Source organism: Acartia tonsa, chromosome 14, assembly GCF_053477335.1.
Source record: "Acartia tonsa isolate MP-2025a chromosome 14, ASM5347733v1, whole genome shotgun sequence".
NCBI lineage: Eukaryota > Metazoa > Arthropoda > Copepoda > Calanoida > Acartiidae > Acartia > Acartia tonsa.
This window is the reverse complement of record NC_137273.1, coordinates 2,547,249-2,619,337: the sequence shown is the minus strand read 5'-3', so window position 1 is coordinate 2,619,337 and position 72,089 is coordinate 2,547,249. Positions and strand designations below refer to the sequence as shown.

At 31.5% G+C, this 72,089-nt stretch overlaps 1 protein-coding gene across 2 annotated transcripts; it reads right to left on the bottom strand.

Annotated features, from left to right (window-relative positions):
* Nucleotides 1-32,805: 32,805 nt before the first annotated feature.
* Awh (LIM/homeobox protein arrowhead) lies at nucleotides 32,806-55,698 on the bottom strand. 2 transcript variants are annotated; one of them, XM_080146929.1, is made up of 10 exons: nucleotides 55,447-55,698; nucleotides 49,543-49,664; nucleotides 44,330-44,405; nucleotides 43,854-43,908; nucleotides 41,359-41,424; nucleotides 40,537-40,652; nucleotides 39,872-39,958; nucleotides 37,492-37,636; nucleotides 35,187-35,262; nucleotides 32,806-33,299 (listed from the first exon to the last, which is right to left on the bottom strand). In XM_080146929.1, exons 1-9 carry the CDS (start codon nucleotides 55,588-55,590, stop codon nucleotides 35,192-35,194), a joined length of 882 nt encoding a protein of 293 aa, XP_080003055.1. In that variant the 5' UTR covers nucleotides 55,591-55,698; the 3' UTR covers nucleotides 32,806-33,299; nucleotides 35,187-35,191. The 2 variants fall into 2 exon arrangements, with proteins under 2 accessions (XP_080003055.1, XP_080003056.1); XM_080146930.1 differs by lacking the exon at nucleotides 35,187-35,262 and having other exon boundaries at nucleotides 32,810-33,299.
* Between the last annotated feature and the right edge of the window lie 16,391 nt (nucleotides 55,699-72,089).

Genomic DNA, 72,089 nt, shown 5'->3' with positions numbered 1-72,089 from the left:
TTTAAAACTATAATGTAAATTGGAGGGTCAACTTCTCCCCTCCCCCTTCCCTTGGGTACCAATAAAAGCCTCCAGGGGCGTAGCCGTTGTTATAAATAATAAAGAAATTTCACTATTAAAAATCGTTCCGTTCTTTAAATTTTTAAACTGCTTAATATGTAAGACATATGTATCTATTTTGTGTAATAAAACAAGGATGACAACATCCATAAAAGCGAAGCACTGAAACGGTAAGACAAACGGACATTAACACTTGTATAGTGTTAGAACTTAATTATCATAATATAAATTTATAAGAGTCAAAGCAAAATTGTAAGTAAATTTGTTGTAAAACAGCTTGATACAGGATAATTTTTGTGGACATACTTACATTTTTAGGGCTTGATTATAGAGTTGCTTCGCTTATTACATTATACTTTGTTGTCCCAGGAATCAATATACAAAAAATCAGATCAATCCGATGATTTGATCACATAAAAATTTGTTGTTAAAAAAGTAAAAAAATCAACATGTTTAAAATGGACGTACGGACATTTTGGTAATGATTATAGAGTTGCTACGCTTTCTAAATCGTACCTAACTACTAAAGGAATCACCATGCAAAATTTGAAATCGATAGGACAATTCTAACATGCCTAAATTAACGGAAAAAGCTATCCGTTACGGACGTACGGACGGACCGACTCTAATTATAGAAAAGCTTCGCTTTTAAAAATCTGTGTACATATATGTGTATTTCTGTGTATGTGTGTGTGTGATTATGTGTGTATGTGTGTGTGTGTGTGTGTGTATACGTGTGACAAAACAGAAATTTTATGTGATATCATCCTTTTTTTGGTGAGAAGGAATGCCTCGGCCAGGGATAGGGGGGATAGGTCAATTCAAGTTAAATTTGTATTCCCCCAATTTCACATTAAATAGGTGGCGTTTACGGCGTTTTTTTTCATGGAGTTTTTGGATAAGTTAAAAAAATTAAATGCAGGCATAATTTCAATTTTATGGGAGGGGACATTGGGCTGTTTATTACACTAGTCCGCAAAGGCTTGTAATAACAATTTCTTATGCGAGGGCTTTGGGGACTTTAGTAAATTTTGATTGGTTGATTCATTAAATTATGTGCTCAACCACTTATCTTAACATACAAAAGTGGTAATTTTTTGTATCATCATTGAGAATGTACATTAATTTATCGGCCATTGTCTCATCCCTTTAGGTCCCTGCCTCTGCACCCTTCTGCATGCTTATGTATAAAATATAAATTTTCATCCATTTATCTATCCCTCTATCCCTGTCCTGTATGCCACAAGTTTATAATAAACCTGCTTGATTATATACGGGGTACAGCAAATGAAAAAAGAAAATTTGTCATATAAATCAGGGGTCTTAAGTTACAAGACAAATTTGAGCCTTCTGATTTTAAAATTATGGGTTAAGAAGATAAGACACTGCTAGAATGAACCAACCAGTCAAAGTTTAAGTACCCAAAGTTTATAAGTCAAACAATTGGAAAGCAGGGTTATAAAGCTTTGGGTACTAGTATCATTTAAAGTCCAATATCCTTCCTTCCTGTTAGATAAAAAGCTATAAAAAGTGCTTTAAAAAATTGATATTTCTAAAATTTTAATTAAAATTGTTTCAATTGTTTTTTTGGTTGCTTAATCTTTAAACTCAGGGAGGAATGAGACATTCGACTGTAAATTATCCAGGTTTAGAAACATGTTTGCTCATTCGTTGACTTCAATCTTTGAGTACTTTTTGTTAAATTTGATTGATTGGTTTAAAATAGCAGTAACCAATCTTTGTGCAACCATTAGTTGTAATTTACAGAAGGAGTTATTTTGTTAATTAATTCTGGGGATCCTACAAAGATAAATTGATGTACATCCCCAATAATAATAATACACAAAATTATACCTTCCACAATTAAAATTTGTGATTGAAACGTTTGAACACTCAACTTAATAAACCGACCAAAAAAAAATCATTAAAAGTCTCCAAAATTGTTATGCCAACGAATAATAAAACGTTATCGTAAAACTGTAGGGACTAGTGTAATAAACAGCTATTGTCCTCTCTCTCTCTCTCTCTCTCTCTCTCTCTCTCTCTCTCTCTCTCTCGGCTTAATATCCCTGGAATAGTCGACGCCACTTTATGGCTGCGCACCAAAGTTAAGAAAGAAATATTGTAAAACTTTGAGGACTTTATGATTGGGCACCCTGTAGGATGATGTAAAGGAGTTTTGTGATGATTAATGATGGTAACTTCAAGTGGGGTGGTCTCTCTCTCAGGGAGTAAGGGAGGGAACAATGGATCGAATATTTAATTTTTATGAGTCTCAGACTTTGAGCTCTGGTTTAAAGGGAATGTGCAAGAACTTAGCAGGTTCTGACTGACTTTGGGTACTATCATTGCCGCTAACTCGCTGAGTTAGTTTTGAATATAGCAGACGAGTATCAATAAACATACCCTTTACAATTTTCTGGATAAATCAGGATTTCATGGCCTTTCAGCGAAAACTCTTAAATTGAATTAATTGCCCATTGTCCCCTCCCTTACTCCCTGTCTCTCTCTATAGGGATTTATTATTACTTGGATCTTACACACATTTATCACGTACTCTAATAAAGTGAAACTTGTAGCTAATTAAAATAATTCCCCATCCACCCTCTTCACCCCATCCCTTCCCTTCCTGACGACTTAACTAATAAGTGATGTCCATATTAGCAAACTAAATTTTATCCCCTGTCATAATATCCACATATATTCTACATCCATTGGTCTCTCTAGATCCTCTCTACATGGATATACAATATAAGTGAATATTTGACAAGGCCAAAATTGTCGTCAATTTAAATCTAGGTTGCTTACATGGAGCTCGTTTATTTGTCAGTTCGTTCTTCTAGTACTTGGGGAGGGGATGGGGTAAAGGGTGTAGATAAGGGTATCATTATTTTAGCCCGCTCCAAGTTTCACTATATTAGAGAATATGAAAATCTGGTGTAAGATCCAAGTAATTGTTATCAATTGGTCTCCTTCTGTGCTCTCTATATTGAAAAGAATTTTTGTTGTCAATTTGGGTTGCTAATATAGCACTCCGATATTGGTCAAGTATACGTTCCTTTATGGTCAGGGAAGAGCCACATAAGGGAGGGGGAGGGGCGTTGTATAGTTATGTTAGCCAGCTGGGAGAAACATTTTATGAAGGTATGCGAGAATCTCTCACAATATCCACGTATTCTATATCCATTGGTCTCTACAATATCAAAACAGGGATTTATATACTCTATTAAAAGTTCTGATAATTCAATTTTAGAATTGAGGTCAGTCTAATCAAAATTCTTATATAAAAGTAACAGGGGTTCTATGTTTATGTCTGTTTAACTGAACAAATAAGGTTTTCCTTTACAGTAAAGCTTCTCATAGGTCTAGAGACAATTTTTTGATGGGTACCTCCATCCGCCTAAAAGAAATTGTCACTGTAAAAAATACCCTCCCACCCCAAAATTTAAAAACATATAATTTTTTACTTTTTCTTTCGGAACTAAATAAATGAGGGTCGACTAAGATTGTAAGATTTTTTTCCCTTTATATTAATATATTGATAACTACTGAACCACTTGTAAATTATAACTGAAAGCTAACAAAATTGGAATTGATTTTATGATTTTCATTTTATCATTCGTAGAAAATTCTTTATAATACGATGCTATACATGATGTTTCAGTATGACCATGAACCGGTTTTAATCCAGCGGATATTAATCGGTTTCGAAGTCATACTACTAAAAAATATTTAACCCTGTTTAATTTTATCCATATATCATTGGTAATCAAACATATAAGGCCATAGGGTATCTTTCTCATTTTATTAGCGAAACTACTCTAAAATTTACTTAGTCTATCCGTCCGTCATTCCGTAACGATACGTGGGAAGCTTTACAAAATGTCTAAAAAAATCATCATGTGACGTCATAAAAATGAGTGATTATCCATCTCTTTTTTAGGGGTTTTCTTTTCCACTTCTCCCCTCATCAATTATTTTTATGACGTCACATGGCTGATTTTTTGAGACACTTTGTAAAGCTTCCTATTGGGGAAATGTGATTTTCTCAGCTCTTATTCAAGATAGACGGCTGATTATTTGTTCAAAGAAACCAATAATCATCCTGTAGCATGTAATAAACTTTGTCTGTCGGACTGTCAGTCATGCAAAAAATATATTTGATTTAAGAAAAATAAATTAGATATGTGAGAAAGGTTTTGTGATTCTCGATTTTAACAAATGCCCCCCCCCCCCCTTCTCTCTCTCTCTCTCTCTTTCTCTCTCTCTATGTCTCTTTCTTTCTTTCTTACTTTCTTTCTTTCTCTCTCCCCTTTCTCTCTTTCTTTCTTTATCTCTCACTTTCTTTCTTCCTCTCTTCCTTTTTTCATCCCCTCTCACTATTAATTGTTTTCTTTTTATCTCTCCTTTTCTCTCTTTTCTATTTCTTTCTTTCTAACTCTAACTATCTTTCTTTCTTTATCTATTAATTTCTTTTTCCTTTCTTTCTCTTTCCCTTTTATTTCTTTCCCCCATCTTTCTCTCACTCTCTCTCTCTCTCTCTCTCTCTCTCTCTCTCTCTATCTCTCTCTCTCTCTTTCTTTCTTTCTCTCTCTCTCTCTGTCTCTCTTTCAATCTCTTTCTCTCTCTTTATCTATCTACCAATCAACTTTTTTGTAGCCTAATCTATTTAAATTTTTCTGATCACTCCCTGTATTGATAAAAGGGAGTGATCAGAAAAAGTTATATTTATTATGTTAACTTTTTTGTATCATTTTTAGCAGAGACATCGCCCTGTTGAACTTAAGACACTGTATTGACATTCAGGGATCTAAAGGGATAATAAAATGGCTTATGAAATGATGTACATCCCCAATGATGATACACAAAATTACTCTATTTGTAGATTACACAAAGAAGACAAAGTAATTACTTTGTCTTCTTTGAGATTATAATTAGTGGTTGAAATGTTAGGACACTCAATTTAATGAGCCAACCAATCAAAATCAAATAAAAGTCCCCAAAGCTGTTGAGCCAGCGAATAAGAGGCCTCTAGGGGCAAAGTCTTTAGTTGTATATACTGACGTACAATACCTAATTCAAGAAAAGCTATTTACAAAATAATATTGTAAACTATTTGATGTAAATATATGTAAATCTTTTCAACAAATGTACGGGTATTTCCCTTAAAATCTCAAGAGGAGCAAAAACCCCTCCCCCCTCTCCTATTTATTAATTTTGTAAACCCCATATAAGGATTCTAACATCCAGAAAAAGCGAAAACTTGCAAATTAGACAGTTAATCTAGCTACCGTAAAGTTATTTAAAATGTTGGAGGTTTATTATTGACATACTTCCATTTTTTAAGAGATGCTATGTTATTTCTATGTCATTTGATTCGTCATTCAATTACTACATCTAATATTTAATATTAAAATAAAAAATACAGCATTTATGATAATTTTTATAGTCCCACTACGCTGTTTAATACCTGATTGCTACAGGACTGTTATAACGGATGAAGTTAAGGGGGTGGAGGGACCATATGAGAGCAGTAGTCGATTAAAAGGATTCTATAAACATATATAACTTTATTTGTTTATGTATGTTTCTTATAAAACAGCACAAAATATTTCTAATGAAATAAGATACCGGATGTAATTTTAATTTATTTGTTTGAAACTTTATTTGTCTTGTTAACTTAAATTTGAAATTAAATTTGATTAAAAACTTAGATTCTGGGTAAAATATCAATTTGTTAATCTTAGGTTATAAATAAAGAATATATGACTATTACAGTTTTATTTTAGAATTATATGAACACATTTAAAACAGTGCGGGTAGAGCAAATAAAGGAAACAGTGATACGTCATCGACAGAAAAATTGTCTTCCCTCAAATTTAAATTTGCAAAACTATGTGTGATAGACTGCTCACCATGAAGCAAAAACTATCCAATCCATAAACATATAGCTTAAAAGGGGGAGAGGGAGGGGTTATTGTAACATATTTGGTGTATTAGGGGATGTAAGTAAAATATATATTTTTTGTGTATCTATCCCTGTATTCATGAAAAAACGCAGACAAGTAAATTTTTTCCAAAGTTCTGGTTAAAAGAAAAAGAACAGTAGGATATAAATTCAAAGAAAGATAACAACTTCCGTAAATAGCGAAGAACTAAAATGATAATGAAATGAACAAACGGACAAAGCGAGTTATAGATCAGCTGTTCAATTGTCATATAAAAGAAAAGAAGAGGCTGAAAATCACAAAATCTTTCAATGAAGTTGATGTATTTTTAGGCTAGACCGATAGACAGACGGACAATGTATGGACTAGATGCGCATATGTCATAGAAATCTTCACTGAAAATTTTAGCTATCGATTCAGTAGCAACCAAGATAATCACGTTACGGATATATTAAAGGACAGACAGACGGACTAGGTGAAGTATATCGTTAGATTGATAAATAAATCGACGTAATTTTAGTTCAATAGATAGATAACTATTTAGTAAGATAGAGTTACGTTATGTTAGACGGACAGATAGACATGTTCTTATATAAAAGTCTATATAAACAGGATGTCTGTCTATAAGTCTATATGTTTATAACAGAGGATCTTGCTAACCGCTGCAATGATAAGGTTCTCCTTTACATAGGTCCAGTGAAGGTTTATAATTATTTTAAGGAAGGTACCTTCACCCTCCCAAGAGAAATAGCTCCTTAGATAAAAATACACTTCCCCATTTTTCTTACATTTTCTTTTGAAAACTAATTTGTAAAGTCCTATTCCATCAATTGCCCCTATATAAAAGCATGCCTTTAGGGGCAAAGATAATTTACTTAGAAGTATAAAGATAAAAAACAAATACTATTAAATAGATTAAAATTCAGTAACAAGATTTAAACAAAACAATAAACAAATATTCTCAAAAATAAACGGTATACATTTAGAAACGTGCAGATTTGGACTTTAAATTAAACTGATACCCATAGTTTTTTAACCATGTTTTTTTGTTGACTCAAAACTTTGGGTACTTTTATCTTTATTAGTTGGTACCCAAATAAAGTATCCAATAATTTTCAACCAATAATTAAATTCTACACAAGGGCCCATTAAGGGATATTTTTGTTTACCATAATTGGATGTACATTGTACATTAATCTATCAACTATTGTCTTATCCATTAAGATCCCCCCTGGTACTTTATATGATTGTGAAATACAGGGGAAATGAATTATAGAAAAGCTGCTCGCCAACAAAAGCAACATTTCCTTAAAAGATTCAATGATTCTCGAAAATAACTAAATATAATCTTAGAACTCAAACCCTTTTTTCTCCCTTAAAAAGACTTTAAAGAGTTACAGAAAACTCTTATTTACTAAGTATATTTGCGATTACTTTTATTTAATGAAATCTTCCAATTTTCAACATGTACAAAACGGCCTGCTTAATTGCTTCAAGATCCATGTCAGATCTATATAGGAAATAAATGTCTATAAACGAGCTCAAGTTTTCCAAGGAATATATGATTAAAACTCATAGTGCTCCAATAATCCATAATAAACTCTCATTGCCCAGAACGATAAGACCCATTATTTTACTTTATTAAAAAAAAATTCATTTTTTTTCATTTCATGTTGCTATTTACCTTATATTGATGTATTTAATTTCTAATCATAAAAAAGAAAATTTAAATTTATAATATGATAAATTTAAGAAAACTATGTTTTAAAAGAATTCGATTGTGGCGACATTTTGTGTGTTCAAATATTAAACTAAAATTGTAATCATCATCATTAACCCTTTGGTGATGGTAATGTAAAGAAAAAAATATAATTTAAAAAATTCTTTTAAAAATCATTTAAATTATTAAATATTTACTTTCTTTTAGATAGTAATGCCGGGTGAGGAAAATAGATTTATTGAGAAATAGATATGCATATAGAAAACTAGCCAATAGGGAGATAATTATATCGAGCCAACTCTAGTATTCAATAGCGCAGCTACTTAATAGTTAATAACTATCTATCTAAAGGGATAAGACAATGATCAAAAAATAAATATACAACCCCAATGATGATACACAAAATTACCCCTTCTAATGATTACAATTAGTGGTTGAACTGTTTGGACACTAAAATAACCAACAAAAATTAAAAATAGTCCCAGAATTTGTTGAGCTAACCAAAAAAAACGTATTATAAAAGTTTCGGGACTAGTGTAATAAACAGCCCAATGTCCCCTTCCTCCCTGAAAATTTTAGCTTCAAAAACAATTTTGTTTACAAAAAAAAGGCTTGAAGAAGGGGGTATCAATTTTGGCAGGAGTTTCTCTCCCTATTTATTTACCCCTTTAAGATATACACCCCCTGGCAAAAAATTCGATGTTGTTGAGCCAACGAATAAGAAAACTTTGGGGACTGGTGTATTAAACAGCCCAATGTACGTAATCATCCTTGCATAGCTACGAACGTGATATCATGACACATTTGTGGATATATTGATGCTTTTGAAAGATCATCTTTTTAGTTCATCAAAACAGTTTTTTACTCCTTTATATTTTTGGAATGTGTTGCACTGTGGTAATAATTGTTAAGGAGAATTTTGAAGAAAACAAACACAATTTTGTCCGTTTGTCAGGGATCTAAAGGGATAAGTCAATGGCCGATAAATTTTTGTGATGACTGACACTCAAAATTACCCATTGTGTAGATTTAAATTATTGGTTGAAACATTTGAACACTCAACTTAAAAAAAACAATCAATTCAAATTCAGTAAAAGTCCCCAAAGTTGTTAAGCTAACTAATAGGGAAACGTTATTAAAAAACTTTGGGAACTAGTGTAATAAACAGCCCATTGTCCCCTCTCTCTCTCTGCAGTTTGTACGTACATGACCATAGCAATGGCTGTAGAATATATGTGGATATTATGACATGGAAAAAATTAACGTCAATATAGGTTGCCATTTCCCCTGTCATTTATTGGTTAGTTCGTTAATCCATTTAGTGGGGAAGAGATGGAGAGATCGTTATTTTAGACCACTACAAGTTTCACTTTTATTAGAGTTGATGTAAATCTGTTGAAAGATCCAAGTAATAATGAATCCATTAACATAGCTTGATAAGAATGACAACATCATCCATAAGAAGCAAAGCTCAAAAAATCATTTATAAATTAATATTTTTCTAGTATTATAATGAATACAAGATACAATAAAAAATGTGTGTTTACCCACCTCTAACCTTAAAACCCCTATTTTACACCCCTCAAAAAAAGCTTGGACGTCCTTGTTCATAGAGCATATACTCCTTTCGTATTTTTAGTTATTAAACCTATAGTGATAAATCCTAAAAAGGGTTTTCTAAAATCTCTCCGTTTTTGGTCAAAGCAATATGTTCTCAAAACAAGGGTGACAACATCCATAAGTAGCAAAGCTCCTGAATATAAAATAAAGAAAAACAGCCAATTAGATGGATGGAAAATTGAGTTGCAGCCGCGTAATAGTTTCCTCCTAACGGTTTCTAATAGACGCACAGACGGAATAACATTTCAAATTATTGAAAAGCATCGCTATTAAAAAGATGAATAAAAAAAGAGTTTTTAACTTGAAAATCTTAATGTTTCTTTTTTATCTAAACAAGGATAACAACATCTTTCTGTTGTACATCTAAATCAATTGACTGTACTCGGGTAGAAGTTGTACCTGTTTTGAAGTACATACCCAATTATGATACACAAAATTACCCATTCAGTAGATTGAAGTTAGTGGTTAAAACGTTTGGAAAATCTTAATAAACCAAACAATCAAAAAAAGTCCCCAAAGTTGTTAAACAAACCAATAATGTTATTATTATAAATCTTTTGGGACTGGTGTATAAAAAAACATCATTCCCAATGTCCACCCCCTCCCTATATGTATGTCCTTAGTAAAAAAATATGCAGACAAACAAAAAGTCAAAACATATTCATACTTGTTTACGCATACAAGCTTATGTCAGAGAGAAAAAAAGGCTACTTGACCATTCATCCATATAAGCTATCAATGTATATTAGATATTTATCGCATAGTATCATAAACAGCTTTCCGCGGATATCAAAATGAAAATTAAACCTGTTTTGTTAAGCCCACTGGGCCGAAGTCCCGGGCCACCAAAAATGGAATTAATTTTATTATTATTTTATTATTTCTATTTAAATATTTGTGGAAAAATATCTGTAATAAGATGCTATGCATACCTTTCCAGTACGGCTGAGAACCAGTTCTAATCCAGCGGATATTGATCGGTTTTAATGCCATACTCGGAAAAAAGTTTATAAATGACTTTTGTAATCAATGAAACATTCCAGCCATTCCAAGATATGCCTGATTTCAAGTGTTCCCACAATGAAACAAATAAAAAAATAGCCAAAATGAATACTGTGCAAGTAACGTAAGATAAGTATAACCTAACAATGCCACATGATTAAACTTTGACCTTTGACTTTGTCTAAGATCACTCTAATATTTTTTAATAGTGGTATACAATTAAAATTTTTTTAACATTTTTGGTATGATACAAGAATAAGAGTAAGCTACACAATGATTGACTCAATTACTTTTCTTCTAAATTTGCTATTTTTTGATAATTAATTATAAATTTGGTATGAGCACTTCTGTCTGATTAAGATTGTAATAAAGAGAGAGGTTTGAGAAAATCAGGGAGGGAGGGGATATTGGTCTGTAAAATTATACTGGTACCCAAAGTTTTATAACCACGTAATGTTAATCGTTGGTTAAAAAAAACTTTAGGAACTTTTATTGAATTGTTGTTTTAGTTTAGTGTTTAAACTTTCGAACCAATAAATTTGATCTACAGAAGGAGTAATTCTTTGCAGGGAGGAAGGGAGAGGACAATGGGCAATTAATTCAATTTTATAGTTGTGACACTTTAAGGTTGAAAAACCAGATAATTCCAGATAAAACGAGTATTTCTGATAGTGCAACTTTTATTTGAAATTTATTCATTTTTTAATTAATTTTAATTCAAAATGCACCATCCCCCAAATTCTTCTTTACTAAAAGCCTCTGATTATCAAGATAAAGAACTTGGTAGCAATTCATTTACTAAAGAATATTAGTTTTAGAATTTAGCGTAGAAAAATAGCATAAAACCATCTTAAGATTTTAATGATAAAAACAATCTAAAAGGATTTCAGGACCTTTATGCATCTTCCCTAAAATGTAGAACTTAATCCAGTTAGGGAGTTGAATCCATTTTTATAGAAGCAGAAACATAATCTATGATTATGGTTTGGACCCTCTAAAACTGTAATCTACCCTTCCACTTTCCCCTCTCTTGGTGAAGATATCTTCAACACCGATACGATTTTTGAAATGTAAGATTCCACTTTCGATAGAGGCGAAACTGGAATCATACATTCATGTTTACATATCAGCGTATTCATAAACATTGATTTCCTTATTTATATCGACATAATAGTAATGTATCATTCTACTTTCAATAGAGACAAAACTGGAATGATACATTCAAGATAACATATCATATATTTAAATCGACATAGTAGAAATTGTACATATTAGTTAGTTTTTTTTTTATATTTTTATTGGTTTGAAGTTTTTAAGAAAAAAAAGGACCTAAAATTAAAGGTTGCTAATACTTAACAATCAGGCCCATTTCCGGACCTTAATAGTTCAACGCTCCCCCCCCACATATCATCTCAGCTCCTATTAGAGTTAGATGGCAAAAAAATTGTGCATGTTCCCTGTTAAATAATAAATTTCCGACTTTAAGTAAGACAAAGTCATTTTTTGCTTACTTCACCCTTTCATTTAACAACTTTCTTTTTAAGGTTAATTAAAATGTTAAATGGATGTAATTTCCTTATTTTTGAAGCTAGAACAATTTTTTCAGAAAATGTTTATCTTAAAGAAAATTTTATATTAGAAATCTCAAAACATAAATTTTCTTATTCGTTTGCTTAACAACTTTGGGGACTTTTACTGAATTTTGATCTACTATATATCTATAATACAAAGTAGAACGATGTCTTTCTGTCTATCTGTCTGTCCCTTAAGATCTCAGTAACAACTGAACCGATCAGATTCTACTCTTCAGGGTATATACCTATTGGTCCTGTTGTGGTTTTAAGCTATTTTCTTGAAGGTGGGAAACCCCAACCCCCCAAAAAATGAAAATTCCCCCCCCCCAAAAAAAAATATTCTGGTGATGCTCATAAATTATGGGCGCAGCACCAGAATTTTATTTTTTTATTTTTTATTTTTTAAATTTTTTTTAAAAATTACCTCATGGGGCAAAGCTCCTAGAGGCTAGGGGCGAAGCTGCTAGTACTTAATAACCTAACCATTCAAAATCCAATAAAAGTCCCCAAAGTTGTTAAGCCATCCAATAAGAAAACGTTATTGTAAAACTTTGGGGACTAGTGTAATAAACAGTCCATTGTCCACCTCTCTCTATGCTAGTTCCCAAAGTTTTACAATAATGTTTTCATTTTTGTTTGCTTAACATCTTTGGGGACTTTTACTGAATTTTAATTGGTTAGTTAATTTAGTATAGTGTCGAAACGTTTTAACCACTGATGGCAAATTACAGTAGAGGTATTTTTGGGAATGTACATCCATTTATCGGCTATTGTCTTAAACCCATAAGATCCCTGGTGGCGATAAACTTGAATTAAAGTACCTAGAGGTTTTGGACCAGCTAGGAAGGTAATTTCAGTCCTATGTTCCCTACCTCCCTGGGTACAATAAAAGTTGTATACAGGGAGGGAAAAATGGACGAAAAATTAAATAAATTCTGTCTATAATAACATGAGAAAACAGAATGAGAAGGACAGTAGCACCCTGTAATCGATATCAGAAAGTCCTGAATGTCCATTTAAAACATTTGACGAAGCTTTTTATATACAATATAAATTGATAAGATACATACAAAATGTTATTGCTTCTAACTAAGCGACGTTTTATACAAAAAGGGTTGGTAGAAGTCTATATGTATGTCTAAAAAAAATCACTCTTATGGTTTGCAGGTTTCTATAACTATGTCTTAATAATAATGACTATAATAAGGGAGGGTTTAAATTTCAGTAGTACCCAAAGTTTTATAAACATTTGTTGGATTTATAAATTTGTTTACTTTTATTTAATCTTAATTGGTTGATGAAAACTGGCATTGTCAAAACTAAACAGCCAAGATTAGTTGTTTATTGCATCTGTTTTTACAGTTTTGTTAGCCCTGAAGGGGCGAAGGCCCAGTCTTACAAAACTGGTGTTCATATTACAACTTTTTACTTTACTATTTGTAGAAAAATGTCTATAATACAATACAATACATGGTTTCAAGTATGGATTAGACGGTTCTGATCCAGCGGATATTAATTGGTTTCGTAGCCATACTGGAAAATCATAAAAAATCATGGACAGAATGACGGACAGGCAGAAAAGTGAATTGTAGAGTACCATCGCATTTTATTCTTTTTTAGTTAGTATTCGTATCCAGAGAGGGAGGAGACAACTGACTGCTTATTACAATAGTACACAAAGTTTTACAACAACAATTTCTATTCATTGGCTTTGGGGATTTTTACTGAATTTTGATTGGTTGATTAAATTGTGTTTATAAATGTTGGAACCACTAATTTTTATCTACAGAAGGGGTTATTTAGAGCGTCATCATTATGGATGTGCATTAATTTATCGGCCATTGTCTTATCTCTTTATATCCCTGATATAATTCATAATGTTATTTGTTAGCTTTGCTTAAAGGGACTGTGAACGAGAAAATTTCTCATCAGATTATCAAACCTTAACATCATCTCATTAATATAATCTCAAATATAGGGCAAAACTGTCTCTCGTTCTTTAAAAAAACGGCTTTTTCCGAAAATTTTAACTATGTCCTAGTTTGGGGAAAAAATTTCCGGACTATATAAATGTGCAGTTAATTGTCTTTTTTCCTCCTATAGCTAAAACTAAACTTTTTGACATAGTTCTCTATTTTTCCTAACGGTTGAGCTGACTTTTAACAATATCCTTGCTGTAAACCAATGTATAGTTACTTAAAAATTGATAAAATAAGTAATATTTTTTATTGAAAACCAAATACAATAACAAAGCTAGAAACAGGTTATTTTATTAGTATCCAAGTAACTTTAGATAGCCCATCTCTCCCCCACCTTTAATTACAAATTTGTAAATAATAAAGGTGCAATATTTCTTTATAAACAGTCTGATAAAAGTGTAAACTAATTCTTCAAAGTGGGTTATTTATTGTCCATTACAAGAAAAAAGAATATCATTATTTTAAATAACCTATGAGATTCAACCCTTTGTAGACTTTGAGGTATTTTTTGTCAATAATACAAATTTAACCCATTAGTGACAAACCGGGTATTAAAACCCGGTTCCACCCGGTTCCAGAAAATCACCAAAATAACCGGTTTCCAGTCTTCAAATTGCATCATTCTCAGTATGAATCCCCCCCTCGACTACCCTGGTTTTCATTTCCCCCTGGAGCAGGCAGTTTTGCTTACTTCCGTTTGCTGGTATAGCTCAACAAAATTTGAAAACCACGAACATTTTGGTGAATTCAAAATACCCTTTCTAACTTTTTTGTTTTTATAGTAAAGTTGCTGATTTTTTTGTGAAATCTAAAGTTTATTAACAAGTACATCTATTTGTGAAATTGTTTAATTCAAATTACTATTTTTTATATGAATTTTTTATTGTTTTTTTACGCCCTATTATGACCCGGTTTGGCATGGCCATAAATACCCAGCAGTTTTATAACCCGGCTCGGCTTTGGTTTTATTACCCGGTTTTAACTTTTCAACCATTAAATATTTGTTTATGATTTTATTATTCTTGAGCCACCCTAATAAGTATACCCTAGTAATCTCTATATGTGTCCTCCAATATTTTTATGCACTTTTTCTGATATTTATCACCCAATTTTTATATGTTCTTTTTTTTGTAGTGTGTGTGTTTTAAAACTTCGACAAACGGGCTTTTTTAACCAAAAAGGGTGGTACCTATAGCCAAAACACTAAATGTGATATAAATCGCTTCGTATATTACTTGTAGCTCTATAGATTACATGAGGTTATGTAGTTTTCAATTACGGATGGTATCAAAGTTCTAAAAAGTGTTCATCTCACTTTGGGCGTTCAAAAATTACATTTTTCATATTTTTGTCAAAATAACAGGGTATTTAGAAAAAAACGGGTTTTAATGCCAGCAGAAACCGCCCAAAACGGGTCTCAATGCCTGTTGGGCATTTATGGCCATGCCGAATCGTTTTTTTTTTTCAACTTTCCTGTGCACGCCACTAGAGCAAAACAAAATAATTGGAATTCTGTTTTGACCATTCTAAAGCTTCCCTGAGATTTTCAGCTTGATCGGCCCATAAAAGTGGCACTTGGCACTAATGGGTTAAGATAGATCATTATTACCTAATTACTACATTATAAAAAAACTAATTGGCAATTTTATATTACAAAATAAATTCCTTAACAGTAACTAAATTGTTTCAATTAGAAAACGGGTTTTAATGCCAGCAGAAACCGCCCAAAACGGGTCTCAATGCCCGTTGGGCATTTATGGCCATGCTGAATCGTTTTTTTTTCAACTTTCCTGTGCACGCCACTAGAGCAAAACAAAATAATTGGAATTCTGTTTTGACCATTCTAAAGCTTCCCTGAGATTTTCAGCTTGATCGGCCCATAAAAGTGGCACTCGGCACTAATGGGTTAAGATAGATCATTATTACCTAATTACTACGTTATAAAAAAACTAATTGGCAATTTTATATTACAAAATAAATTCCTTAACAGTAACTAAATTGTTTCAATTGTTATATGACAAGTTAAATACCCCTACAAACATTTTAAGAAACAAAAATGTTCAGATTTTCCTTGTTTTTTCCTTTTTCCCTCCAAAAATACCATAAAATCAATGCATTATTTCTAGATATTTTTGTTAATAGGACGTTTTTGGTTGATCAATGTAGTGAAATGTGCTTAGAAAATGTTACGTTTTTATAATCAGATGAGAAATTTTTACGTTCACACTCCCTTTAAGTGAAAGCTTTTCATTACATTAAGTTTTAAGTCTTAAGTATGTGTTATAACATATAACATAGGCCAAAGTTAAACTTTATCTTTACCTTTTAGTGCTAACTTACACGGTGAGAGATTACTAGGGAAATATTACGATGAAATAAATTGAACAAAAAAATTACAAATATATACAATTGAATTAATTAATAAACGACTTTCTTAAAATAATTTTGATTACTCATTTGATACACTTTTAAAAGTATTTTTTTAAATAAACAAAACATCTTTTATAAAAGGCTCTTTGTATGTTTTGTTTAATTAATTAAGAATATACAACAATGTTTAAATTATATATAAAATCTATGCTTTTTTTCACATTTGACATAATTTTAAACTAGTATGGTACATTTCTATTATGTCGATGTTAAAAAAGTAATGGAAGATTACAGAAACATAGATATTAAAAATGTAAGCCATGATTCCAGTTTCGCCTCTATTGAAAGTGGCATCTTACATTTCAAAAATCGTATCGGCGTTGAAGATATCTTCACCAAGAGAGGCAAAAGTGGAATCTTACATTTCAAAAATCGTATCGGCGTTGAAGATATCTTCACCAAGAGAGGGGAAAGTGGAAGGGTAGATTATAGTTTTAGAGGGTCCAAACCATAATCATAGATTATGTTTCTGCTTCTATAAAAATGGATTCAACTCCCTAACTGTAATCGGATCGGTAACCAAATTCTTAAGCTATATATAAACAAAACTTACTACTTTTTATTGGATATTAGCGCAGCTTACTATATGTGTATGAGCATGTTATAAATGGACGTACGGATTTTCTAGTAACAATTGAGTTTTTATGGTTTCTAAATCGTAATAAATAATAAACAAGAATCAGTTAAAACAATTGTATTAAAAATTATTAAAATAACAACAAATACTACTTAAATAATACATATATGTATATATCATATCACAATAGAATTGTTAGGTAAATATAAAACAATTGAATCAAAAATGATTTATGGGTATAGTCCCATTCGTGGCAACACCCCTTAAGGGGCGATTCGTCGTATTTTCAAAATTGCTTGGGGCTGGAAATAGGAGAAAAGCTACTGTGAAAATACAAAGAAACTCCCCTTAAGGCGTGTTGTCACGAAAGGGGCTACCCTGATTTAATTACAACAAAATAATAAATAAAAATAAAATCAATTAGATTAACTTTTTAAAATCTAAAAAAATTGTCAGTTTAAGACGTACCTACACAGTTACACACACTAGGTATAAACAAAATAACTTGATTAAAATTTGTTTATGAATAAAAAAGGTTGCAGAATAGAATGTCTCAAGGATATTTTTAGTTATGTATTTAGATTTATGGTTCTAATTCTTAATTATATTTGGTCTAGTTACAAAATATTTACTTTTTATTGATAAAGTCTTAATAAAACATATTTTGGAAAGTATCAGATAAAACAAATTGATAAAAGTAAAATAAACTTCTAAATGACCTCCTTTTAAATAAAATTAAACAAGGATGACAACATCCATAAAAGCGAAGCTCTGTAATGGAAGGACAAACGAATATTAACACTTGTAGATTGTCAGAACTGAATTAGCAGAATATTAATGCTTCAGTACAAACAATATTGTAAGTAAATTTGTTGCAAAACTGCATAAATAGATAATACTGTTTAAGGACATACTTAAATTTTTAGGACTTGTTTATAGAGATGCTTTGCTTATAACACGTACCTTGTTGTAATAGGAATCAGTTTTCAAAAAATCTGAAGAATCGGATAATTTGTTATCAAAAAAGTTAAAAATCGACATGTTTCAAATGGATGTACGGACATTCTGGTATTGATTATAGGGTTGCTAGGCTTTTTAAATTGTACCGAACTATTACCGGAATCATCATGCAAAGTTTGGAATCGATAGGACAATTCTAACCTGTTTAAATTAACGAAAAGAGCTAACTCTCTGTGACTGAGGTACGGACGGACGGACCGACCGTAATCATAGAAAAGCTTCGCTTTAAAAAAATAAAATTATGTAAATGTCAAACTACGGACCACCCCTACACGCTGCAGATACCCTCCGTGATGTAGCTTAAATTCTTTCTTGCACGTTCGCACCATATCAATAACATCTTCTTTCAGGAAAGCTAATTTTCTCTTTGTTAGTCATCTGAAATAAATATTTTTTTTAGTATTTATAGGCTTAACTGAAAGGCAAAAATATTAATTCGGCACTAATATAAATACCAATGAAATTATTACCTACTGCTACCTAGTTAAAAAACCATAACTGGAAATTACTTTTGGATATAGTCCCTTTCGTAACATCGCACCATATGGGGCGATTCTTCGTATTTTTCACAGTAGCTTTTTTCCTATTTATAGCCCCTGCGGGAGGCTCTAACCCAACGGGCCATTACCTAACCCTGTGGGGCAATCATCTAACCCAATAAAACCTAACCTAACCTAGTCTAACCTAAAATAACCTATAAAAAGCCATTTTAAAAATACGAAGAATAGCCCCATATGGGGCGATGTTACGTAAGGGACTATTCACTATTCCCTTACTTTTCTCAAAATTAGGTACCTAATAAGAATGAAATGATAACCAAAAAGCAATCTTCTAATTGTTAATAATTAGTGGCAAAGGTACAGTATGATTAAAAATATCAATCTGTATGTCTTTCCCTTCCTAACATTCCATTAATTACAACATATTTTCTTAATATTTAAATTTCTATGCTTTGGTAGTTGTCAACTTTGTTTTGATAAAAAATGTATATATACCGTAACCATTTTGTTGTTCTCCTGGAAACCTAGGCAGTATCACATTTTCTGCTTGTTTGCATTTTATACAAGATTTCATCTGAAAATATTAAAGATTCTTATAGAGTTGCTTCGTTTTCCAAGTCATACCTAATTGTTATAGAAATCATCATGTAAAGTTTTAAATCGATAGGACAATTCTAATCTGTTTAATTTAACAAAATGAGCTAACCGTAATGGACAGACGTACGGACAGGCCGACCCTTAAATTATAAAAAGCTTCGCTTTTAAAATTTTTATAAAATCATCACTAGACTAAATTTTATCTTGTAATGTAATGCCCCCTAAAATGGAGAACTATATCAACATACAAAAAACGTATTACTATATATAAAAGGATACAAATATTATATTATATCTTGTCAATAAAACATTTTAAAAAGGAAACCAAAAATCGCCACGTGTCACTAAATTTTTATTTAGAAATGTGTGTGTATATTGAGACGCTTGTTTGTGTATGTATTTCTTTCTAATATTGCCATACACTGAGCTATAATCAACAGCAGAAAATATATTCTATTAGCGTACCTACTTTATAACTCATTTATTTTAAATTTGATTAATGAAAGATAACTAAAAGCAATTTAATTATTAATTTAAAAAAAATAAATACAATAATTTCTATAATCATAACTGCAAACAAATATTCCATAATTATTTTTTCATTATGATTTTAAAACAATTAAAGTAAAAATTTTCTGTCTGTTTGTTTATTGTTTACATTTTTATTATTGCGCTAGTTTTTATAAGAATGCCCCGTCATGTTGCATGATTTCTCGTGACGTCATTCATATTTTAGTCCCCAAAGTCAGTCAGAAACTGCTATATTCATGCACATTCCCTTTAAGCCAGTCCCCAAAGTCTGAGACTCCTAAAATATGAATATTCGATCCATTGTCCCCTCCCTTCCTCCCTGAATTCTTTGTATCATCATTGGAGAATTGTATTAATTTATCGCCCATTGTCCTATCCCTTCTTATCCCTGGAGAAAAGACAAGACTGCAAATTTTTTTAGATTTCATAGATTTGATATGTACAATTATAACAATGGGAAAAATAGGTTTTTCATAAATGGATAACTAAGTAAATAACAAGGATGAAAACATCCATAAGTAGCGAAGCACGAAAAAAGACATGAATTGTCAAACGGACATAAAAAAGATATAATGAAAAAGTAAGCAGAACATACGAATTGAAGATATTAAGAATAGCAGCTGAACAAAAAGCATTACTGACTGACGGACAGACAGACATAATGAAACATAGAGAAGCTTCGTTATCCTTATATAAAAGTAACAGGATGTCTGCTTGTACCGAAGGATCTGGCTAACCATTGAACCGATATGGTTCACCATTACAATGTAGCTACTCATAGGTCCAAGGAAGGTTTATAACTTTTTTGGGGGAGGGTACCATCACCCTTCTAAGAGAAATCACCCCAAGAACGAAAAGAAGCCTACAAATTATGCATAATAAGCCAATGAAAAAATGATAAATAGATAAAAAGGAAGTTAGAAAAATAGATAATATGATGCATATAAAGACAAAATAGGGATAATTCTAACGAAATATTTTGATATAGACTGATAGAAGAAGAAAAATAGTGAGATAGATAGATAGAAAGAAAAAATAGAGAGATATATGAAGAGGGATAGAGAGAGAGAGAGAGAGAGAGGGAGAGAGAGAGAGAGAGAGAAAATCATATAGTGATAATTTAAAGAAACAAAAAAGGGGAAGGTAAAATAATTATACATTACGTTCTCGGTGGCGGCAAATTTCAGGCAATTTGGCGGCAAAAACAATAAGCAGATGGTCGGACATTGTGTGTGTGTGTATGTGTGCTTGTCTGTTTGTGTGTGTGTGTGTGTGTATGTGTGTTTGTCTGTGTGTGTGTGTGTGTGTGTATGTGTGCTTGTCTGTTTGTGTGTGTGTGTGTGTGAGTGTTTTTTACGCTTGGTAGCAGTTAAAAACCACAAAATAGCAGGGATCTTCAGGGATAAGACAATGGACGATAAATTGATGCACACCACCTAATTATGATAAAACAAATTACCCCTTTTGTAGATTATATTTTTTGGTGCAATAATTTGGACGTTGCTAGTGTGTGCCAACTAATCAAGATTGAATAATATTACCCAATTTTTTTAACCCAACCTAAAGGGAAAGCGCATAGAAAACTTTGGGTACCCTAACTCCCTGACAATTTAATGGACATTTTTTACCAGTTTTTGACAATTTTAATTAACGGGAAAGACAAATATTTAAAAGTAGAGATAGAATAAAATTAATATATGAAAGAAAAAGGGCTAGAAAAAGAGAGAGAGACAGATATAGATAGAGGGAGAGATATAAAAATAGAGAGAGAGAGGGAGAGAGACAGAGAGAGGGGGAAAGAGAGAGAGAGAGAGAGAGAGAGAGAGAGAGAGAGAGAGAGAGAGAGAGAGAGAGAGAGAAAGAGATAGAGAGAGAGAAAGAGAGAGAGAGAGAGAGAGAGAGAGAGAGAGAGAGAGAGAGAGAGAGAAAGAATAAAGTAATAAAAGGAGTGAGAGAAAAAAATCCTTTGACATATTTTTAAATTTTCTGATAAATCATTCCGTACAAATATAAGATTTATTACATTATATTTTTAACTATTGGCTACGCCCCCTAGAAGCCTCTAGGGGCATATAAGGCTGGTAGAGTGAAGATACCCTCCCCAGAAATAGTTAAAAACCTTACCTGGACCTATTATAAGCTTCACTGTAAAGGAGAACCATATCGGTTCAGCGGTTAGCGAGATCATTCGCAACAGACATAAAAAGCTTACTACTTTATATACTTTTAATAGCACAGCTATAACTGTGACTATGGTCTGTCTGTAGCGAAGGATCTCATTAACCACTGAACCGATATAGTTGTCCTTTTCAGTTTCTTATAGTTCCAGCAAACTATTTATCCTTTTTTGGGAGGATATTTCCACATTCGAAAAGAAATCGCTCCTAGATTTCGACCGACCCAACTTCCTCAAGTGCCCCTAGAGGCCCCTAAAGGGCGTAGCCGCTAGTAAAGCAAATTTCACAAAGTATCATATATCTAACAAATTTGAATAGTATAAATATTAAAATATGTAAAATAAGCATTTCATCAAATTTATGTTTTTATACCTAAATTTCAGGGAGGGACGGGACATTGGACTGTAATTCTGATTGCTACCAAAAGTTTCGTAACAAAAAATATGGGTACTTTTATCAAATCTTGATTTGTTGGTGGAAACTAGCAACTTTTTCAACAAATATTTTTAATCTACTAAAAGAAGTATTTTTTAACATTATCTCTATATCCTGTGTTTAAATGTCTTTCTTAATTTTCGAGCTTCGCATTTAAGAATGTTGTCATTCTTGTTTAATTTCTGTACGTCCAATTTGGTTTGATATTCTTCTACAAAACATGTTTCGCTTCCTTATAACGTTAATTGTCAAAGAGAGAGAGAGAGAGGGGGGGGGGGACAATGGGGTGTTTTTACACTAGTCCCCAAAGTTTTATTATAACGTTTTCTTATTCGTTGGCTTAACAACTTTGGGGACTTTAGTGAATTTTGATTAGTTGTTTCATTAAGTTGAGTGTTTCATACGTTTCAACCAAAAATTTTAATCTACAGAAGGGATAATTTGTGTATCATCATTGGGGATGTACATTAATTTATCGGCTATTGTCTTATTCCTTTAGATCCCTGGTAGATTGTCCAAGTTAATATGCAAATTTACAACCCCGTCCTTTAATCGCTCATCTAATCAAGTAAGCAAATTTTTATATAAACAAGGATGACAACATCCATAAAAATAAAGCTCTAAAATCAAACGGTAGGCTAAACGAACATTAATACTTGTAGAATGTCAAAACTGAATAAGCAGAATGTATCAGTTTAAACTAAATTATAAGTAAATTTTTTTTAGCAACAAAGCAGGTTACTGTTTATGACATACCTACATATATAGGACTTGATTACAGAGATGATTTGCTTATGATATTGTACTTTGTTATCTTAGGAATCATTATTCAAAATTCAGGCGAATAGGATAATACAAATAACTATTGTCAAAAAATTAAATATCTAAATGTTTTAAGTAGACTTTCTGGTATTGATTAAAGAGTTGCTACGCTTTAGACATTGTACCTAAATTTTACAGAAATCATCATGCAAAGCTTGAAATAAATAGGACAATTCTAACATGCCTGAATTTTAAGGCCTCTTCCTAAAATTGCTCTGCTTATCCAAATTATATAAATTGGTAAGCTTTTTTTCTGTAGCGATGAATCTCGCTAACTGCTGAATCGATATGGTTCTCCTTTACAGTGAAGCTTCTTATAAGTTCAGGGAAGGTTTTTCACTATTTTTGTGAAGATTACCTTCACCCTCCCAACTCCCCAATTTTTTTCCTTTTCTTATGAAAACTTGATTAAATTGAAAATGGGGGGTTTGGGTCGTATATCTAAATTAATCATTAGATTAACTAAAAAACATAACAGAATTGTACAGAAGCCTCGAACACAGTAATAGTGTCTGACTGATTATGACGTAACAAAAAAAAATAGCCAATGAGAGGCCGTTATTGACCAATGGTAAAATTTATAGTGACCTCTCATTGGCTAATTTTTTTTGTTACGTCATAATCAGTCAGACACTATTACTGTGTTCAGAAGCCTCGCCATTTATAAAGTTAAGATTCGGTTCTTTTCATATTCAAGATACTCTGGGTGATAAGTCCGAATATAAAGGGATAAAGGAGTTTATTTTATGAATAAATACAATTGTCCCATCTTTTTAAAATAAACCTTTAGCCCCCCCCCTCCCACTCCCTAATGCTTTTTCCAAATAGCTAAATAAACGAGCCAAAATTTTTAGCAAACAAGTTTAATAAACACATTGTCTCATTCGTTAACTTAAAACCTTGGGGACTTTTAGTAAAACTATATTCGTTGGTACAAACTAGAAGTGTCCAGACTATTCCTCCAATAATTTTAATCTACCTAAGGGACATTTGGTTTATCATAATGGAGGATAAACACCAATTTATAGTTTATTGTCCTATCCTTTAGATCCATGTAAAATCCTTTCCTTTTCTAGGTGCGATTTCTCTCGTGAGGATGGTGATACCCAACCCCAAAATATTTATAAACCTTCCAGAGACTGAGAGGCTACATGGTAACGGAGAATCATATCGATTCAGCGGTTAGCGAGATCCTTTAATACAGATACACAGACAGACAGCCTGCTACTATTATATAAGGACACACTAATGTATTTAATGTCGAAAAATACCACTTTTAATATAAAAAGGGGTATTTTTAAGTCTCAATTAATGTTAGAGGAAAAATGGTACACAATAATATATGTAAAATACATATCAGGGAGGGAGGGGACATTGGGCTGTTTATTACACTAGTCCCCAAAGATTTATTATTATTGTTTCTATGTCATTGGCTTAATAACTTTGAGGACTTTTATTGAATTTTTATAGGTTGGTTAATAATTTTGAGTGTTTAAACGTTTCAACTTCTAAATGAAATCTACAGAAGGGGAAATTTTATGTATCATTATTGGTGATGTATATCAATTTAACGTCCATTGTCATATCCCTGACTACATATACACAAAGAGACATAAATATTATGAACATATATTTACATATGTTTTTGCCTTTCCAGGGATCTTAGGGGATAGACAATTAATTATTATACATCTAAAATGATGATAAGCAAATTTACCCTTATCAAAATTCAATAAAAGTATCCAAAGTTTTCAGACCATAAAATAAGATATAACACATTGAGTACAAGTACAATGTCCCCTCCCTACCTTTAGTTTTCATAGTTGTTTCAAATATTAACATAACTTTAGATTTTATACCTAATGAAACCATGTAATGTATAATTGATTATAAATGAATTCAGGGAGTGAGAGAACATTGGGCTGTTTATTATACTAGTCCCCAAAGTTTTATAACGATGTTGGCAAAACAACTTTGGGGATTTTTATCCAATTTTGACTGGTTTGTTCATTAAGTTGAGTGACCAAACGATTCCACCACTAATTGTGATCTACAGAAGGGGTAATATTTTGTATCATTAATTGGAATGTACAGCTAGTTAACGGCAATTGTCTTTAGAACCCTGATACGAAAAACAACCTTTTTATATAAAGGTCTTATCACAATTCATTAATATAAGTCTAACTTATTTTTTATTTGGTATAGTAGCAACTATAACCCTAGCCTAGGGGCTCTGAATTTTAAAAGGAAAATATTTGGGCAGAAAAATAGCCTGAAACTTTCTCAAAGAGTCAAAAATTATATTGAATTATAGCCTAAAACAAATGAGAAGCTTCCCTAAAATTGAGAACTCAACCAGCTCAGTGGTTGGAAAAATCTTAATGGACAAACTTAAAAACCTTACTTCTGTATATAATAGAATATAAATTGATAAATATTTTTGTTTTCTTCTTTTGCAAGAAAGGACGTGCAAGCTTCTTTAACGAGGGTAAAATAAAGGGTTTTGTTGGGTGTTAATCTAATGTATTTTTAAATTGTGAGGGGAGTAAAATAAGTTGCGTCAAAATTGAATGGGGGTACATTCCCTTTTAACCCTTCTCCCTCCTCTTGGACGTCTATGCTTGATAGTAAATAAAGACTTTTATGAATTGACTCTGTAAATTCTAAGATTTTAATGTCCACTTCATAATATGCAGGGACTCTTATGGATAGATTATAATTTTATACTTTTCTATTTCAACCTTCCAAGTTGCTTTGCCCCTAGCCTCTTGGGGATGGTGGGAAAGGTCAAGAAAATAGCATTAAACCACCCAATGTACAAATCATCAAGACCAGCAATTTTCGAGATATTTAGCTTTAGACGAAAACCTTATTGCTTTATATTAAAGGATCTACACTCTATTTTTTAGTCAATTTACTGTTTAAACAATAAATGTATAATCCAGAAAACTACCTGCCCTAAGTGACATAGACCCTTTTCGTCTGCTAACACACTGTTTTTTTTGTGGGGACTCGGATTTGTTTATATTTCCTACGTCATTAGCTGATTTCAAAGACCCAATACAAAATCGAGAACAGGTCTCCGCTGTTTTGGTAGAGTCACATATAGCTCACGCCCCCTCTATTCTTTTTTCTTCAATACTCTTTATATTGAATTGTCCTATGCTTTTGAATCCCTGTTCATAAATTGTGACTTTCTTTTTTATGTTAAAATTTATGGATTTTATATGTCAAGTCGAGTCTTTCACATATTAAAGTGCCTTATTTGAAATTTTTATTACCAGTAGTTTTTATACATGCATGTTTATTTCATAAACAAATGGCCTCTAGGGGCATCTCAAGGGGGGGGGGGGCAGGAAGGATCAACACATTCCATTTTTGTCTTAAAAGGAAAAGTAACATGTAATTATCAATTTTTCTCATAGCGTTACAAACTGACAGACAAACTGAATTATAGAGAAGCTTCAAAACTTAAAGCTATATTAAATATGTTTAAGAAATAATATGACTTTTGTAAATATGAATTAATATAATGATTTAGACCCAGTTTTGATAATTAATACCCCACGGACAACCAACTATTGAAGAAAACAAAGCATGCATGCCAAATAAAAGTAATTTAAAATTTGCCCTAAAAAATCATAGTTTATGTGTAATATTTTGTTATGTGTTACAGGGAGGAAGGGGACATTTGGATGCTTACTAATCGGTGTATTAACAAATTTTGGTAACTTTTATTGAATTTTGATTAGTTGTTTCATAATGTTGAGTGTCCAAACGTTTAATCACTACTTAAAACTACAGATGGCGTATTTTGTTTATCATGATTTTGGGTATGTACAATGTACATTGCTTTATCGGCCATTGTCTTATCCCTTTAGATCCCATAGAACCATAGAGTTTATGTGTAATATTTTGTGATGTGTTATGCTGCGTTCATGTCACCGCATTTGTATTCAAATTTAAGGGATAAAGGGGTAAGACAATGAAAGAAAAATTGATGTACAATGTACATCCCCAATGATGATACACAAAAATACCCCTTCTGTAGATTATAATTAGAGGTTGAAACGTTTGGACACTGAACTTAATGAAATAACCAATAAAAATTCAATAAAAGTCTCCACAGTTGTTAAGCCAACGCATAAGAAAAAATTTTGGGTACTTGTGTATTAAACATCCCAATGTCCCCTTTATTTAAATATCATGGACTTAGGGATAATACAATTAAAGATAAATTAATGTACAATTGATGACCAATGAATGTGATGATACACAAAAATACAATTAGTGGTTGAAACGTTTGTACACCCAACTTAATAAAACAATCAATCAAAATTCAATAAAAGTTCCAAAAGTGGATAGGAATATAAAAGATAAACCTCCCCTAACTAGGAGTGATCTTTTTTAAAGACTATAGTTTAAAACAATTATCACTCTACCCTTCTCAATTTCTGGGACCCTGCAGGGTTTTTATTCCTTACTTAACCTAACCTTAATTCAATTTAAGAATATAAAAAAAATTTACACCAATTTGTAAAAACAAGGTAAAAAAAAACTATATTGTTCTCGAAATTGAAAAAAACAGTGTAAGATGCTTTGTTCGCACATAATGTAATAATAAAATCGTACTAGTAATCACCCTGTTGAAAATTAATGTAAGAATTAAACATATTGCCACTCGGATAATGTTTAAGGACTTATTTAAGTAAGGTTTGAAATCTATAGGAATATTCTAACATGCCAAAATAAACTATATGTGCTATTCAAACAGACATTTATGTACTTTATATTTTACTATTGGCTACGCCCCTTGAAGCCTCTAGGGGCACTTAAAGTAAAAGAAATTCTTTTTTGGAGGGTGGCGCAATATTAATTGGGTGGGTGGAGAAACCCTCCCCAGAAAAAAAGATAAAATCCTTCCTTGGACCTATTATAAGCTTCACTGTAAAGGAAAACCATAATGGTTCAGCGGTTAACGAGATCCTCCGCCACAGACAAAAATACCTCCCTAATTTATATTAAAGTATATATAATTTTTTCATGAATACAATATTGTATAAAATTTTAATGTCCTAAAAATTCATTGGCAGCCATAATGGATATAGAATATACGTGGATATATTGACATAGAAAAATTTGTTGTCAATTTTGCTTGCTTATATGGACCCCATTTATTGGTCAGTTTGGGATGGGGTAAAAGTGTTGGATGGTGATTATCGTTATTTTAGCCAGCTGCTAGATTCACTTTATCAGAGTACATAAAAATCTGGTACAACATTCATGTAATGATAAATCGATTGCAGCCATTCAAAGGGTTTTCACTTAAAGATTGATGGCGATAATCTAAATTTTTTAACGTTTTCCAAAGACAGCAATTCTATAAAATTAGCAAATATTATGTTTTTAATCTCTCATTCTGTTACTTAATATCTCATAAACTAATTGAACTTTACACATTATTACATTTTTCGATAAAATTTTGTATTAAAATAAGTTTTGTTAGCCCTGAGGCGACGAAGGCCCGGGCTAAAAAACAGATAATTATTTTATGATTTTTATTTTAATATTCGTAAAAAGCTGTCTATAATACGATGCTATACATGATGTTTTAATGTACCTAAGAACCGGTTCTAATTCATGGAAATTGTTTTTAAATGTAAAATGTTTTTCAAATTTTGATTGATTTTTGGAACGCTATTTTTTAAGGCTTTCATTAACAGTTAACTTAAGCCCATACATAAATTTTATATATACTTACTAAAGACTCTTATTAGTAAGATTAGTAGAGTATTTATTTATAGTTATATTCATATTTTCATCTATCTATCTATGTAAGTATCTATCTATCTATCTATCTTTCTACTTTACTAACAAAATATCTTTAATGGTATTTAGATTTACCTAAATAACCATCTATCTATCTACCTTACTATCTAAATAACTATCTATCTATATTTTATAGCTATCTACTTATTATCTAACTTAATAACTATATATCGAGCTATCTACCTACTTGAATATGTATCTATCTATCTAGCTAGATACCTATCAAACTAACTGAAGATCTATCTACTTATCTATATTGCTATATACCAAACTAACTAAATATCTATCTATCTATCTAACTATTTTCCCAAATAATTATATATTTAGCTAAACTAAGCTATATACTAAACTACCAAATGACTATTTATCTCTCCTTATAGTTTTCTATAATACTTACTAAATATCTGTCTTTTCAGCTAGCTCTCAACCTAACTATCTAAATAAATATCTATTTAGCTATCTACCTTTATACCCAAATAATTAAATAACCATCAATCTATCTATCTAGCTCTCTAACTAACTAACTAATTAACTAACAATCTATCTAAGTATAGCTTAGAATATTTCCATCTATCTATCGAAGAACTATCTTTATTTATTAGAAGCTATCGAAAGAGATAGATAGAAGGTTGTTTAGAGGGAGAAAGAGAGAAAAAATAAATAAAATAAAAAAGCTTATGATAACGCTTCATATTCCTATGACGTCAGAAAAATGTTATCGACATACCAACCAACAAAAAACCACAATATACTATCTAGAGTAGCTTCGCTAATAAGAAATACACTTTTATATTTTCAACTTTTATTTAATAATAATATCTAACATAGGCTATATTCAGGGTTACAGTGATGTAGGACAATGGTTAATAAATTAATCTTCCATCCAATAAAAAGTCTGCATCGTATTATAGACAGCAAATATTAAAATAAAAAATATAATATTTTATTTTTATATTTGTGGAAAATTGTCTGTAAATCGGTACTGTAAATGATTTTTCAGTATGGCTGAGAAGCGATTCTAATCCAGCGGTTATCAATTGGTTTTGAAGCCATACTGAAAAAAATGTTAGAGGAAAGATTGCAACCTTTCTATTCCAAAATTGTTATATCATCAAAGACAAAATTTCTATGGGAGATTAATTTATTGTCCATTGTCTTATCCCTGATTCCTGGGCTATATTGCACACTGCAAACTACAATTAATTTAGGAACAGAACAGTTTTTCTTTAAAAAAAACAAATAATAGGACATGACCAAAAAATATTCAATTAATTTGATACAGACTCATTTTTGAATATCATAGTTATCTCAAGATAACAGTAATAATATAAAAATAATCATTATTTGGACAAATTATTGTAGTTATCTTTAATTGCTATCAGAAATGAAAAAATACAGGAATAGTTATTTCTCGTATTTCCGCGGACATAGAATGTACAATTATAAGATAAAAACTAGTTTTTTTAGCCCCGTGGTGCCGAAAACTGGATATAATACGATGCTAGACATAGTTTTTTCGTATTCATGAGAAGCGGTTCCTATCCACCGGATTCAAATGAATACGAGAAAAAATATTAAAATGCAAATAATGCTAAATTTGATAGGCAGAAAAGTTAAAACTTAGTCCCGGTGACAAAAATAGAAAATATTGTAGTTTCCAAACAAAACATCAAACTGTATTGAAAACAAATGTATCGTGTAGTGCCTTCACAAATTAAAATTAGAAACTGTTATTTTCCTATCCGCGAACAACTTTGACGTTTTATGTCCTGCCCTACTATTTTTATAATATTTTAAGTCGCCTGTCCCTTTTTCTATATCAAATATAACAACAAATAACCTAAAAGTGTTTTGAAAATGACGATTATAGAAAAAAAATAATTTTTAACTTTTTTGATTCACAACTTTTATAAAATTAATTTATGTTTAAACACAGGGATTTTAAGGGATAACACAAAGGTGGATAAATTGATGTTCATCCCCGATGATAGTACACAAAATTACTTCTTCTGTAGATTTTAGTTAGTGTTTAAAACATTTGGACACTCAGCTAAATAAACCAATCAATCAAAATTTATTAGAAGTCCCCCAAAAATGTCAAGCCAACGAACAAGAAAACTGTATTATAAAGCTATAAGGACTAGTGCAATAAACAGCCAAATGTCCGATCCCCCCCCCCCCCTGAAAAAAAGGGTTAAGATATTGGACAAGAGGAAATTAATTTAATCCTCATTGCACACTCTCTCTCTGTTAATCAATTAATATTCATTAGGAAAAGAAATGAATCAGTATTTTTGAAATACTGTTAAAGAATATATAATAGGAAAAACTTTAGTTTGAAATAATTACAAAAAAATAATATTATATCATTTCAGCCATTTTCGAGATTTTTTGGTACACACAAACAGATAGAGATCCTTTTATATTATTTTAATGGTTAATTTATCTAAAATAGTATTTTAACTGTTTTAAAAAGCCACCTTATTTCTTTTTAATGATCAGGTTTTACGGTTAATAAGGGGCTAATTGACTTTTAAGTAATAATTCATTGACTCAATTAACTAGAGGGGTTTTTGGGTGTTTATATATCCCAACTAAACTTATTATCTGCTATTATACAAACTTATGTCAATAGTATTGCTTAATGTTGGTCCTAAAGTCGAAAGAGAAAAAAAGGCTATTATATAAAGTAGTTAGCTTTTTAGGTATGTCCTTTAAGATCCCGCTATCCACTGAACCGATTAAGTTCTTCATTTTAAAGAAGTTCCATAAAGGTCCTTATATTGTTATGGACTATGTTATACTTAAATTTAAATCTTTGGATGGTTTAAGCCTATTTTTCTTATCAAACCCTTATTTTTTGTTTATTCTAATACATTTTTTTTCTCTGTGAAATAATAAACATATTTTAGGAATTCAAAAGTGTGCTACTTAAAAAAACCAAATTTCCTAGGGTAATAATTTAAATATTTCACTTTTACAATTAAGAAATAATTGGAAATAAAATGTAAATAATGGCTTTGTGACTGACAGGGAGGGAGTGGACATTGGACTGTATATTACACTAGTCCCCAAAGTTTTATAATAACGTTTTTTATACGTTGGCTTAACAACTTTTGGGTTGGTTCAGTAAGTTAATTGTCCAAACGTTTCAACCACAAATTTTTATCAACAGAAGGGGTTATTTTGTGTATTATCATGCTTAAAGATTTTAAGCATTAATATTTTTATCTTTGGCATAATTAAATATTTTAAAAAGTTGTGAACAAAAAGATTTTTTGGTAGGAAATTTTTTACCTGAAAAAAAATGTTTTGCCTCCTACTCTTCTACAAGCCAAAATTATCACCATTATATTATATTAAAGCATGCTATTATTGTTAAAAACTGTTTGGTTTTTACTGCAGTGGAAAAATATTTTAAAAATAGACAATTGCTTAAATATTAAACATTTTTAGTGATATAAAAGAACAAAGCATATTTTATTTTTAGATAGCAAGAATATTTCACTTGTAGAAAATCTATTTTGCCTGCAGTTTTCCTGCAGTCAAAAATAATTATATTCATTATTGATAACAATTTAATAAGCATGCTTCTAGGTAGTTATACACAATAAAATGATTTTTTTAATTGGCGGAAAAATTAGTGGTAAAATAGTTTTCTTCAGATGTCATTTCTTTTTTCTATAACATAAGTGCTAGTATAAAATTAAGTTATAAGTGATATGTTTTTTTTAGAAAAAAATCTTTAAATTACAATAAGTGGTAACATATTTAACATAATTTTCTAGAAATAATATTTATAAAATGGTCTGGACTAAAACTTGTAACTTCATGGACATTTGTAGATGTTTCTGAGATCTTTATTATAAAAAATTTCTCCATTACCCTATCCATACCCCTCAAAATTCGATTTAGTTTTCCAAAAAATACATTTTTTCATTATAAAGAAATTAGAAACATCTATTTTAAGCATAAAAGTATTAATTATAATATTTATAAATAAATGACTGGTAATTTTTTATAGAACTGGTAAAGTTTTTCAATTTTTATTTTTATAAAGTCATCAATATCAACCCTCAATGACTTTTAACAATTCTCCATTTAAACTTTCTAATTCTTGCCAAATTTTAGTGAAATAAAATATTCCCGCCATTTTTGCGCTATTGATTGATTTATTTTTTTTCTTTCCCGCCAAATTTTCGTGAATTTAGATTTTCCCGCCATATTTGGCGTTATTAATTGATGGAATTTTATTCTTTCCCGTCCAACTTTGACAGTTAACTTGATTTTGCCGCCAAAACTTGATTATAGATTGACTTCATCTCCACTAAAATTGATGATTGATTGATTGACTTCATTTTCCACACGCACACACAAAAAAAACAGCTGACACCGAATTTCTCCCGCCAAAACTTGTTATTGATTGATTGTTGGCGGCGTGTATCTTTGTCTGGCTGCTTCAAGGTCGGCGTCAGTTACTGAAATAAATAAAAAGAGAAATTAGAAACAAAGATAGAAAATTTGATTGGTTGGTTGAAATCCACATGTTGTACAATTTTTTGGAGCGTTGCTTCGCAACTAGAAAACTGATTGGATGAAAACAAAATCTTTTTAAATTTAAATTTAAAACTTTTGTTTTTAGATAAAAGAAATATCGTAATCAGGGCAAAGAACAGGGACTAGTAAACTTAAAATTGAAAAGTAGAACAAGTATAGACAAAGAATATGTTCAATTTAATAAAACATTTTGTGGTGCATTACAATTTTTAGACTATAGTCATAATGCGTGAAAAATTACGGATCAAGGGATAAGACAATGGTCAATAAATTGATGCACATCCCCAATGATGCTACACAATATTACCCCTTCCATAGATTACAATTGATGGTTGCAAAGTTTAGACACTAAACTTAATGAACTAAACTACATTAACGACATAAACTATAAATACATGTAAATACATTTATTTTAAATTTTATATAATTGTTTCTTATAATATTTATTCCTAATCATTATTAACGCCCGTATAACGCCCATATACACCCCCTAACACCCCCTCCAAAGTTCTTTAATGAAGCAATCAATAAAACAAACAAACCCCCCCCCCTCTCCACCTCTCTATTACTAATCAATGAGGTGTTTGAACCCACCAGCAAAATATTTATCAATCGCATCGTATTATAAACAGCTTTCCCGGGATATAAAAATGTACAATTACATATTTGATTTAAACTGGTTTTGTTAGCACCGAGATCCTGAAGGCACGGACCAACAAAACAGTTTTTTTTATATATTAGAATTGTACATATTCATATACACGGAAAGCTGTTTATAATATGATACGATACATAATTTTTCAGTATGGCTGAGAACCAGTTCTAAATGTTAATCGGTTTTGAAGCCATTCTGAAAAATATTGTTTGACAATAACAATCACAGCATAAAGTTATCTACTAACACTCAATGTCTTCAAAAGATTATTTATTTATGGCTGGAAGAAAAATTTGAGCAAAAAAAACCTTTTCTTTAGATAAGATATCTCTCTTTTTGAAATTTAAGTTTTTAGCATTTTTTTGGCGGTTTTTAATGGCAACCAAATCAGAAAGGTGGAAAATTTGATTTGGGCAAAGTTAGGCAAAAACCCTTGATTGACTGTTCCAATCTAGGAGGGTTCTTGGCCCGCCCAAATCACATTATCCAATTTTAAACTTTTAGTTTTGCAGTTTTTGTTTGTGGATTTGCACAAATAGAAAAAAGAATGATAATAAGATGCGCCCCTATTTTTAGTGACTCTGTATTTGAAGGGAAATGGATAGAAAGAATATTATTAAACTAACCCAAGAAATTAATCTATAAAATAAAGCTTCCCTATAATGGAGAACTAAATTGATTCAGTAATTACAAAATCTTAAGCTTCAAACAAAAAAAAAACCTTACTTTATATAATAGGTTTATATTACTGCGCCAATTATGTACATAATTGTTTAATTAATTGACAAAATACATAACTAATCATTAAAAGACCTAATTTACAGCCTAATTTGACAAAAACAATTAGCAATAGACATAATTGATGAGGCTTGGATATTAGTAACAGGGATCTAAAGGGATAAGACAATGGCCGATACATTGATGTATATTCCCAAAGATGAAACACAAAATTACCCCTTCTAAAGATTAATATTAGTGGTTAAACCGTTTGAACATTCAACTAAATTAACAAACCAATCAAAATCTAATAAAAGTCTTTATGGTTGTTAAGCCAACAAATCAGAAAACATCATTATAAGTCGTTGAGGTCTAGTGTAAGAAAACAGCCCAATGTCCCATACCTCCCAACGTTGATAAGGTTTAAAATTAATACCTTATCTATAATTCAGTTAATGCTGCGCTACTTTGGTTATCCTCGTCATACTTGATGTGTGGGGGAAGCCAATTTTCTAAGAATAAATATTATGAAATGATAATAAACAAAATAACCCCTTCTAAAGATTAAAATTATTGTTTGAAAAGTTTAGACACTACTAGTTTGGAAGAAACCATTCAAATTTTTTAAAAGTAACCAAAGTTTGTGAACCAACTTAGCCTACGTGGTTTTAAAACTTTGGGTACCAGAGTGATATACGGTTTCAAGTCCCTTCCCTCCCTGAATATATTTAAAATTGCTTAAAATGCCTATTATCTATATTTCTATTTTTCTTTTTTATTATCATACTATCTCTCTTTTCTCTTTCTCTATATCTCTCTCTCTCTTTCTTGCTCTATTTCTTTTCTCCTTATCTTTTCCTTTCTATTTTCTCTATGGCATTGAAAGTCGTTATTTAAAACAGCAAAAAATTTAAACAGCAAAATTGACTGTTTTCACAAGAAAAGTCAAAGTTTTAAAAAAAAGATGTTTTCTCTTTAAAATTTATAAATTTGTCTATGATTAATTATTCAAGGTTATAAAGAAAGTTTAGCTGTTTTGAGATGATGCAAGGCTTGAAACTTATCATATCTGAACAATTGTCGTCTAATGATCTTTTATGTTTTTATATGTGTAATGCCTAGCAACCGGATGGGGATAAACATTCTACGATTTAAATGTTTTTAATTACATAATCTATGAGACTATGATTGAAATGGACATTTAAAAATGTTGATTTGTATAAGTCTGCTAAAATTAGGGTCAATGGTATAAAAATAGAAACAAACAAAATTAGTAACAGTTTTTATTAAGTCTTTTTCTAAGCATATTTTACAAAACCAATTTCTTTATGTCTATGATATGTAGAAATATGTTTGAGTAAAAAATACATATAAAGCAGAACATTTTTTTGTGCAGTATGATTTTTTACAGAATGTATACATCCCTCCCTGTTAATGTCATAAACCTCATATCTAACATTGCTTATAAAAGAAACCAGGATGATGATAAACAGAATGCATAAAAGAGAAAGTAAAAAAAGAAAGTTGAAGAAAAGAAAGAAAGAAAATGAAAAAACTGCAGAAAGCGTATCTAGTCAGAAGCTAAAGATTTCAACAAAACTTTATCATACTTAGATATTGTTTTATAAACTTTGGGTTGGTGTCTAAAACTGCTATCTCTTACACTTTTTGTCTTTGCCCAAAAAAATATGTACTGAAGTTACTAAAAATGGACCCATTCAAAGAGTTATCTTGTTCAAACAATGAGCCCCACGTGGGCAAAACACAGATGCACTGATATCCTAAAATGCCGCACATCATTTTTCACTCAATGCTTTCTCATCATGTGACAGCCTTTTGTTTGTTTATTTCTTGTGACATGTATGACATTATAGTTTAAATAGACAATAAGGCTTTGAGACTTTTAGAGCACTATAGTTTCTTTTAAAATAAATCCAAATGCTAATGCTCAAGGACAAGGGATGGTTCATCATAAGGGAAATTATTTTTACCCCAGCTTATTAATATTACACAATTTTCTGTATATGTAAATAATAACTTCATTAATAATATGTTGACAAATAATCATTTTGTTATTAAATGTCTTGTCCCTCCTATTAAAAATTGTTTTTGAATAAACAAGTTTAATTAACATTATAATGAATATTGTTTTCTTTTAGCCTTAATGAGTGTTTTGATTTAAGTGGTATAAAAATATGTTTGGCAACAGATGGCTTATCTATTTACACTTTAATATGCTATTTGCAAAAATATCCATAGAATTTGTATATCAAAAACAAAGAAATAGAAAGAATGGGATGACTAATAGAAGAAAACAAGTTTCTTGAGTAAGTTAACAACATAATCATCAATTAGTTGATATAATGGTACAGGAATAAGAATAGAAAAAATATCCAACATCAGCAACTCTCCCTCTTTACATTTGTATAATAACAAGTTTGTTATACATTAAACGTAAAGAAAATACACAAAAATGATATAAAATATACCCCAATTTAGCTATTTCCTAATGAAATATTTGATAATAAAATGAAAAAGAAAGTAGTGGGTTTTGTCGTATTTTTACAGTAGCTTTTGATTATTTTAGGTTAGTTAAAGGTTAATGATTACCCCCGTATGAGAAAAAGGAGAAAAGCTACTGTGAAAATACATCAAACCTCATGCTTTGTTTTATTTCCATGATCCAACATATTTTTACCAAATTGGAATAAATTAAACAACAAAAAAAGTTCAAATTTTACCTGGCGGCGACGTTGAGTAGAAAGCGGAGAACGCAATATTGACATCAATCTGGTCAGGAGGGCAGAGTGCGGAACTGGGCGTGCTGATTGGGTGCGCCTTGCTGATATATTTCTTGTTGCGGGCACGCGCATTTTGAAACCAAACCTGAATACAATACCTTGATTATTCTAATTGATCAGAAGTTAATCCTTACATTTGAACCCAAAGTTTTAAGATTACCCAATGTATTTCGTAAGCTGAAAACATTGGGTACTTTTATTGAATTTCAAAAATAGAGTGTCCAATTCTTTCACAAAATAATTTTATTCTTGAGAAAGGGTAATTTTGTTTATCGTCATTGGGAATATCTTATCCCTTAAGATCCTGATTAAACTTTTCTTTACAGAAATACTTAAAAATCATCATTAAGTTTTTTCGTTGTAAATTTTCCAAAGTTTGAATAAGTCTTTAATGATATGAAATCAATTTCATTTTATTTCTGTAAATATAAAAACTTCAATCTACAAAAAAATCTACCTAATGATTATAGATAAACCAGAACGTGAATGGTCTTTGGTAGCGAAGCTTATAAACATTTAAGAAAGAACTAATTGATATTATTTACAGCATGTAATTGTGCATCGAGATACAAAAAGTTTGTATTAGGTAAAGAAAATAAAAGTATTGGATTGGCAAAAAATTAAGGGTGTTTTTTTTACAAATCTAATCTTTTTTTTTAAACTTAGGCTTTTCTTAAATCTTTGTCTATTTTATTATAAAAGTATTGGGTTGGCAAAAAATTAAGGGTGTTTTTTTTACAAATCTAATCTTTTTTTTTAAACATAGGCTTCACTTAAATCTTTGTCTTTTTATTTTTGTAGTTTTAAAATCTTAAAATTTAAGGATGTTCCCAGGACCAATTAGGAGCTACATGTAAAGGAAAACCAAATATGTCCAGCTAGATCCTTCGGAATAAACAGACAAATATTTAGATTCACAGACATCCAATTACTTTTATATGAGGATACAAAGTAGGTTATAGAGAAGCTACATTTCCAAACAAAACTTTAGATAACTTTTTTGTAATCACTAAGATCCTGATTAATATCGTAACCATGAAATAAAGAAATATGTAAAATTTTTTAAAAATTGGTAGAAACTTGAGATTTAGTTATCATCAGGGAGAGAGGTGACATTAGACTTTAAATTACACTGGTACCCAAAGTTTTATAATCACATTTTCATATTTGTTTGTGTCCCAAACTTTGAAAATAAGAATTCCAATCTACAGAATGGCTAATTTTGGTGATCATCATTGGGGTGTACAATGACATCATTGTCTTATCCCTTGAGATTCTTGGATATCATGTATTTTTAAGGAATTAGAGGCTTGTAGGGGGACCTTTAATATTTTTCTTTTGGCATTTCTCTTGGTGGATAGTGATACCCCAAAAATAGTTAAAAACCTTCCATGGACTAATAAGAACTTGAAGTTTACTCTCATTCAAATCCCCTCCCTCATAAAAAAAATTTCCAGCTTATTTTTAGTTCACTTTTTCTCCTATAAATTAGATCAGATAAATGATATAAAAAAAGTTTATGAATACCCTTTATTAATATTTTCTCAGTTGAAAAATGGTTTCTTTGATTGCTAAGTAGAGACGTCATGCTGGGGCTGCTTTGGTAGCGCAGCTGTAATGTAAATGAAGATTGTCTGTTCGTTTGTTGGTAAAGATTTGAGGATAATACAATGGCCGATAAATTGATGTACGAGCCCCAATGATGAAACACATAATTACCCCTTCTGTAGATTAAAATTATTGGTTGAAACATTTGAATACTCAACTTAATGAATCAACCAATCCATTCATTCAAGAGTCACCAAAGTTATTAAGCTAACGAATAAGAAAACATTATGATAAAACATTTGGGACTAGTGTAATAAACAGCCCATTGTCTTTACTCTCTCTGATTTGTTAGTCATTTTTTTATTATTATTTTTTTATTTTTTTTTTTATATATTTATATTTCTTGTTAATAGACTAATTTTCAAAAAATAACAAATCTTATCGCACTATAATTTTGATTTGTTGTATTACAACATGGGGTATTAAGTAAAGCAACCAACACACAGTCAACCAACTCTTTGATTGAACGACCTTTGTCTGGAAGCCATAACTGTGAATAGTATAGAGATGCGCCTGTTTAAGGACCAAGGCATTACGCCTACTCATACTATCATTGTCATATAGCAACAGTTTCTTCAAACCATTTTATCGTCTTTAGTTATGACGCCGTGAAGATTAGAAATCACCACGACTAGCAGATGTAAAGTCGCGGGTCTACCTTATAGAGATAGTGTCCGCACGTCCGTCCGTCAGATAAGAAAACTAACTGTACCTGAACTACACGTTTGCTTAGTCCAGAAATATCTGCAATCCTTTCCAGATCCTGTCCGTCGGGATTACAATCTATTTGAAAATTTGCCTAAAATTAAAGAAATAATTATATTTAGGGACTTAAAAGGGATTCATAATTCATTAATGTATATAGATAGACAGACAGACATATTTCAAGTTGAAATAGCATACATACAATTTTACTAAAATACAAAATAACATTAAAAAAAAGAGGAAATAAGAAACAATAAAACAGAACGACATCATAACAGAGAAACAAATATATTAACAGACAGACAAAAAGAAAAAATAGAGATAACTAAACAGACAAACAGATAGATAAATAGACAAACATACTGAGAAAACAAAAAATACACAACAGAAAACACATAGACAAACAGACAGACAGACAAACAGACATAAATACAGAAATACAGACAGAAAAATAGACAGAAAAACACAGATAACTAGACAGACATACAAACAAACAGACAGACAAACAGATAGACAAACAGACAGACAAACCAACAGACAAACAGACAGACAAACAGACAGACAAACAGACAGACAAACAGACAGACAAACAGACAAACAAACAGACAGACAAACAACCAAACAGATAGACAAACAGATAGACAAACATTACAATACTTGCAAGCTTCAAACCTGTAAAATATGAATTTGTTCGTCTGTGAAAGTAGTTCTGTTTCTTTTTGATTTTCTCTTCTTAGCATTCCCCTCGGTATCACAACAATCGCCCTCGTTCGAGGAACCCGACCCACCTAAATATTTCATTTTAATATCCGTGGAAAGATGTCTATAATACAATGCAATAATAGTTATTTATCGTATCGTATTACAAACAGCTTTCGGCGGATATAAAATATACAATTATATGATTAGGACCAGTTTTTTTAGCCCCGAGATACCGAAGGCACGGGCTAAAAAGACTGGTTTTAATATTATAATTTTTTATTTCCATATCCGCGGAAATCTGTCTGTAATATGATGCAATAAATTATTATTTTAGTATTCCCTTCGGTATCACAACAATCTTTCTCGTTAGAGGAACCCGACCCACCTAAACATTTTATTTTAATACCCGCGGAAAGATGTCCATAATACGATGCAATAGTTGATACTTCTCGCATCGTATTATAAACAGCTTTCCGCGGATATAAACAGTGCAATTATAAGATTATAATAACAGTTTTGTTAGTTTTGTAATACAGATATATTGCTCACGTAATGGATATAGTATACATGGATTTTAAGACAGGAGAATTTTTGTCGTCAATTTAGGTTGCTAATACGTTCCACCATAGTCAGGGGAGGGGATTAGGAAAAGTCATAAGTCTAAGGGGGGGGGGGGTATCACTATATTAGCCAGCTTGGAGTAACATTTTATCAGGGTATGCGAGAATCTTTCATAATATCCACGTATTCTATATCCATTGTCGTATCCACAATTATGGCAAACAAACTTACCCTCCACTAGTTCAAGAAAATGTGACTGACAAAGGACTCTGGAATCTACAAGGCCAAATTCTTCTCCTGAAAGCATTTAGAGTTATTTTTTGTAACTTACTTTGAGTGACGGTCGGGCGGTCTGTTTTTGGTCGGACATACGGACATAATAATACTGAATTAAAATGCTGAAAACACACAAGTAGCTTATAACAAGTCCAGTTAGATTCCAGGCTATTTTTATCAAGGTTAGGTCAACCCCTCATAGAGATATGTCACATAAAGAAAAAAAACATTTAAAACTTCTTTTTAGAAATAAAGAGGAAATAACAGAATTGTCAATTGTCAAAAAGGTAAGGATAAGCATGTCCTGTCCATACGTAGCGCAGTAATAACAAGCTAAAATTGATCATTATAACAAAATAACAGGATCTCTGTCTGTGTGTCTGCTTGTGTGAAACGAAAGACCTCGCCAACCGCTGAACAGATATTCCGCGGTTAGTAAAATCATAAGATTGATTCTAGTTTTGTTACCCCGGGCCATAATAAAACTGGTAATATTATAATAATTTTTAATTTATAATTTGTAGAAAATTGTCCATAATACAATACGATACATGACATTTTAGTATAGCGCGGAACCGGTTCTAATCCAGCGGATATTAATCGGTTTCGGGGCCTTACTAGAAAAAAATCTTCTAAAACATTTCCGTGTTACTGAACATAAATAGCCAATTTTTAAGTTTGTTAATTTCAAATAAAGGAAGGAAGAAAAGATGGTATCTTAAAATAAACGTTTAGGTCTATTAGTCGCGAAGCTTTTAAAACAAATAATTGCATTTTGAATCAATATAACTAGTTTCAATGTGTTAATATGCAATTTTAGTGCTTTATGTCGTTTATATGGCATTATATAGATAGAAGTCATAGGTGGAAGGGTAGGAGGCGACATTAGACTGTTTATTACACTAGTCCTCAAAGCTTTATAATAACGTTTCCTTATTCGTTGGCTTCAAAACTTTGGAGACTTTTATTGAATTTTGATTGGTTGGCTCATTAGATTGAGTGTCTAAAAGTTTTAAACACTAATTGTAATGTAGAGAAGGGGTAAAATTTGTGTAATCATAGGGGATGTACATCAATTTATCGGCCATTGTCTCATCCCTACATAGCTGGCATAGTATCAATACACATGTACAGGAGTCACTTTGGACTGACTGACAAACAAACAATAACTATAGAGCAGCTTCGCTTCTTCCAAAAGATGTTATCTTAAAAAATGTCAAAAGTCAAAGAAATTAAGAAATTGTGAAAATAATGTAAGGACCGAAATATGAATTCTTAAAAAAAATTAGTTTAACATTTAATACAAACAATATAACATTTTGTTTTCTATGCTTCATTACGCAAGAGCATGATGTCATATTTTTAACACTCTTAAATTAAATTGTGAAAATTATGAGAAAAGAAGTTTTTTCCTCCATTAACAAATCCCTGTCCCTCAAAGAAAAAAAGGCATTCAGTGGGAAAAGATTTGAAAAATTGATAAGGTTGTAATTTTTCTGCCAGAATTAGTGTATTGAGGTGTCTTCAGGGAGGGAAGGGATATTGGGCTGTTTATTACACTGGTCCCCAAAGTTCAACAATAACGTTTTCTTATTGGTTGGCTTAACAACTTTTGGGACTTTTAATTGGTTAATTCATTAAATTGATTGTTCAAAGGTTTCAACGACTAATTGTAATCTACAGAAGGGATAATGTTATCCATCATCATTTGGGGATGTACAACAATTTATAAGCCATTGTCTTATCCCTTTAGATCCCTGGTATTGAGGTGTCTTTCTGAAAAAGATTTTCTGTTTCAGATAAGGCTGATTATTCACTTATAATTGACCTTTTTTAGTTGCGAAGCTACTCTATTCACACAGAGAGAGAGAGAGAGAACTATGGGTTGTTTATTACACTAGTCCCCAAAGTTTTATTCTTATTCTTTACTTTTTCTTATTCGTTGGCTTATCAACTTTGGAGGCTTTTTGATTGGTTCATTCATTAAGTTTAGTGTCCTAACGTTGCAACCATTAATTGTAATCTATAGAAAAGTTATTTTGTGTATAATCATTGAGGATGATTGTACAATGTACATCAATTTATGGGTTATTGTCATATCCCATAAGATACCTGCATTTTTAAAGTAGCAAACTTATATACTCTATTAAAACGCATGTCAAGAATTATTAAAACAGCACACACAGGGTGTGTTTGAACTAATATGTTTCTCCTTCACAGTGGAGTTTCTTATATGCCCAGGCCCAGGTTTAAAACTGTTTTATGGGAGGGTAATCCACCCTCCAATAAAACAATGCCCCTAAATACCCCCTGTCTGTCTATCTGTCAGTCTGTAATGCATTATTTACCTATAAAATGACGTGTACAATAACAACAAGCAAAACAAGTGTGTCTGTCGGTAAGTTCATCTGTTTGTCAGTCAGTCTGTCTGTCTGTAATGCTGTATTTACCTGTAGAAAGTTGACGTGTACAAGAATCACAAGCAAAACAAGCCAAATGAAAAACCTGAAAAAAAGATTAAAAAAATTATTCTGATATTTCTTTTCAGTTCTCTCTCTCTATTTCTCCCTCTCTCGTTGTCTTTCTCTCTTTCTCTTTTTCTCTATTTTTTTAAACTCTAGTTGTATAAAATCTTTTTCTTCTGTTCTCTTTTTTTTCTATGTCTCTCTCTCTATCTACCTTTTCTCTCACTCTCTTTTATCTCTCACTCTTTCTATTTCTTTCTCTCTCTTTCATTTTCTCTATATCTCTTTATTAGTCTATCTTTCTCTCTCACTTCTATATATATATCTCCTATCTTTATCTTTCTTTATCTCTATCTATCCATTTTTCTTTTTCCAATCCTTTCTCATGGTTATACTTTTTTATTACTATCTTTTTCTCTCACTTTTTTGTTATCTAACTTTTCCACCAATGAAATGCTTACCATATCTCCCGCTCTTCGGATCCAATCATTCTGTGTTATTAGGTGACAACATTTAGCACAGCGGGTTCCAAATATTCTATAATAGATAGATAGATAGATAGATAGATAGATAGATAGATAGATAGATAGATAGATAGATAGATAGATATTTAGATAGATAGATAGATAGATAGATAGATAGATAGATAGATAGATAGATAGATAGATAGATAGATAGATAGATAGATAGATAGATAGATAGATAGATAGATAGATAGATAGATAGATAGATAGATAGATAGATAGATAGATAGATAGATAGATAGATAGATAGATAGATAGATAGATAGATAGATAGATAGATAGATAGATAGATAGACAGACAGACCGACAGACAGACAGACAGACATATAGATAGATAGATATTTCTATTAATATACCAAAAATAATTCAATAATGTTTAAAATGTGTTCACAGCTATGGACAGCATATCAAATTATGTGATATAATACTTTCAGGGATCTAAAGGGATAAGACAATACAATCACCAACAAATTAATGTACATCCAATGATTATACACAAAAAAAATCCCTTCTATAAATTACAATTAGTGATTGAAACGTTTAAACACTAAACTTAATAAAGTGACCAATGAAAGTTCAATAGAATCCCAAAAGTTGTTGAGCCAACGAATAAGCAAGCGTTTATATAAAACTTTGGGGACTAGTGTAATAAACAGCCCAATGTCCCATTCCTCCCTGTAATACTTTATTCTGTACTCAACAGTTACAAAATTAGGGTACCCATTTATAGTTTTTATCGGAGAGGGAGGGGACATTAGACAGTTTATTACACTAGTCCCCAAAGTTTTCTAATTCGTTGGCTGAACACTTTTGGGGACTTTTATTGAATTTTGGTTTGTTGCTTGATTTAGTTGAGTATCCTAAAGATTCAACCACTAATTGTAATTTACACAAAGGGTAAATTTGTGTATCATCATTGGGGATGTACATCAATCAATCGGCCATTGTCTTATCCCTTTAGATCTCTGCTTTTTGGTAAAGTATCCTTTGATGAGAAAATTTTTAAATAAAATTTGGTTAAAAATTTTGATAAATCAATGAAAATGATATTTATATTATATTATTTTAAAGGTATCATATAGTGAAACAAATAGGGTTAACATACATTCCAGCTAAAAATAATCGTCCTATTAAGTTTAAACTTTTCAGGGATAAGGCAATGGCCGATAAATTTGTGTAAATCTCCAATGATGAAACTAGATTATAATTAGTCGTTGAAATGAACCAACCAATCAAAATTCAATAAAAGTACTTAAAGTTGTTAATCTAACAAATAGGAAAAAAAAATGTTATTATGAAATCGTTCGGACTCTTATTTAACAATTCCCTAATAAAGACAGAAAATTTAAAACCTAAAATTTCTTAACTGTCTTTAACAGACAGTCAAATGGTTGGGGAAAAAATCGCCCAATTCAAAAAAAATCTTCGACAGTTTTGATGGGACACTTTTGAGTATTAAAGCATCTGTAATTATTCATAGGCTTCATAAACCAATCAGTTACATAGCGGGGGAGTCATAACCTGGGAGTTGTGAGAAAATTTTATTAGGGGGAGGGGTGTTAAATCCCCCCTTGAGGCAAACAACCTCCTACTGATAATACCCGATTTTATATGTCATAAGTCGATAAAGATTCTTTCCAATATGACTTCAAAACATATTAATATCTCACTTATACTGAAAAGTCATTATTAGAGACAATTTTCCACAAGTATTAAAATAAAATTCATGAAATCAATATCAGTTTAGTTAGCCCGGGCCATCGGTCCCTTAGGGCTAACAAAACTGGTTTCTATCTTATAATTTTTCATTTTAATTGCGCGGAAAGCTGTCTATAGTACGAATAATTCGTTGTATTATCCTTTTCTCCTGTGAATTTGATAAACTTTATATGGTATTTGTCAGGGAGGAGACCATGGAATGTTTATTAAATTAGTCCCCAAGTTTTATAGTAAATTTTCTTATTCGTTGGCATAACAATTTTGGGGACTTTTTTGGTTTGTTCATTAAGTTAAATATCCAAATGTTCCAACCACTAAATGTAATCTACAGAAGGGGTAATTTTGTGTATCATATATTGGGTTGTACCTCAATTTAATGGCCATTGTCTTATCCCTTTAGATTCCTGACTTAATATATGGTATTTGTATATGACTATATGAATACATGATTATGTATGTTACCCATTAAGTATCTTCTAAAGGCTTTGTGTATTAGGCTGGTACCATTTTACTTTTTTAAAGGCTAGTATGGCTAAATTTTATCATTTTCGGCAATTGGAAATTTGGGCTTGCTTTTTAACGATATGGGAGATTGTCAAATATTTTTTTGTAGTATTTTGTTGGTTAGGCTGGTACATTTAATTTAAAAATCTTACTTTTTGTACATTAGTTTGGCCAAATAGACATAAAAACACACTTTTCTTAGATTAGATTGGCTCAATCATTGAATTTTTGAAGGTTATATTAATGTTTATGCTAATATTACATGTAATGTAAGGATTTTAATCCAATCAAAAAAATCTAAAAAAAACTAATAAGATTATTGAAAGTTTTGGAATTTGTTAAAAACGGGGCATCCTAACGGCATAACCCTTCTTTTGTGCGACATCCTTTGATAATCTAGTGATACATATGTAGTCATAGGATAAACTGGTAGGTAATTTTGCACAGGAGAGTCTCATCAAAAGTTTAATCAAATGATACAACCAATAATAATGCAGGATTATTCCTTCACTGTTTTCCCACTTGCTGATTTAGAGAGTATGTTTCTATTCATTTATTAAAGAAGTAGGCTGTAATTTTTAAAGAATAATCAAGTTTTCGGTGGTATATATGTAAAAGGTTTTAGGCAAAAATGTTTTTATGTGGAAACTGAACATTTCCTTTATCCCTGAAAATTAAATGACACATATGAACTAGAGGACCACGGAAATTGGGTCATATCAAAGAAAATAAACATGACCTTAAAACTTTTAATTAAATAAAAAAATAGTAAAGTTTCCAAGATTTAAATTCACAAATAAGATTAAAATGAGCTCAAGTTGAGATTTCAAGTTTGGGAATTTTGTAATGTTATCTTTTACTCAAAATTGATCAAATTCTGTGGTCCTTTAATATGTATCTATATAGGTATCTAAACACTATAATATACAATGGATGGTTTTAAAAACGTTCCATTTTTCAGCTTAACTTAAGGATGAAAATTATTAAAATATTTAGTTTATTGAACATTTATTTACTCAATATTCTGGTTAAAGAAAAATTACTTGATTTTATAATTTTTTTAATGTACATTTTTGCTGAATTTTCCAATTTTTTATCTAAACTAAATAGTTTGTCTCTTATGATTTATTATTGATTTGTGAGAACACTAAGAAGGGAAAAGAGTTGTGAATAAAAGCTTTTGAGTCTTGAGAAAGACTTTATAATTGTCTCAAGAGTTGTTTATTTGTTATTACTGCGCTACCAATTGCCTAAATATTCATATCTATTTATTTTGGGAATAAAAAAACCGCTTCTGTGGCAATGAAAGCACTCTTGAATGATCAGGGGCCATGAGTCAATTAATTCCATTTTAAATTGCTGAAAATTTGGATATCTGTGTGGCGTAATGTTGACGTGAAACTTGTGTTATGCTGTAACTAAAAGGAAGTGGATTAGAAAAGGGTGGGGGGGGGGGGGGGAGAGAAGTAAGTTGGTTGTGAGGAAATTTCACTTGGAATTGTTTGTCAGAATCCTGGTCCCTTCTCACCGGGATGTATGTATGTTCACCTTTCTAACCCTTACTTGATTTTCTTTTATCAATTTTGATTTATGAGTTAATTCAAAAGCCCCAGCCAGCCTAGCCTAATTTTATTTTATTCATTAAAGTATGCAGAATATTTTTCTCAAGTAATATAAATATTTTTAAAAGCGAAGCTTTTCTATAATTAGGGTCGGTCCGTCCGTACGTCCGTCCGTCCGAGATGGATAGCTTTTATTCGTTAATTTAGGCATGTTAGAATTGTCCTATCGATTTCAAACTTTGCATGATGATTCCTGTAGGAGTTAGGTACGATTTAGAAAGCATAGCAACTCTATAATGTCCGTATGTCCATTTTAAACATGGGGATTTTTTTACTTTTTTAACAACTAATTTTTATGTGATCTAATTATCCGTTTGATCTGATTTTTGGTATAATGATTCCTGGAACAACAAAGAACAATATTATAAGCGAAGCAACTCTATAATCAAGTCCTAAAAATGTAAGTATGTCCATAAACATTATCCTGTATCAAGTAGTTTTTCAAAAAATTTACTTACAATTTTGCTTCGAATCTTATACTTTTATATTCTGATTATTCAGTTTATACACTATACAAGTGTTAATGTCTGTTTGTACTACCGTTTCAGTGCTTCGCTTTTATGGATGTTGTCATCCTTGTTTTCATATATAAATTGGATTTTCAGTAGTCGACTTTGGGGGGCCAGTACTTTCTCCCTGATTGAGATATGGCCTTCAAACTTTGACCTATTCTAGTACATGTCCCCAATAGTATCTGTATAAATTTATAGCTCTATATCTCAACTTTGAAGCGTTTTGCAGCCATTCTTGCAAAAGGTAGAATATTTGAACATAAGAAAAATGCGCTAAAACCATTTTTAGATGTTGACACCTAAGTTTTTAATTTTCAACTTTACTGTACTTTTTCAACAAAAACTGTAATTTTTTTTGGTTGTTTCATAATTTCCCTTAAAAAACGAAGAAAATAAGCCATTAATCATTAAATTCTGATAACTATAAGTGGGGTAAAATTGCTTTCAAAAAAGTTCTCCTAAAAAAAAACACACTGTATATATATATATATAGAGAGAGAGATAGATAGAGAGAGAAAGAGAGAAGGAGAGTGTGTGTGAGAGAGAGAGAGAAGAAGAGAGAGAGAGAAGGAGAAAGAGAGAAAAGTAAAGTAAAGAGTAAAAGTATCCAAAGTTCTCATATTGTCCAATTTTTCCCTAAAGAAAAGGTTTTCCTGGTTGATTAACTGATTTTAAAAAGCTGACTTTATTTAATCTTGAATGCACAAAATTATGTCATCCCTGATAAAGCAAGAATTTTCATTGGTTGAATCAAAATTCTTTAAAAGTACCCAAAGTTTACAAAAGAACTTACTTGATATAATCTTGCCGGCACAAAATTTTGTCGTCTCTGATAAAACAAGAGTTTTCATAATTCAACAAAACATCACAGACAGAACAGCGCAGGCAGGAACTATGCCAGTTTTTGTCACCAACCTGAGAAAAAGTACATGATAACATAGTATTATAGGCAGCTTTCCGCGGCTATTAAAATGAAAAAATAATAAGACACAGACAAAACAGCGCAGGCAGGAACTATGCCAGTTTTTGTCACCAACCTAAGAAAAAAATATATAATAGCATCATATCATAGACAGCTTTCTGCGGATATTAAAATTTAAATATTATAAGACACAGATAGAACAGCGGTGGCAGGAACTATGCCAGTTTTTGTCCAAAACCTAGGGGAAAAAATAAATAATAGCATCATATTATAGACAGCTTTCTGCGGATATTAAAATAAAAAAATTATAAGACACAGACAGAAGAGCGAAGGAAGGAACTATGCCAGTTTTTGTCACCAACCTAAGGATAAATAGCATCGTATTATAGACAGTTTTCCGCGGTTATTTTAATGAAAAAAATATAAGACACAGACAAAACAGCAAAGGCAGGAACTATGCCAGTTTTTGTCGCCAACCTAGAGGAAAAATAAATAAATTATTTTCTAGAACCGGCTTTTAGTTATACTAAAAATCATGTGTAGCATCGTATAATACACAATTTTCAACAAATATTAAAATCATAAAATTTATAGCATTTTTGGTAGCCTGGACCTTCGGTTATCAAACTGGTTTGAAACTTTTATAATATCTAATTTAATATTCGCGGAAAATTCTCATCCATACGAAAAAACTATGTTTAACATCGTATTATATCCAGCTTTCTACAAATATAAAAATGTACAATCATAAGATTAAACCCAGTTTTTTTAGCCGATGCCTTCGGCACCTTGGGTCTAAAAAAACTAGTTTTAATCTTATAATTGTACATTCTATATCCGCGGAAAGCCGTTTATAATACGATGCGAGAAATAACTATTCCAGTATGGCTTCGAAACCGTTTGAAATCGGGTGGATTTGAACCGGTTCTCAGTAATACTAAAAAATCATTTATATAGCATCGTATCATAGAAATTTTCCATGAATAGTTATTTATTGCATCGTATTAAACAGCTTTCAGCTGATATTAAAATAAAAAATCATAGGATTAATAGCATTTTTCGGTCTATCAGGCCTTAGTCAATAAAAATAAATCTAACAATAAATTCAATTGAGGTCAACAAAGGAAGCAAATTATTAAAAGTTTTGTTCTATAAATAATAATATTTTTTAAAAAGTCAACATTTTATTCTCACGCCCCCCTCCCCTTGTTTCATCCCCTTTCCCTAACTTTTAATGTTGCAAAATTTTTTAAAGTAAAGCTACGCTACTCTACAATTAGGCTCTGTCTGTCAAACGCGTCGCAATTTTTCCATTCAAAATTTCAAAAATTAATTAACATGGATCTTCATGGATAAGACAATGGACGGTAAAATCGATAGTTACCCCCACTGACGATGAAAGTAATTACATCTTCTAAAGATTAAGATTCTCGGTAGAAAAGTTTGGACACTTCTGGTTGGAACTAACCAACCAATAAATTAAATAAAAGTACCCAAAGTTTAAGCCAGCAAAGAACTTTGGTTACCATAACAATTTAAAGTCGAATGTTCCTTTTCGTAATATTCTTTGAGTTTTTGCCTATTCTCTATCTTTCTTTTCTCTGTTAAATATTACAACTGAACATCTGCTCTATGACTCACTTTGTCCGTTTGTCCATTTCATGCTTTGCTATTTATGGATGTTGTCATCCTTGTTTTGAAATAATTGCCGTATTGTCCTTCCATCAACCTTTCACTCAAAAGTTTGTCAAAAATTTTCACATCACAAGGGGTCAGAATAATTAATTTTTGGTCTTGCTATTACAATAACTAGTGGTTACGCCCCTAGAGGCATTTAGGGGCACTTGAGGTTTGGGGGGGGGGGGAGAAGTCATCATCCCCCATTTACAGGATTAGGAAAAGAAAAAGTAAAAAATATTTTTTTTTGGGTTGACGAGGGGTAATTTTTTTCAAGGGACGATTTCTATAGGGAGGGTTGTGATACCCTTCCCAAAAGTAGCTATAAACCATCCCAGGACCTATGAGAAGTTACCTTGTAAAGGAGAACCATATCGGTTAGGAGGTTAGCAAGATCCTCCGGTACAAACAGACATCCTGTTACTTTTATATTAAGATTTCCAATTAAAATTAAAATTTTTGATAGTTTTTTATTGTTTTATTAAATTTGGCTCTAAAATTATATCTAAGTTTAAATTAGATAGCATATTAATGTTATAAAATTATTTTCTATAATTAAACTTTAGTCCAATTTTAAACCATTGTGTAATATTTCAAAGGTCGGCGTGTAAAGTGAAAATATCCTATGGATAGGAACAATGTTCTTATAATTCGACGCACAGTGGTCCAGTATAGGGATACAGGGAGATGACATCTTTAGAAAATGGCTCATTGTATTATAGACAGTTTTCCGCAGATAACAAAATGAAAAAGCATCTAAAATACGATACGATACATGATTTTTCATTACGGCTTAAAGCTAGATCTAATCCAGCAGATATTAATCGGATTCAGAGTGTACTGAAAACAAATATATTTTTCGTTTAAATGTTTAGGTATGAATTAATTTGAAATATAATTTAATGTCTTAGAGAAATGAAGTTTTTAACTTATCCACCAATCAAATGTTTGATTCTTATTCAACAATACAAAATTTAATACAAAAGTGTGAGTAAAAGTGGTTTATTTTTGGTTACAATATCTCTGTGTATTTTTTTTAGGGAGGGAGCGGACATTGGGCTGTTTATTACACTAGTCCCCATAGTTTCATATTAACTTTTCTTATTCGTTGGCTTAAAAACGTTAAGGACTTTAATTGAATTTTCAATGGTTTGTTCAATAAGTTGAGTGATGTAACATTTCAACCAATAATTGTGATCTATAGAAGAAATATTTTAAGTATCATTTTTGTACAACAATTTATCGGCCATTGTCTTATCCCTTTAGATCCCTGGTATTTTTTGAATGGCGGTATTTTGCTTATAATGTCAATCATTTAAACGCCATCTACACGACAAATCTAAAAACTTTAAAGATACAGAAGTGGGACTGCAGTTTATTTTTTACCATTGGCTACGCCCCTAGAGGCTTTCAGGGGGACTTTAGGGAAAGAGTGGGATAATTCCACCCTTCAATGTGAATAAAAAAATTTGGTGGTGAGTTATTATTTTCTTAAAGTGAATTTTCTTAAGAGGTTGATGGTACCCTCGCCCCGAAAAAAACATTCCCGCTTTACCTAAGAGAAACTTCACTATAAAGGAGAACCATATCGGTTAAGAGAGATTTTCCGTTACACACAGCCAAACAGATAGACATCCTATTACTTTTATATAAGCGTCTATCCGTCTTACAGTTCTAATAAGCAAATTAGACATGTTAATATCTTCCTATAAAATTCAAAGATGTATGAAGATTTCTGTAATGATAGGATAAAAATAAAATGGTTTCAAAATTTCAAACTTTTTGCTTCTACCCTGGCTTCAAGTGGATAAATATAGGTTAAACCACTCCAAGACATGTATAAAGCTTTCCTAAAAAGTACAACTAATTCAGACCATCAATTTCCGTGATCTTTGGGTTCAGACGAAAAAAACCATCACTACTTTATATGATAGGATGATAATAGTAAACATATTCCTAGAAAAGTGGTGATTTATAAAACAATTAAGTCAAGTTACTTGTTTTTTATGTTTTGATATAAATAATCTTTTCAATAGAAATAAAGAAATATAAGAATCAAATGAAATAAAATGATTAGGTAAAACTAAATTATTCCCTTGTTGAGAAAAATAAACCTAATAAAGCATAAACATAATAAAGATCCTTTTATTTTAAATCATTTATCCATAAGTAATCTTTTTTTCCCAGGGCTCTTTGTAAAAGCAAAGCTACTCTATAACTACTCACTACCGTCAGTCAGTCAGTACGTAACGTAACGTAGGTGACGTCTATTAAAGATTTCGTTTGCGTTTTTGTATATTCTCTCTCCTTCTTTGTTATGACAACTAAACATATGCTCTAAAACTCAATTTGTCCGTCTTTCCAATCCATAATTCTTTTTGTGCTTCGCTACTTATGGATGTTGCCATCCTTGTTATTTATATATTTTCTTACATTATCTAAATAAATAAATATTATATTGAGAAGCGAAGCTAGAATATAACAGGGGCATGTCTATACGTATGTCAGTAGAAGAATAGTTATTTGTAGCATCGTATTATAAACAGCTTTCCGCGGATATAAAAATGTACAATTATAAGATTAAAACCAGTTTTGTTAGCCCCAAGATGACAAAGGCATTTGTACATTTTCATATTTGTAGGAAACAAAACTGAATATAATGCAATACGATACATTATTTTTCAGTAAGGCTCATTACCGGTTCTTATCCAGTGGATATTATTCGGTTGCGTAGCAATACTGGAAAGAATATTAACCCTAACTTTCATGGTTATTGACGAAATTAAACAAAATTAAAACATTAACAGCTTAAAATTAAATAAGCTTTTAGAAGAAAATGTTACTTTCAGTTCTTTGACGACAATTGCTGCTAAAAACTAAATATTATGTTTGTTTGGTTAAAACAAAACTAACAGCAATAACTAGAAGCTGCGCCTCTAGTATCAGGGGAAAGGTGGGTAAAAAAGACCATTCAAAACCTTAAAATGTACTAAAACCATTACATGCCATATGCCCTTAAACAGAGTACTCAATCGGTTCAATTGTTAGCAAAATCTTAACGAACAAACAAAATAACATTACTACTTTATAAATTTTAGGATAATGATTCATATACGTAATAAGAATATAATGATTTTTAATAAAAAATAGAATGATTTTGATGCCTTTTTAAACTCGCTTGATTGCTTAATAAAGAGACGGATTTTAATTGAACTTACAGACATTCTAAATATAGGAAAAGTTATTGAGTTGTTATATCTATTTGTTTATTTATACAATAACTTGAAGTAGTTCTTATGATATGATATAATAGTAAAATGTATATAAATTGTTATTATATGATTTTGTTTATTTTTATTATAATTTCGCATTGGTTTTTAGTAAACTTGGGGGGCGCCTCGCCCCTAGTTTCTTATTAATATTTATTTTAAAAAATCAACATGCTCATGAAAGTAGCCTAAAACCATTTGATTACAGATATTCATTGAAAATCAGAGCCAAATCTGAAGTCTCAGAAGGACAAACGGACAGATATCCTTCTACTTTACATTATAGATAGTTGTCCTCGAATACGAAAATACAGATTTGATTTGTTAGCCTTTTCTAACTTTATAAAAAGTCAATTTCCATAAACATTTGTAAGACATGAATTCTAACCACGGTTTAGGTTCGGTAAAATACTAAACTGGAGGGGAAAAAATAATAAATCCAATGATGATAGAATCTGTCTATCAATTTAAAACATGTTCTAGAAGATGCTAAAAAATCTATACATTTGTGTCTATATAAGTATTATCTTTAACCAATGTAAAATTACCCCTTCTGTAGATCAAAATTATTGGATGAAATTTTTTACACTTACAATTTAATAAAATGACCCAAAAGTTTCAAAGCCAACGAATAAGATAATAGGGGTATAAATCTTGGGGTTCTAGTTTAATTTACAGTACTTTAAACAGTTTTCCATAGATAGAAAAAAGAAAATGGAAATGAAATTTGGAGGTAAATTAAAAAAAACTACGGAAATTTTTCCGTTTGATTCTTTGTAATAAAGTTTTGTCCGTCCGTAAGTCCGTCAGTCATCAACAAACAACTTACTTTTAAAATATATTCTTCGTGTATCCGATATCCACAGCCGGAGCATACTATACAATTATCCTTCAGATCTAGCTCGGGCTTTATAAAGTCTGTGCTATCCGTCAAGGGCTCAATTTTCGGCGCCAATCTTTCTTCGACAATCATTTTTATTCACTTTTAAATAATATTTTTGACTTTTTTTATAACATAAAAATTACTTATTTTGTCAACACTACAAAACTAACCACCATCTATCGATGTAAAGAACCAACTAACTGGAGAAAAAGGGGGGACCCCTCAATTTTTCCCTCCAGTTAATCTCCCCCTCCCCTCCATCTTTCCCTCGCCTATAAGTAAGCGCCCCTGGGCTAGTAAATTTTTGGTTTTTGCCGCCAAAATAACCAGCTGTGTATAAACCCTCCCCCTTTTTTACTTTGCCTTCCCCAAGTATTCCGTATCTTTATAATTACGGTTCTCCTCAAAAATATAAAGTCTAAATTACTTTTTTAATAAATAAGATAAAGTTTTTCTTAGCACCTCAAAATGTTTAGCCCCTGCAGGTCTCTTTTCTACAGGGTTTTATTTCTGTGGGACTATTTTAACGTTTAAATTAATCTAGTCAAACTTAAAAAACGGACCAAAGGGGAGTTTTTTTAAACATGCCAAAAGTTGGTTTGTGATGAAGTTGTAATGTAAGAGGTAATGTTTATTGCAATTTTGCTGTTAAACCCATTTTTTTGTGCTAAAATCCTAATATGATTTTTAATTTGGTTTTATAGACAACTATCCGCAGATAACCAAATAAAAGCTTCATTTTCCAGCATCAATGGGTTGAAGGCAAATAGAAAGTTTTAGTATTCGTCAGAAATTTAGAATAAGAAAATTAGACAGTACATTAAAGTATATATCCAGTTATGATAATCATAATTTAACCTTCTGTAGATTTAAATTAATGTAAGAAAAGTTTGGACACTGAGAGCTTTTACTACCCAATGAAGGTACCCAAAGTTTTAAAACTAACCAACGAGATTTTTAAAAAGTTTGACTGCCAGTGTAAATTAAGTCCAATGGCTCCTCCCTCCCAGGAATTATTTTTAAATAATATTTTCAAAATCTTAATGTATTCTAGGCGTCCTGTGTTTATTTTGAAAGAAATACTTTTACCAGCGGAATTTTTGACATGCAATTTGCCGCCAAATTACTACCATTAGATGGGAGATGGTATATGTGAAAATGCCGCCAAGCGCTGCTATTGGCCAGAGATCTTGTCGCGCGTTTTCTCATTGGTCAGAGGCAAATTAGGCTGCAGCCAATAGGAGGTGAGAAGCGGTGAGGGTGAATTTATTTAGAATTTGAATTGTAATATATGTATGTGTGGGTTATACTGAATAAATAAAGTTGTGTGTGTGTGTGTGTGTGTGTGTGTATGTGTGTGTGTGTGTGTGAGGGAGGAAGGGCGTGAAATAAGGCTTGTGTATGTGTGTTGAAAGAGATAAAGGACATTTATATGAATTCTTTCAAACGAAATTTATAACTAAAGCAGAAAACAAGACAATTGGCCCAACGAAAATAAATTATATTAAAAAAAAATTATATAATGTTTTCAAACATGCGGACATAACTCAGTCAAAAAGCAGCCTCGTAATTTATGAAATTTCTCATATTCAGTTTTTGATTACTACTAAAAATACAAATTTTATTATATTTAATATCTCTATATAAAAAGTTTATACATCCTAAAAAAAGCAGTCGTTAAATTTCATCAAGTTCTATAAAAAACAACAAGGAAGAAAACATCAAAAAAATCAAAGTTCAACAAATTAAATGGTCAGACATACGTACATTAAAAATCATAAAGTACCAACGAATCTAATTTTTAAATCGATTTATAATTGTTTATGTCTGAAATAAAATTCTGTACAAATCCGATGTTTCTTAAAAACAGGAGGCTAAATAAAGACATGCTTCTATTTTAAGAGTTGATCATAAAGATTCTTTGCTTATAGAAAAAATAAGTGAATATGTTATCTTAAAAAGTTCAACATTATATTAACAGCTGGTCTTAAGGCTGAAAATCTTTTTTACTTTTATTGTACCGTATTGTATATTGTCATCTTTGTTTTATTCTAAAGTTATTCAGTGGAAAATCTAAGGGAGTTATTCAAAGTTAGCATTCTCTTTTATTTCTCTCAAAGATTCTTCAAGAATAAAGTAATGCTAAAATAGAAAATAGCTTAAAACCATACTTAGTAGGTAAAGTATATAGTTATATAAAAGTAACAGGATATTTGTCTGTGTGTGTGTGTAGCGAAAGATCTCGCAAACCGCTTATCTGATATGTTTCTTATTTAAAGCGAACCTTCTTATAGTCCCAGGAGAGGTTTATAAATGTTTTGGCTTGTGCGTTGAAGAGAAACCACCCCTAGAAAAAATGACCCCCTAATTTTTTTGGCATTTACTTTTTAAAATAAAAGAGGCGTTGCAACTACAGGGTGTCCCTCGTAAACTGGTTTTTTTGAAACGCTTATTACTACCTTAATACTTAAGCTATCTTAGTAAAATAAAAAGTATTTGGCAGTCTACTACTGACCATTTAATGGGGTAATGATGAAAAATCTACAAAATAAACAGGAAAAAATCTACGAGGTATTACATAAGAGGTTCATTAGACTTTCTAAACACAAAAATTGAACAGGCTTGACATGGCATACCTGAAATTCTCAATATTCAAGATTCTGAAGTGTAATATAAGTGAACAATATGTAAAAATAGGCATAATATTGGTTTTCTTTGTTAATTTTTCATGTGAGCTCGCTTTAAATCTTTAAATGCCCGCAAGAACTTGAAATATACCAGATTTTTTAATTAGACTACAATGCCAGTTCTTATAATGTCTGGAGTAAGTCTTTTTGATCCAACGTTTGACTACCATCTGCTTTTAAAGTTAACAAAGGCATATTTTTCTGGTGGATTAGTCTTATATTCACTAAAATCAGCCTGTTATGTATTACCTTGTAAATTTTTTTCTGTTAATTTTGCGGATTTTTCATCACTATATCATTAAATGGTCAGTAGTAGGCTGCCAAATACTTTTTATTTTACTAAGATAGCTCAAATATTAAGGGAGTAATAAGTGTTTCAAAAAAACCAGTTTACGTGGGACACCCTGTAGTTTAATAAGAAGTTCAGCAGTTAGCGAGATCTCAAGCTTCAGACAGATATATTGGATGATGGGCAAATTTTGATTGTAAGGGTGAGTGAGTACCTCTTGGTTCCAGGGAAAACGGGATAGTATAACAAAATTAAATTATATTTACTTATATCAATCGATATATTATTACTTGGATGTTGCACCAGATTTTCGTGTACTCTAATAAAGTGATACTCGCAGCTGGCTAAAATAACGATACCCTTCATCCACCCCCTTTTACTCCATCCACTTCACTCCTACTGGATGAACGAACTGGCCGATAATACATGTTAGCAACCTAAATTGATAACAAATTATCCACTGTCAATATATTCACGTATATTCTATATCCAATTTTTAGTAGCGAAGCTACTCTATAATTCACTTTGTCCGTCCGTCAGTTCGTAACGCTATGGGGGAAATGGGATTTACTCAGCTCCTATAAAAGATAGAAAGCTGAAATTTTTTGACAACATTCCTATCATTAAAGAGCACAATTAAGTATAAAACATCGATGGCAGTAGGACCGCTTTTTAGCAGGTTTTATGCTATTTTTGTATTTTTCTCATTTTTCTCCATATCTTCAGTGTTTATGGTGCGATTTTCATATTTTTTCAGTTATATATATCTAAATTAAATTTCCAGTCATTTAAAGAAATCATCTATGACGGTCAGACTGCCTTTAAGGTTTTAGGCTATTTTTGTATTTTTACATTTTTCTCCATATCTTTGGTGTTTATGGTCCGATTTTTAAATTTTTTTAGTTATAGATATCAAAATTAAATTTCTTGTTGTTTAAAGAAAACAACCATGACGGCCAGACTTCCTTTTTGCAGGTTTTTGGCTATTTTTATATTTTTTTACATTTTCCCCCATATCTTTGGTGTTTTTGGTCCAGTTTTAAAACTTTTTTTGGGATATCATTATCAAAATAATTTTTGTTATGAGCATCTTTTATGTAATTTAATTTGACCGTCATCATTATACAAATAAAACAGGGTTTCGTGTTTATTTTCTCCAATAAATCAATTAATAAATACACTTCAAATCTACTTGTACATATTACCATCCATGATTTTATTTTTTATGCTTCGCTACTTATGGATGTTGTCATCCTTGTTTATCTTATGCTCAATTTTTCAAAACTGCAAAGAATAAATTAAACAAAACATTTTGGGCAGAAGATTAATCTAACCTCCAATGTTCCATCCCTGTTGTTTCTTAAGATTTGGTGCATGTTCTAATAGGACAATGAGATGTTTTGATTATGTATTCAACATGTAGACTATGTGTGTGTGTGTGTGTGTGTGTGTATGTGTGTGTGTGTGTGTGTGTGTGTGTGTGTGTGTGTGTGTATGTGTGTGTGTGTATGTGTTTATTTAAGTGTAAGGGGGACAAAAGTATATAAAATAAAGTATGCTCAAAATTAATCTATCTTTCCTCATTATTTTACTTACTGACTAACTCACTAAGATTTTTTGAATATGCTAAATTTTTGTTTAGGCAAAGGTTGACTTTATTCTATAAGGAAGCCTGCAGGAAATACACTGCTCTAACTGCTGAAAAACTGCCACAAGTAGACCTAATACCCCATGTTTAAAGCCTCCAGCTCTAATAACAAAAAGTTAGAGGCATTTTAAAATAGAACTTTGGGATGTTGAAAATTAAGATTTTCGTTCTGCCTATGAAAAATAATGTCATACAATACAAATACCAATGATAGGCCAATGCACAGACTAAATTATCAATGGCAGACCAGTATGCATTTTAATTATCAATGGCAGACCAGTATGCATTTTAATTATCCAATGGTAGGCCAGTATGACGTCCTTTTTAAGGGCACTATTAAAAAGCTTCTTTGAATTCCTAAATAAATTTTTATAAAAAAAACACAAGAAATTTCTTAAATGTTGCATAGAGGCAGAATCAAATGCAAAACACAATGTAGAATTTTTTTTTGTAAAGTGGATTATTAAACAATAACCTTAATTTCATGCGGTAAGTCTAAATCTCTCAATAAATATCATCTCTGACTAAACGTAAAATCCTGGAGGAAAAATAAGGAAACTAATATTTTACCTGAAACTTCACTACTTTTATACAATTAACTTTGTTCTGCTTAGTAAGTCAATCAGAGAGGTAGAGGAGAATATCAATACAATTTCTTTTCTTTTTAAAAGCGAAGCTTTTCTATGATTAGGGTCGGTCGGTCCGTCCGTCCGTAACGGATAGCTTTTTTCGTTAATTTAGGCATGTTAGAATTGCCCTATCAATTTCAAACTTTGCATGGCGATTCCTTTAATAGTTAGGTACGATTTAGAAAGCATAGCAACTCTATAATCATCACCAAAATGTCCGTACGTCCATTTTTAACATGTTGATTTTTTAACTTTTTTAACAACAAATGTTTATGAGATCTAATCATCCGATTGATCTGATTTTTGGTATATTGATTCCTGGGACATAAAGTATAATGTAATAAGCGAAGCAACTCTATAATCAAGTCCTAAAAATGTAAGTATGTCCATAAACATTATCCTGAATCAAGCAGTTTTTCAACAAATTTACTTACAATTTTGCTTTGACTCTTATACATTTATATTCTGATTATTCAGTTCTGACAATATACAAGTGTTAATGTCTGTTTGTCCTACCGTTTCAGTGCTTCGCTTTCATGGCTGTTGTCATCCTTGTTTCAACCAAAGTTCATGGAATGATAAATGGAAGAAAAAATAAAGTTTCATTTCCAATGTATCATGAAACATTTATAGCCTCTCAAGCAGGTAGGGAGGGGACATTGGGCTGTTTATCACACTAGTTCTAAAAAGAAATTTTGAAAGAAATATGTAGTAACCATCTAATCTATCTATGGATCTATTCTTCTATCCAAATTTTAATTAATCCATTCAACTATCTATGGAGTTATTTATCTACCCATCTATCAATCTATTATTCTATGTATCTATACATAAAGATTTTCCTTATATCTATCTATAATGCGTCTGTGCAAAACCAATGTTTCTATCTATCTTTACATATATTTATCAATCTATTCTTCTATCTATCTATCTATCTTTATTCTATCTATCTATCTATCTATCTTTACATTTATCATTCTATTCTTCTATGTATCTATCTTGAATTTTATCAATTTATTCCATCTATTCAACTTTCCATAAAATTTATCCTTATATCCATCTATCTATAATGTGTCTGTACAAAACCAATGTATCTATCTATCTTTACATATATTTATCAATATATTCTTCTATGTATCTATCTATCTATAAACATGTTTAACATATATTTATAGAAAGATTACTCTAAGATCAAAACACTAAGCATATTATCAATTATATCTATCTATCTATCTACCTTTCTATCTTTCTATCTATATATCTATGTATCTATCTATCTATAAACATGTTTAACATATATTTATAGTAAGATTACTCTAAGATCAAAACACTAAGCATATTATCAATTATATCTATCTATCTGTATATCTATGTATCTATCTATCTATATATCTATGTATCTATCTATCTATAAACATGTTTAACATATTTATAGTAAGATTACTCAAAGATCAAAACACTAAGCATATTATCAATTATATCTATCTATCTATCTACCTTTCTATCTTTCTATCTATATATCTATGTATATATCTATCTATAAACATGTTTAACATATTTATAGTAAGATTACTCTAAGATCAAAACACTAAGCATATTATCAATTCTATCTATCTATCTATCTACCTATCTATCTTTCTATCTATATATCTATGTATCTATCTATCTATAAACATGTTTAACATATTCATAGTAAGATTACTCTAAGATCAAAACACTAAGCATATTACCAATTCTATCTATCTATCTATATATCTATCTATCTATCTATCTATAAACATGTTTAACATATTTATGGTAAGATTACTTTAAGATCAAAACACTAAGCATATTACCAATTGTTAAAGCACACGTATTTAAATTTTAAACCCAATGCTTTAGCATAGTTTTTAATAACATTTTCCTTTTTTGTTAGCACATTTTATTGACCCACAAATTCAAATTATATTAAGTAGTAAGGTTTTTTGTTTTTTCATCAAGATCTTAAAAACAAGTGGACTGATTGAGTTCTTCACTATAAGGAAGCATTATATATGTTTTGCATGGTTTTAGGCTATTTTCTTGCTATCCCTACCCCTTCGAATACGGAGCTCTAAAATCCTATTAATTGTCCCTGCCTATTAAATAAAGTAGAAAGGTTTTTTGTTTTTTCGTTAATATCTGATCTGAACTTTTGGTTTTATGCAATATAATGTTTGAAATTTTTAAAAGCGAAGCTTTTCTATAATTAGGCTCGGTCCGTACGTCCGTCTGTACGTCCGTTCGAGATAGATAGCTTTTATTAATTAATTTAGGCATGTTATAATTGTCCTATCGATTTCAAACTTTGCACGATGATTCCTGTAGTAGTTAGGTACGATTTAGAAAGCGTAGCAACTCGATAATCATTACCAGAATGTCCGTATGTCCATTTTAAACATGTTGGTTTTTCTACTTTTTAACAACAAATTTTTATGTGATTTAATTATCCTTTTGATCTGATTTTTGGTATATTGATTCCTGGGACAACAAAGAACAACATTATAAGCGAAGCAACTCTATAATCAAGTTCGAAAAATGTAAGTATGTCCATAAACATTATCCTGTATCCAGCAGTTTTTCAACAAATTTACTTACAATATTAGTTCGACTCTTATACATTTATATTCTGATTATTCAGTTCTGACAATATATAAATGTTAATGTCCGTTTGTCCTACATTTTTCGCAAAACGTTTGTCTACAAGTTCTAACCATGTATTGAGGTTATGTATGACCAAAGCAAGTCGTGAGTTTGATTATAAAAAAAATCAGAAGGAAAAAATGTTTAAAAACGCACAAAAAAGTTCAACATGGGTCAACTATAAATATATACTTTGCAAGTGCTCAAACAACACTTTAAATATGACGTTCTCTGAAAAAAGCTTAAATTAAGTAATTCTTAAATAAAAGTAACCGGATGTGTGTTTGTATGTGTCTGTTGTGAAATATCTCACCATCAACTAAACTGATATGTTTCTCCTTTACAGTAAAGCTTTTAATAGGTCCAGGGATGGCTTTAACTATTTGGAGGAGGATACATGCATCCCTAGCATATGGGAAAGGGCAAGTTAGGTAAGGAAAGGGGTATTAAACCTTTCAAAACCAAATATATTTTCGGGTTGGGGGGGGGGGGTGGGGGGGAGAATTTAGTTTTTCTCTTTAAAATTAGAATGTAACTAGAAGGGTTCTAATTCACACCCCCCCCTCCACCACCTCAAGTGCCTCTAGAGGCCTGTAGTTGAAAATAAGCCAGAATGAAAAAACGCTAAAAAAACAGATTAGAATTAATTTATGGTTTGAATATGTTGAAATAATATTTTAAACATTCCTTTCATATCTTAGATATATAGCTAGATAGATAGAAAGACAGATAGATAGTTATATAGGTAAATAGATGAATGAAGGGATAGATAGATAGATACTAAGGTCAATCCTTAACCAAATAGGGTTTCCTATCTATGACATACTTCAATTAATCTTAGTGTAAGTCTACCTACGTAAAACTGGCGGCTACGCCCTAGAGGCTACAGTAGTGGGACAAAGTGACTCAAAAATCAGCCATGTGACGTCATAAAAATGAAGGAGATGAGAGGAAAAGGAAAGAAACCGATAGATAATCACTTATTTTTGTGACGTCACATGGCGGTTTTTAGAGTCGCTTCGTCCAACTATAGACCTACATTGTAAAGAAGAACCATATTGGTTCAGTGGTTAGCGAGATCCTTCGGTACAGTCATACAGACAGACACACATCCTGTTACTTTTCATATAAGGATAGATTCCCATGAAATCTATTAATAGCTAAAAACCCCACTGGGCTATATCATATTGCCTATGTAAGTGCATACCAGGATCGGAAGGGACAATAGATTATAAATAATTTTGCCCCCAAAAAGATTATAAACTTTTGTGAGTTATATTAAATCTGGATTGGAATGTACAAAATACAAAGTGTCATAACTTTTCCACCAATAATTTGTGTATACAAAAGGTGTATTAATTTATCAACCATAATCCTTAAGATTCCTGGTACGAGCCAATGCAATGTATCAAGGCTCCCTGGGAATTAAAAACAAATCAATTTTAGCTTTCATCAGAGCAGCTACTCTATAACTGAGTAATGTCAGTTGCTTAGGGTTATTAGAGGATAAATAAAGGGGTTAGCGTAAATAAAATGTATAGAATTTTATAAATGTTTATTTTTTTAACAGTCTAATATGATTTTTCTCTCTCTCTCTCTCTCTCTCTCTCTCTCTCTCTCTCTCTCTCCCTTTCTCTTTCTTTCTTTCTTTCTATCTCCTTCTTTCTATCTTTTTCACTTTTACATTATCTCCTTTCTATCTACCTATCTCTTTTTCTATATCCATCTCTGACACTGTTAAAGCATATTAAACTGCGATATACAGACAAACGGACGGACATATATTAGTTGAAGAGTAACTTTGCTATTTATTGAAGGACACCATGACAAATTAGTCTTGACCGTTTATAATTTTTGTCGAAAAGTTTCCCAAACATAATCTCCTTTATTCGGCTTCCGTTGTTTACTCCCTGTATTACTAGCGGCTACGCCCCCTAGAGGCCTCTAGGGGCACTTGAGGTTGGGGTCCGGAAGTTGGTCAACCCCTTCACTTCGTTATTTAATTTTCATCTATAATACAAAGTAGCTTGATGTCTGTCCGTCTGTCCGTCTGTCCGTCTTTCTGTCTGTCCGTCTGTCTGTCCCTTAAGATCTCGGTAACCACTGAACCGATTGGATTCTACTCTTCAGGGTATATACCTACTGGTCCTGTGGTGGTTTTAGGCTATTTTCTTGGGGGGTGGGACACCCCAACCCCCCCAAAAAACAAAAAAATCCCCCCCCTATTTTTTTTTTTTTTTTTTTTTTTTTTTTGCAGAAGATTTCCTAGGTCCTTTATTTTTTTTTTGTAGAAGATTTCCTAGGTCCTTTTTTTTTGCAGAAGATTTCCTAGGTCCTTTATTTTTTTTGCAGAAGATTTCCTTGGTCCTTTTACGAATTTCACCTCAATTTTTTTTTGATCACCTCTTGGGGCAAAGCCCCTAGAGGCTAGGGGCGAAGCCGCTAGTGTTTTAAAAAGAAAAAGAAAAAAAATAGGAGAGTATTATTTTTTCCATGGATGAATTCTCTTAGGAGTGTTGAGGTACTCTCCTCAAAGGACTTATGAGAAGCTTCACTGTAAAGGAGCAACATACTGGTTCAGCGATCAGAAAAACCTTCGGTACTTGATATACATCATATTCCCCAATGATGATAAATAAGATATACCCTCCAGAATATTAATATTATTAAATAAAACGTTTGGACACTTAACCAAAGTTTTAGTTCCAACGAATAATATACCGTGGTTTTAAAACTTTTGTACACCCTATTACTTTATATAAGTAACCTCCCCAAAAGAGTTATACACCATATCTGGACCTATAACAAGCTAAATTGTAAAGGAGAAGCATAATGGTTCAGCGGTTAGCGCGATCCTTAGGTACATAAAGACATATAGACATCCTGTTACTTTTATTTAAATATATTTATGATAAGACTATGGACAATAAATTGAAATACATCCCTAATGACAAGTTTCCCAAAATAGTTGTAAATCTTTCCTAGACCTAGGAGAAGAATAATTGTTCAGCAGTTAGCGAGATCTTTCGGTACAGACAGACAGATAGACATCCTGTTACTTTTATATAAGGATATTTATGATAAGACAATGGACAATAAATTAAAACACATCCCCAATGATAACTTGATAAGTTTCCCAAAATAGTTGTAAATTTTTCCTTGACCTAGGAGAAGAATAATGGTCAGCGGTTAGCGCGATCCTGAGGTACAGACAGACAGACAGATAGACATCCTGTTACTTTTATATAAGGATATAGGATGTGTGATATGTATCAGAGAGTAAGGGGACAAGGGACTGTTTTTTACATTAGTTTGCTTAACAGCTTTGGGGGCTTGTACTGAAATTTAATTGGTTGGTTTATTAAGTTGAGTGTTTAAATGTTTCAACCACTAATTTCAATCTACAGAAGGGTTAATTTTGTGTGTCATCATTGGGGATGTACATCAACTAATCGGCCATTGTCTTATACCTTTAGATCCCTGAATAAGTATGTGTTGTTATTAAATCAACATATTTGCCAAACATAACGTAATTATTTTTCATTCATTTAGTTCTACAGGAATAAGTTTTCTTAGAAATGAAATAATCTACTTTATTCCCCCAAAATATAAAAACAAAAGAAAGAAATTGAAATCAGGATCTCAATAGATAAGACAATCAGGGAGTAAGGGAGGGGACAATGGGCAATTAATTCAATTTAAGAGTTTTTGAAGAAAGGCCATGAAAACCAGAATAATCCCGAAAATATGGTGGAAATTGTAAAGTGATTGTTGATTAAATCTAGAAAACCATAAACTAAGAAAAAAGTTACAAGAAAAAAAGCAATCATTTGAAAATAAGATTACCAGTATTAAAGACTGACATGACCATTCTGTAATTAATTACTAGAAATATCTCCCTGGATCTCTTCATATGACAGGGGAAGAGAAAAGAGATTTGGGGGCAAGTGATGTGAACACGGAAAAAAGGGGCAGGCAGGTGTGTAGCTGGATGGGCAAGTATATGACCCGCACGCCTTCCTGAGAGGAGTTTTTAAATAGCTTAAAATGAGAATACACGGCCCCCCCCAAAAAAAGAGTATGGGGGCCCCCATACTCTTTTTTACTCCCCTCAACCCCCCATCTCTTTTTAGAGGCAGAGAATAGGGAATGGAGAAGCGAGGTGGAGACAAGGGGCAAGGGATTTGAACAGCGAGAAAAGGGATAGTCAAATATTCTAGCCAAGCAGGCAGACGTGTCGGGCCAGTTTCTTGCCACAGGCAGGCAAGCGTGCTGGGACAACATCATATGTTGATTGAGAAAGGGAAAAGGGAGGTGAAAGTAAGGAGCAAGGGATATGAAGTGGGAGAAAAGGGGTAAATATTCAACAGTTGCCAACTAGAAATTACATTTTTCTAATAATGTAAAAGGATGTGGTATTAAAATATTACTCGTAAGATATAATAGTAAAAGAAAGCTAAAAGGATTATAAAAATATTAGAAATCTTATTTTCATTTTTAGTTGGCAACCATTACTTGTATTAATGGCACCTTCCCCTTTTCTCCCTGTGTATATCGCTTGCTCCTTACTTTCACCTCCCTTCTCCCTTTCTCAATCAACATATGATGTTGTCCCAGCACGCTTGCCTGCCTGTGGCAAGAAACTGGCCCGACACGCCTGCCTGCTTGGCTAGAATATTTGACTATCCCTTTTCTCGCTGTTCAAATCCCTTGCCCCTTGTCTCCACCTCCCTTCTCCATTCCCTATTCTCTGCCTCTAAAAAGAGGTGGGGGGTTGAGGGGAGTAAAAAAGAGTATGGGGGCCCCCATACTCTTTTTTTGGGGGGGCTATGTATTCTCATTTTAAGCTATTTAAAAACTCCTCTCTGCCCCTTTTTATCCTGTTTATTTCCCCCACCTCCCTTCTCCATTTCCCTTTCTCGATGACGGGTAAATAAAATCTGAAATATAAATGACGCAAGTGAGTACAAAATATATACGCATATTTTGGTCAATTTTGGTGTTTTTTTAAAAATGCTAAATATAATGATAACTATTAAAACAATTTTTAAGTATAACTTTTATCTTATTAGGATAACAATTAAAAAAGAAAAATATTTTTACTATATGCAATTTGTGTTCAAACACCTAATTGAAAAAAAATAATGCAAGATATAGCTTTTATTTTAAGATAGACGAGGGGCAACGCCCCCTAGAAGCCTTTAGGTATTATTAAAGTGGGAGGGGGATAAGTCAACCGCCTTTCTACTTTTTAATTTGAGTTTTAATAAAAAATATTATAAAAAAATTTTAGGTAGGGGATTTGAAATTGGCGCATTTGTATAAACACCAGTTAATGCACAAAAATAAGGGGGGGGGAACAAAACAAGTTTTAAAAAATCTGAGATTTCGAACTACTGTCATCCCTTTCTCGTCTACTTTTAAAAAGGAGGTGGGGATGAAGGGAGTGAAATATAGTATGGGAGGGGGGCCGTGTATTTATATTTGAACTACTCTCTGTCTGCAAAACTATATATATTCAAAACTAACATAGCGAGTAACGACATTTCTTGCGCAAGTCCCCAAACTCAGTCAGAAACTGCTAAATTCTTGCACATTCCCTTTAAGCCAGTCCCCAAAGTCTGAGACTCCTAAAGATTGAATATTCGATCCATTGTCCCCTCCCTTACTCCCTGTAAGACAATGGACGATAAATTGATGTACATTGTACATCCCCAATGATGATAAAAAATTACCCTTTCAGTAGAAAAAAAAGATATTGATTAAAAAGTTTATTCACAGGTGATATATGAGAGTACCTAAAGTTTTTAGCCAACGAATAAAAGAGCTGGTACCCAAAGTGAAAATTTTGGGTACCAGTAGAATGTTTTCCCAATAATAGATCCCTTCCCTCCTCGATTCATTGAATAGCAAAAGTCAAAATATCCTTCCCCCTTTTCTTTCTTTTCTCTCTTTCTCTTTCTTTTCTCTCTTTCTCCTATTTGTATAAAATTCAATTTCACTCCAAAATTTTATTGGTCTTTGCTAACACCTCCTTTCCCCCTCCCCTATTTATACAAAAGCCCCCGAACCCCTGAAATTTTAACGGTGTTTTCACGTAAAAGCAACTTGTATATTGAAAAGTAGCAATATATCATTTTCATCGAAAGAAAAGTTATTTATAGCATTGTATTATAGACAGCTTTCCACTGATAGTAAATTAAAAAAAAAATAATATTAATTCTAGTTTTATTAGCACTCGAAGATATTTGTTTATATCCATTTTAATTTAACTTGGAAAGAAATTGAACTATTCGTAGCTGACTATATTATATAGATGAATTAAAACCGCCCTTTCGAACCAAAATGTGTACATTTTTCAATCAATAAATTGGTCTTATTATTCTGAATTATGGATTTGGATCTAGTCTTCCTACATTTATTATACCTTTATTATTTGCTAACACCAATAATTATTCGTTTTGTGGGCTAACCAATTTGAAAATATCCCGCTGGTAGTTTGAATCGTTCCTAATTGGCAACGGGCGAAAACCAACATATTTTTACAAAATTTCAGGAAAAACTCATGGATCCAAAGGGACAAGACAATAGCCGTTATAATAGTGTACATCCCCATTGATGTTATACAAAATTACCCCTTCTGTAGATTACAATTAGTGGATAAAAGGTATGGACACTCAACTTCATGAATCAACCAATCAAAATTCAATAATAGTGTCCAAAGTTGTTGAACCATCGAATAAGAAAACGGTATCATAAAACTTTGGGACTAGTGTAATCAGCAGCCAATTGTCCCCTCCCCCTCCCTGGGAAAAACTACAATATTATTATTGAAATAACATTCACTATATCTATGAATCTAACTATATATACGTTTATGTCTATCTATCTTTTTGTTACCAAAGAAAACCAACATATTTTTACAAGATTTCTGGAAAACTACAATCTATCTATCTTTTTATTCATCTGTATATCCAATTGAAAATCACAGGAGCAATCTATCTGTCTTTTTATACAGTTTTTAAAAGCGAAGCTTTTCTATAATTAGGGTCGGTCCGTCCGTCCGTTCGTCCGTCCGTCCGGCCGTCCGTCCGGCCGTCCGTCCGTCCGGCCGTCCGTCCGTGCGTACGTCTGAGATGGATAGCTCTTTTCATTAATTTAGGCATGTTAGAATTGTCCTATCGATTTAAAACTTTGCATGGTGATTCCTGTAGTCAAGCAGTATGGGCTCTTTATCTTTCACACACAGAAAATGAGAAAGAAAAAACCGGATGGGGGTGCGTTCAACCCTTCCCCCCCCCCCCAACCGTTAAGGGTTAAGTGGTCAGTTCATTCATCCAGTAGGAAAGGTGGAGATGGGTTAAAGGGGTGTATGTGGAAATCGATATTTCAGCCAGCTACGAGTATTACTTTATCAAGATACATTAAAATCTGGTGCAGCATCCAAGTAATAATATGTCGATTTTGGCAGGGGTTTGAACCCATGACCTTATGTAAACACCCCTTGAAATTGTGTGACCCCCTTGGTCCCAGCAGGGGGGCCAGATTGACACCAAATTTTCGGAATAACTTCTCTTTTATATCAACTCAATAGTCTCAGGGATATTAAGGGATAAGACAATGGATGATAAATTGAAATAAATCCCAAATAATATTATACCTTCTGTAGATTAAAATCATTGGTTAAAACATCAAAATTTAGTAAAATTACCAAAAGTTGTAGAGTTATCAAATAAGATAAAATGGTTATAAAACTTTGGGCACCAGTGTAATTAACAGCCCAATGTCCCCTCCCTCCCTGTGGTAGTTCTTACAATATATAACACGAGATATCACATTCTGGATGTTGCTACAAAACACCAAATTTTATGAAAATCAATGGATATATTATTACTTGGATCTTACAAAAGATTTTAATGTTCTCTAATAAAGTGAAACTTGAAGTGGGCTAATATAACGATTACCCCCTTTCACCCTCTTTACCCCATTCCCTACAATCTTACTAGATGCACGAACTGACCAATATTCCTAATAGCAAGCTGAATTGACGACAATTTTTAACCTATCATAATATCCAATATTCTACAACTATTATAAAAACAAATAAGGAACGCAGCATTAAGAAGCTAACATCAATTTATATGAAAAAAAAACAGTAAGTATTTTGGAAATGCACTTTCTGTTTCAAAATCGTAAGGATCAATTGGTTATTGTATAGACAAAATTTTTAATTTCTTGGCAGGAATTGTAAATAAATCACTGAATATGATATACTCTTTTAAAAGCTAGGATAGCAATCTCTGCTCATATAATTTTAGATTTTTGAATCATAATTTTTTGCTTTATATTTTGCTATTAAAGATATTTTTTGTTGTTTTGATAAAATGTTAAAAGATTTTTCATTGTTTGCCACCTCAGAAAGGTATTTATTGGAATTTATGAATATTCAAGGATCTAAAGGGATAAGACAATGACCGATAAATTAATATGTACTGTACATCCAAAATCATGATTCACAAAACTTCCCCATTCTATAGATTACAATAATAATTCTAAAAAAAGTTCCAAAAGTCGTTAAGCCAACGAATAAGAAAATGTTATTAGAAAACTTTGGGGACTAGTCTAATAAACAGCCCATTGTCCCCTCCCTCCCTGGTAAATATTATAGTTGAGTA

Coding starts and splice junctions, on each gene's coding strand:
- Awh (XM_080146929.1), bottom strand. CDS start 55,590: ATGATTGTCGAAGAAAGATTGGCGCCGAAAATTGAGCCCTTGACGGAT. Junction 44,406..49,542: donor TGCCGGCAAGATTATATCAA/GTAAGTTCTTTT, acceptor TATCTATTATAG/AATATTTGGAACCCGCTGTG. Junction 37,637..39,871: donor TAAGCAAACGTGTAGTTCAG/GTACAGTTAGTT, acceptor TATTGTATTCAG/GTTTGGTTTCAAAATGCGCG.